Here is a 60,948-nt window from a genome sequence, read left to right as displayed (position 1 = left end):
AATATAAGCAGAAATGTCAAAAGGACTTTCAGGAAAGTCTCTGTAAAATGAGAGTTGAAATAAAAGAGGGAAGGGGAAGCCCCTCTCCCATTCTGCCAGACTGTTTCTTGGAAAGCAAATATGATGGCTAGAGTTTGCCAGAATGTAGATCTTGGAAATTAGAGGCATATCTTGGGAACAGACAGAAAAGAAGATCCTGGACCCTGACAACCTCCTGAAACCACCAGACTAGCCCTCAAGCTTCTGGCTCCAGACTTTTAAGGGAGAGAAAGAAGCTCTGTGTATTCACAGTTCTGCTTATTTGGGTTTTCTGTCACTGGCAGCTGAATGTAATCCTAATTGATATACCTCTAAGACAGGGGTCAAGTGGGAGAATTATATCTTCAGTTTAGTGATTGGGACCCAAAACCTGCAGACACAATGCTGATGTTCTGACTGCAGGCAGGGATTGGAGGTGACTGGAGTTGTCTGGGTGAGGGGTGACAGAGGCTCATACAAGGATGGTAACAGTAGAACTGGATAGAACACTCAGACCTGAAACACACTTAGGCGGTAAGACAGGAGTTGGTGGTGGTGAGGGAGAGATGAGGACAGGAAGAAGGCAGTCAAAGAAAATGGCACTGCAAGGAAGGAGCAGTGAGCAGAGCCATCAGTGATGCTACAGTTAAGGAAGATGCAGGCTGAGACAAGTCTGTAGGATTTGGTCACAAGGAAGTAGCCTCAGGGCAGTGGAGGTGGAGGCAGACTTGAGTGGGTTGAAGGAAGAGTGGGAGGTGAGGAAGTGGGCCCAGCACGTAGAGATAACTCCTCTGGAGCTGACCTAGGGGTGGAGTCATGAAGGATTCTTATGTTTAAAATGGGCGAGACTTGACCTCATTTAAAGGAAAGGACCCTTAGAGAGGTAAAGGTCAGTGATGGAATAAGAAGAGGAAGAAACTGCTTGAAGAGGATCCCTGAGAAGAAGGTGGGAGGAATGAGTTTTGGGGAGCAGGAGGACCCCTTCTCTGTTAAAGCAGGTGAAGGAGGGCAGACGGGAGACAGGCTGGCTCTCTCCTGGACTGTGGGCGGAGCCTTCTCAAGAGCTCCCAGCCCCTGGCCTCCCTCTGCCCCACCCCCACCACCCTGGACACCTACCTTAATCTTCCTAGAGTGACTGTAGCCGCATCCACCAACCCTTCGTCTACATCTCCCAATACCTCAAAACAAAAGTCTCATTTCTGCTGACTTTTGGAGTCTCAGCTTAAGTGGGGCTAGTTCTGGAAAAGCCCCCCAGATTAGGGAAAGTCCCAGTGATAATCTGCAGCCAAAATAGCTTATATGTCTTTGAGGCACTCACTGACCTTGTAATTAATGTGATCAGACCGCTCCATTAGACAATGGCTGGTGTGTATGTGTGTGGGTGTGTATGCATGTGAGTACTTATCACGTGTGTGTGTGTGTGTGTGTGTGTGTGTGTGTTTGCATGTGAGTGCTTATCACCTCTACCTCCAAAGCACGAGGACAGCCTGGCAAAAACAGGCACTACGTTGGGCTGAATGACCAACTGACAGCAAGACTCCAGCCTGTCATTGAGGCTCTTAAGATCTCAGGTTAAATCTCCAGCATCCCCCAAACCTGCCCATGCTCCAGATGCTGGGTACTCCTTCCTGGTTCCCAAGGCTGCCCCATGCTTTCCTTCCACACAGGTCTTTGCTCAGACTCTTCCCTGCCCAGCATGCCCACCCTCTACTCTATCCATACAGACCCCACTCCCCTCCCAGCCCAGGGACACTTCCACTGCAGAATCTTCTCTGAAACCCCCACCAGCCACAAGCTGAGCCACTTATCATATTCTACTGTGAATATGTCTTTCCTGTCCCTGTCCTCCCATCATATTGCAACCTCCTTGAGGGAAACCTCTTCATAGTAATTGCTATTTCAAATGAAAACACTTGACTGTGAGGCAAAGAGACACCTTATATAACATCTGTATAAATAGGCTTATACGACTTCATCCCCAGTGGTGTCTGCATGGTGTCATGGACTTGGTAGGAACACAAAAATAATTTTGAATGAATATTTTCTCCATCATACCTTTAAGAATATGATGGTGACAGTCTCCATCTACATTAATTTTTAAGTTAATTTAAATGTGGTTTTCCTGTGCTTACAACACAAAAAGAGGTGTCTGTTTTTATCCATGAACAAAATCTGTCTTTTCAGATTTTTTCCATCTTTCCTTGAGAAACAAATGCATGCCTCATGCTGTAGATCAAGGTGGTGACTGTACTTGCCAGCGTACCAGACACACCACTGCATAAGGGAAAAGGAATTTCTCCTGGAGCTGATAATTTCCAACGTGTTCAGCAACATTTGTCTCTTAGGCTTCTGAACAAGACGGGGTATGTGAAAGCATATAAAATATACAAAGCGCTAAAATAAGAAGGAAACTACATTACTATTCATAGCTATTATTTTCCATGCTAAGGTCTCACGATTGTTTTTTAGTTAAAAAAATAGAGTCATTGGGATTCTCAGAAGTTCTACCTCAATATAAATCCATAGAGACAGTAGGCAGATGGGTGGTTGCCAGGGACTGGAGGCAGCGGGGCTGGGAGTAACTGTGTAATGCGTCAGGGCTTCCTCTCACAGTGATGAAAATGTTTTAGACCTAGACAGAAATGGTCATTGCACAACACTGTGAAGGTACTAAATGTCACTGAATTGTTCACTTTTAAATGGTTAATTTTTAAAAGATTTTTTGATGTGGACCATTTTTTTCTTAAGTCTAAATACTGAATTTGTTAAAAATACTGTTTCTGTTTTATGTTTGTTTGTTTGTTCGTTTTGGCTAGGAGGCATGTGGGATCCTAGCACCCTGACCAGGGATCCAAACTGCACCCCCAGCATTGGAACTTTCAACCACTGGACTGCCAGAGACGTTCATAAAATGATTGGCTCTTATGGTTTTGTGGATTTTACCTCAATTAAAAAAATTTGCATACCTAAACACTGAATCATCTCTAAATGTCCTGAAGGGACAGCCCAGAGTCAAGGTCCCATAGCCCCTTGTACTGCACCTTTGGATCAAGACTGGAGTGCCCCCATGTATAAGCATGACCTCCAAGTGTCCTCAGAGACACTCAGCTGAGCACTACTACCAACCAGCTGAGTGAGTGTATTTTGGTTTTTCACTTCACTGGCTGAGTCCTTAACAAGGACTTCTGAAGGGGTTTAGTTTGGTTAAGGATTTGATAGTTCCAGAGGTGGAGCCTGGAGCAGGTTTTATTTTTTCCTTTAAACCAGGGGGAACTTCCCAGAGACAACAGCTCAGAGCCTGCGATGGTGCCCCAGATGCTCTCCTGGGCCATCTGTCTGTCCAGTGGGGCCCGTGGGGAGGAAGGAGGACAATCCCATCCCAGAGGGCAGAGTCGGGGGGGTCACAGTTTCTCTCCACTCCAGGCAGGGCCCGAAAAGGCGAAGACCAGTTGTGCAGAAGGGCGGGTGGACTTGTCCTAACAGCTCACAGCTTCTCAGGAAACAGTCCTTTTATTGTGTCAGGGGAGGAACAGACTCGAGAACAAGGGCAGGTGCGAGGCTGGTGGGGAGGGAAGGCCGTCAGCACTCCTCGACCTTCCGGCCTGGTGGGCCCTGGGCCAGCAGGGTTGGGCTGCCCACGAACAAGTACCCATCCATCCTTTAAACACACAGGACCCAAGGGGAAATCACACCTTTTCATTCCAAACACACCTCGGAGCCCAAAACCCAGGGGCTATGCTGTAATGAAGTTGCATCAGTCAACTATATAACCAAGTCTCCTTTTTTTTTTCCCCTTTTTTAGCATGTCATACCTTTCCTTGTGCCTTCACATATACCGTCTCATTCACTAGCCCAAGAAACAAACTTTGCTGACAGTCTTGGAAAATAGCAACTCCAGGGGAAATTCCTGTTTCCTTACCCAGCGGCGGTCCAGTGAACAAAGAAAGCCCAGTGACAAGCATCCAGTTGGGAAACTCTAGGTCCAGCATAGGGGATGGCCTGGGAGCTCCTCACCAAGATGTCTTTCCTGGGAGAGAACCCCACTCAGTCCGAAGAACTCCAACTTTGTTAGAAAAGTAATCGACAGCATTTACCATCAACTCAGATCACTGAACCAGTTTGGACCAAGACAGCCTAGACTCAGCTGGAATTGCAGAATTCCCCGACAGACCCTGTTAAAACCCAGTGGAGGTGGCCCCTTATTGTTTTTCTCAATTAAAAAAAAAAAAACTAAAAAGTTCTCTGCATGCTTTTGAGGCATTTACAACTGCCCAAAGAAGCAGGACTACTTATGACTCCACTTAATAAGCACCTGGCAATCACCAACCTCTCTAATTGCCATGTGGGCGAAGAGATGGGAATTCAAACAAACGAAGGAGATTTCGAAGTGTTACTGGAAGATGAAAAATGTGACAGAAGCGCCTAGGCATGAGAGGCAAGCAGAGACATATGCTTCTCTCAGGACAGCGTAACCCGCAAAGCCGACTGAAGCCAATGTGAACATTCCCAGCATCTGCCTCCTCGACACTTACACCGAAAAGAGCCATATCAACTGCTCAGAAACATGCAGGTACCACTGAGACGCCCCGGGTACCACGGCCTGTGTTGTCTGCTCAGGCAGAAGTTGTTGCTAGGAGGCCCAGTGCCAAGAGCTTTGAATGTCCGGTTCCCTCACACCCCAGGCCTTCTCAAAAGGGAAAGGAGATAAAACACGGGGGTTCCCACAGCACTATCATTACCCTCCCTCTTTACAGAGAGGAAACTCTGGCTCAGAGAGATTACGAGTAGAGGGGCAGGGCTAGGATTCAAAGTGCCCGTAACTCTCACAGTCCAGAGCCCTCGGGTCCTCCAAGGAACGAGGCCCTCACTCTGGGCTCCTCTTCCGCAGGTTAGGAGTGAGTGGTGTTAACGCAGCACCGAACGCTCAGCTGCTGCCGACCTTCCTGACTGCTGACCACAGACACATGTGCCTCCCTAGCCTTTACACCGCAGGGGAAGAGCACCCGGGACAGACACTCCCATTTACCCCCGGCTTCCTGGACAGCAGGGTTTGGCTGACACTTCTCAGTGTTCCACACCCACCAACCTGTGTCTATTCAAAAAGGACATCCAGAGATGTGATCGTCCCACTTATGTACATGCCTTGGTTGTTTCCAGAGGCCTGCGCATGACCTCATGCAACCACCTGGACCCTCTGAGCAATACCTTAAATTGGCTTTTTGAAGATTCTCAAGTCTCCAGAGTCAGTTTTATTGAAACAAAATCCAAAGTGCCCCCAGGAAGGGACAGCCCTGTGAACTGCTAGTGGCTAGCACTTAGCAGTACTTGGCAGCTAGCTGAGAATCAGGCCCTAAGAAGTGGGAAATAGGACTGGGAGGGATTGGAGAGGGTAAAGAGAAAGAAGCATGAGAAAGGAGGTGGGGAAGGTCTAAGCAGCCCCACCCCCAGCAGCTCACCTTCTAATTCTGCCAAAAGAGATTCCCAGGGAGTTGTTCCCTGCTTCCCCATTCCCAATAAAAAGACCAACTCTGCCCATGGAGCCAAAGGTAGAAAAGCCTAGAAGGAAAAAAGAGAAGTGACAGGAAAGATAGGAAGACAGAATAAACCAACCATCAGAGGCTCTTCAATCTTAATTCATTTTATTCTACAAAAAGCTACTCAATGGAAAGGGGAAAAGCTAACAAAAAAAAAAAAAGGAAAAAAAGTTGTAATATGTTCTTTCTTCCATAGCAGCAAGCTTTTTCTAACAAGCTTTCTTTAGTGCAAATACTGTAGGCTTGTATTACAGTAAAATAACAAAACAGAACAACAACAACAAAACACCACCAGAGATGCTTCAGAGCTGAGCTACTCCTCAAATTTCAAAACTATACAAAGATTTTTGAGCTCATAGTCCTGCCTGGAGAGGCCTATTTAGAAGCCTTTCCAATGGGACCATTTCACCAATACTTTAAAAAAAAAAAAAAAAGACAAGGTGCTCAGAAAGATAATTAAATTCCCCATCAAGCTGTAGGAATCTTGTACTTTTTTTTTACCTCCAGAATCTTAGAGCAGTCTTTATTCCACATCATCAACATACCTCAAATACAGATGCACAAAGCTTTTGATTTGCCACAATATACCAAAATACTATATATACATCTTTCACTTCAGAAAAGACACCCTGATACCTATTCTTTATACAAACGTGAAATTTTTTCTTCCTCGACATCAAGTAACCACAAACTAAAATAAATGGAATAAACTTTTAATCATACACAGAAAATAATTTTTGAGGAACAGAGCAGGATCTTTCCTTGTGTTCTCTTCTAACGTAGAGTTCTTGGTGACCACTGTCCCCAGAGGGAATGACACACCATCTTTAAAAACAGAATTTTTATACAGTTTATACAGCACAAGTCACAAGTCATTTTAGAAACAACAAAGCATCATTAGCCTAAATTAAAAAAAATTATAAAGAAGAAAGAGAGGGAGAGAGGAACTGAGCATTTTAATGCTATCTGTTTCTATTCAGGCTACAAAGATGTAAACATTTAAAATAAATAATAAAATAAATGTCAATTACTTCTCCCCCTTCCCTTCCCATGCCCTGCTCAAAATTTGACCCAGCTCCTCCTGAACATGTCAGCATTAGACAATTAAAACCCTTTGTTGATGTACGACCAATGTACTAGAAGCATGAGAAGATGTCAAATAGGTAGTGAGGTGACTGGGTTTCCTTTTTAAAAGGTGCAGGAGGACCATGGGCACACCTAGAAATGTATACACACACACACGCACGCACACACACATACACACAACCCGTCAATAAATAGTGAGATGCTGGCTTTTAAGATTGAATGCCAAGAAGACTCAACAAGCAGAAAGTAGCAAGACCACTTTACTTAAGTTTTTAAAAGAAAGTTACACACACCACATATCCTATTGGTCCACAAATTCTATAAGGACTCAGGTTAACCATCTGATGAGTGCAAAGGAGCACATCACAGGGAAAACAAATTCAGAGGTGGGAGGATATTGTAGGGGGTGGGTCTTTGAGAACAAACCTCAGACTGAAGGCAATCTTGCCTTGGATCTTTGGAGAAAGACCTTCTCACCTCCAAGTGTTTTTGTTGATCCATTAGTGGTGGGCCTTTAATAAGGGAAGTCCTCATCACGTAGTCTCACCCTAAAGAGAGTATATATATATATAAAAGTGCCTAACAGTGCCTGGCACATAGTAGGTGCTATTCTTTTCCTTCTTAAAGAGGCCACATGGATGTCTGATCAAGGGAGGAAATCAACCTAAAAGTTACAAGGTGAGATTGCAAGTACTGTTGGTCCATCAAGGAAAGGGGAGAAAAGTCCCAATGCCTGTAAGTTGAGCTCAACCTTTAAATGGAGCCTAGTGGGAACAGAGAGGAGATCCCTTCCCCAAAGCCTGAGAAAGGGAACCAGTAGCCTCTGATGGTTCCTGGCTTTGAGATGCTTGTGTGATGGGCCACAGTGAAGACACCTGGCCAGTCTCACAGGCAGAACAGTTGTTTCTTCCTGAAAACTTCCCCGGTGAATTCTCTGCTTTGAGTTGGCTCTGGTAATTGCCTAAGCTTCACCTGGGATCGCCTCTGTGTCAGCAGCTGTCCCCATCGACTCGACAGGAAGAGGGCTGTTCCCAAGAGGCGGCCAGGTGGCCAAGGGGACTGTGTTTCACACCAGCCTGTCAAGGAGTGCCTGCCCTATGCTGTCCCAGAGCTGCCTGCAGCCCAACTGGAGTCCACACCAGTTGCCTCACGGCTGGGGACACAGGGGGGCATGGGGTTCCCTGCCCAAGTCCAAAGGCTCCCCCTGCCACTGCTCCCGATGAGGAGGAGAAAGAAAGGAGGAGGAAGCAGCAGGCCTGGTGTCTGGCAGCAGCTTTAGAGAACCAGCCAGAAGGCAGTGACTGAGGATATGCCTATGAGTTAAGAGTGAATATTCAGCCTTCTCCAAATAACTTCTGGCTTTGGGGAAGCCAAACCAGCTCCGAGAACAAAGTTAGAGGGTCCTGAGTAGAAACACAGCTCAGAGGCCTCGAAGTCCTGCAAGTCGACTGGGTTCTTGCTTTCTGCTGGTCCCAAAGCCAATGCAGTTTGAAATCTGAACTAAAGCCAGACTCCATCTCAGGAATGTCCAGCCTGGCCCCAAGTCACATGCCGGGGCCTGCCTTGGGATCAGGGCTGTGCAAAGCGGGGCACAAAGGGACTTTAGAAACAAAACACCAGAGAGCAGCTTCATTTAAGAAATATATAATACATATATTCAAAAAGAAGTAAATAGCTCCCAGTTGGCCACAAATACCACTTGAGATGATTAAGTCTTTCAGAGCTGAGTTCACCCCAGTTCTTTTTGCCTATCTCCTGCTACTCCTAGCTGACTTCTGTGTCCTTGATTAATCTGAAGCCAGAAACCCAAAGGCCCCATCTTATTAGGAGTGCCCCTCCCAGAACCTCTGGGGAACTGGGGGGCAGCGTCACAGCCAAGGAATGTGGGAAATAACATCTTTAAAGCATTTTGGGAAAAAATCCTGTTTCCTTTAGTCTCCTCTCTTTGCAAGTCCTACCCCTCCACACATCACTCCCGGGCATAGTGAGCTGTGTATTTTAGGCATTGGGCTGTTCCATTCTGTGTGTCTAGGGCATGGCAAATGAGTAATGAACATTAAATACCAGCCAGCGTGCCAGGCCTGGGTCTGTGAAGGGAACAGGTGAGCAACCATGTCATCGCTTTTTCTCTCTCTCCCGAGTCCAACTTTGAGATTTAACCCCCACTGGGTTGATTTAAATAATGTCTATATAGTTTTAAATTATCATACAATGATCTCTAGAGCTGAATCACAATAGCCGGGCCTCCCTCAGAGCACTAGCCCAGCAGAGGCCAAAGCTGGAAGACCAGCCTTGGGGAGGAAAAAGAGGCTCCAAGGGGTGGCAGGTGGGGACTCCGCGGAGCTCTGCGGAGCTGTGCTCCCGGGGGACTGGAGGACCCCCTTTCCCCATCCCCCACCCCACAGGAAGGGGCAGCTCTCTTGCAGTGGGATTCATCTCTGATTTCAGCAGCCCCTGGGGAATGGCACGTAAGCTGCAAGCCACAACAACAGCTCTGGGCCAGCTGTTCACAGCCGGCTGTTGGACCTGGGGAGCACACTAGGGTGAGGGGGCAGGGGAGTGTAAGAGAAAAAGCGCGAGATCCATCAGGTAGCAGATGACCACAGAGGGTAGCACGGCCCAGCACCTCGGTGAGAGGCGAGAAGCAGGCGCTGGGGCTGCTGTGAGGCAAACGCCACTCCGACTGCCTCCCTCCTTCCTCCCTCGGCCTCTCCATCCACAGCAGAGGTGATTTTGAGGCTTGGGGAGGGCCCACGCTCATTAAACCTCCACGGGTGGCGTCGCCCTGAGAGGCAGGCTGGGGTGGGTGGAGCCGGCAGGGACTTGGAGTGATGTGTGGCTCCGAGGAAGGAAGGAGAGAAGGGTCTGGGGCAGAATGATGAGGCGGTAATTACAAGAGACGTCCTACTCAAGACACGGGTGAAGAGGCTGGCTGGGACACAACGTGTAGTTCGTTGGCACTATTCCTGGCCATTCCCGGCCTGGTAATTAGGCATTTGGCAAACCCAATCCGTGCCCCAGCTGTCTCACTCACACCCTGTCTTCTGGCCAAGCTGCTCCTCCAAAAGCCGTCTCCGAGGATGGGGAGGAAGGGTCCTCCAAACCTCCTAGCGATGGTGGCCTCTCCTGGAGAGCTCAAGGAGCCCTGCTGGCAGTTCCGGAGATGGTGGTGGACCAGAAGTGTCAGAGGAGGGAAGGTTCTGTATTGCACATGGACTGTCCCCTTCTGGACAAGTCAGCCCCAGCCAAAGAGTCACCCTGCTGCCCCCTCTTCAGAAATGAAGAGCTTTACTATTCAGACCACCCAGATGAAATGTCATGGCAAATTCGATAAAAAAACTAAGAGGAAGTGAAATTGACACTGGGGGAAGGAAGGGGCAAACAGAGGAAAGGTGAAACCAAAAGGCACTGAGCATGCTTGGTGGGGCGGGAAGGACGCCATCACTCCAGAGACACGTCGGAACCAAGGGACAGGAAAGGTCCACACCAGCTTCAAGCTCTTCGGAAGCCAGGGAGATGCCCGAGTCCACCAAACCAAGTTCTCCAATGTTTTTCAAGAAACAGGATTTGTTTTGCGAGACGGACGAGGGAGGAGGAGGTCCTGTGACATCCAAGAGCTCATCCAAGTCCTCCGGCGACTCACCACCAAATCCCACCTGGGTCTCCCCAGAGCCAGGAAGCTCTCTGGCAGGGTCCCCCTCTTCCCCTCATGGCCCTGGAGTGCTGGAAGGTGCCGGTCCCTGGGCAGGAGGCAGTGACGAGGATCCCCACCCCCGCCCCTGGGAGCTGGGTTACAGAGCCAGCAGAGTAGGGGAGTTCAAGGAGTCTGATGACTGGTCCCCACTGCTACTGCTTCGGCGGTGAGCCTTGGAGCAGGACTCAGAAGGTGATGCTGGCGACTCCTGCTCCAGCACGCTGGGGTAGGTGAAGACGAGGTTCGAGGTGCCCGGAGTGATGGCAGGAGTGGAGGTCACCACGATGGGGGTGTGCAGGGGCTCCTCGCCATAGAAGCCCCCAGCAATGCTGATGGGCTTGATCACGGAGCGCTGGGCCTTGTCCAGCCCCGCCGATGAGGACGAGGGGCTGTCCTCTTCCAGGGGCTCCTGTTTCACCACCACGGCACCGACCCCTCCACTGGCCCCGCCACGCAGGGACTGCAGCCCGGAGGCTGGCGGGGACCGGCGTTCCTCGGGACTGATCTTGCACACCGGCCCATGGGCCACCAGCATGAACTCCAGCTTCTCTTTCTCCTTCTGCAGCTCGGCAATCTCCTTCTGCAGGCCTGACTTCTCCTCCTCCAGCTCCTCCGTCTCCTGCAGGGGAAGAGGGCTCTGTGAGGGATGGTAGGGGATGGGCCAGGGGGTGTCAAATCTGGGTAAGAGAGGGAAAACCAAAGACGGTCCTCAGAGGGCTGACCATGAAGCTAGCGAGCTCACACCCGACTGCTTCTGGGCCACCTGCATGTTCAGGATTCCTTCTGTTTCCAGAACTCCAGATTGAGAGGAGAGGTAAGTCAGCTTGGAGGAAGGGCGAATCAACCCTTGTAGTGGCCATGACTGAGTGCTGATATGAAACTGAGTTTCCAAGAGGTTTAATCATTTGCCCAATGGCACAGAGCAAGCAGATAGGGTAGCCTGGATCTGACTCCAATGTATCTGATTGCAGAGTCCACGTACTACTATGCTTTTCTGTCAGGACTGCCCCCGGTATCTCAAGGGGGTGAGTAATAGTGAGACCTGGCGGGGGAAGGGAGCAGAGCAGGCAGCTGCACCCCTCTCCCCCCGTGCCTCCTCAAGCCCCTCCAGCTCGCCATGGACATATCGACACTGAACTCTGAGCCACATGACTGGATATTTGCCTGCACCCATAAGCCTAGGAGTAGCTGGCTTGTAGGAAGCACTCAATCCATCCCACTGGATCTTCCCTGCCCCTCTTCCCTTTTTTTGCTTTAAGTAGAAAGCCTATGCTTCAGGACTCACAGAACCCCGGGAGAACATTCAGTTCAGCCCCCATGCTTCAACAGATGAGACCCCTGCCAGCCTGAGTGGGCAAATAAGGCCAGCAGGGACCCTCTGCAAGGACCTCAGCCTCTCCTTTCACACAAAGCCAGAGAAGCAACAGATGCACGTGGTGGCGGGGGGTGGGGAGGTCGTCACGGAATTTATGGAGAGGTACGTGTCACCAGCCTCCTCCCCACTTTTCCCGAACATAGATTCCTATTTGAGAACGAGATGACATGGGCCAGAGCTTCGCTAAGCAGAGTACAGCATATTCCGGAGTGAAAAAAACTTTCCATCTGTCTCAAGGGTCTGATGAACGTCATGAGCTTCTGAGAGGCTTCCTGTGCAGGATGTGGCTCAGGGGCCTGGGTGGCTGGGTCGTGGGGAGGCGGGGGCGTAGGGTGTGAGGCTTCAAGGGGAGAGAGGGGAGGAAAACCAAGGGGCCTCGGGGGGCAGGCTATTCTGGGGCTGGTGGCAGAAGCACCTGGGGGTAGACCCACGGGGATATGGATCCTCGAAAGGTTAGCAGTGGGGAGGGTTCTTTGGGGGTGTCTCCCGGGGAGTGCTGATCACTAATGGATCCGCCCCACCTGGCATCGGAGAGCTCCCACTTCTCCTGCCGCCTCTAACACCTCCACAGGACACTACTACGGGCATCACAGAATTCACCGAGTACACATTTAAGGCCCACGAACGAGGGCTCCGGGATGGACAAAGGGAAGTGGAAGCAGGGGAATGGTAGCCAGGAGGATTAAATAAAATAATAGGATGTGCAAGGCCATTGCAATTTCCAGAGCTCCAACCTGGCTGCTCAGTGCAAGGACTGCTGACACAGTCCACCTCATCTCCTTACTTGGAAAACATTCCACCCAGGAAGAGTCAGTCCTGGCTCTGGGTTTCCTCCACATGGCCCCTCCTGGAGGGAGTTACGTGATGTCGGTCAGGTCAAGGTTTGGGGAGGGAAGGGCGGGGCTGAGGGCCCCCAAGTGGGGGCAATTAGGCAGCGGGGGAGAATGACTCACAGGGCAGAATGAGGTACCAATGAGGTGACAGCTTCGGGCTCAGAGCAGAGGTGGGGAACCCTCCCGCCCACGGAGGATGTGAGAAAACCCCAAGATAGTACAACTCAGCTGGCTATGATCCATCCCCATGAGACCCAGGGAGTGCCAAGACCCTGCAGAGGTGGAGAAGCCCAGAGAACCAGATGGCTGAAGCCAGGCTGGGCCCATTCCTGCCGGCGGCAGGCAGGCAGGCATGGGGGCGGCTGGAGCCTGGGAAGAAGAACCCTGGAGTGGGCAGGCCTGGGCCTGCCTGGGTCCTGGCCAGCAACGGCGACACCCTCTGCCATCCCTTGCCCAGGAGCCCCAGCAGGTCTCAGCACAGGATCCTTCGGGTGCTGAGGTTGACAGGGCGCCAGGCCCAAGAAGCTCGTCCAGTTCTCTCTGGGTCCAGGCTGGGTGATAAAGGCCAGCTCCCTCTCCCCATCCCCCCTCCTTCAAATCAGGGCAGGGCTGACCCATGTGCTCAGAAGAAGGAATGCTTCTGCCCACACTAACCCTCCTGTCAGTCACTAGGGGTGAGGGAGGGCAGGGAGAGGTCCGGGAGCCCTGGGGTCCCAGCTCCAGCCCACCCAGGAGCGCGCCCACCCCACGCAGGGCTCCTCACCGCCTGCAGCTTCTCCGTCAGCTCCCGGCGGCGGTTCCGGCATTTGGCCGCAGCCAGCTTGTTCCTCTCCCTCCGAATTCGACGCTTCTCCTCCTCTTCAGGGGACAGCTAGAGGCCAGAGCCAAGGATCACGGTTAGGCTCGGGTGCGTGGCTCACCAAGGTTTTCCGCTTTTAACCGCATTGTAAGTAGGGGAAGAAGCCCTCTGGGACCGGGCGGCAAAGGAGGAAGGCAAGAGGAACGTGGCCCAGGGGCCCCAGAACATGTAGCTCACCCCAGTTTGGGTGCCTGGGGGTCGGGGGAGCACTCAGAACTAAACCCCAGCCCCCAGAAGGTGATGTCACATGTTTGAAGGGAGAGCAGGGTAGCCATGGGTCAGACTCACCAGCCCAGGCATGATGGAAGCATGTGTCATGTCGGCCCTGACTCAGCGCCAAGAGCCGAGAAAATGAGCAGGACCGTTCCCCAGAGAGTCCCCTCGTGCCAGGCCTGGCCCCACCCACTTAAGCAGCTTCCTCCCAGCTCGGCCTAATTACTCCTCCCCAACACTCTGCCTGCTCTGCAAGCCTCATTATCCCCACTTGATTATGTAGCTGGGCCCAGAGTAAGAACCACCCGGGGAGGCGGTGGGGGGGGTGGTCATGTTCTCTTGCCAGAGGGCGGGAGGAAGAGCCACCCCACTCCCAAATCCCTCTGCCAGCCCTCAAGTGCTGGCTGCTCGCAGTTCAACCCAGAGGACTCACCAGTGTGCCTGGCACAGTGCTGGATTGGGCAGGATGGGGAAAAAGGAGGCGGAGTCCTGGGGCAGGTTAAAACCCTGCTGCCCACCACACCTACTCATTCAACCAACCAGCCCTTCAACATGCCACGCATGGTTTGAGGGGTTAGAGATGTGTCAGCGAACCGAATGAACAAAAATCCGCCTGCATAGCTTGTGACCTAGCTCCTCACCGGGAAGCTGGTTAGGGGCCTGCAGCTCAGGCCAGAGGGCAAGAACTCCGCTCCACCAACAGGGCTGATACTCTGTTTACATAGAGCCCTTCCAGAGGTGATGTGCGGAGATGGCTGTGGGCCAAGGCAGGAAGGAATTCAAAAGGAAAGACCCCCTCCTTCAGTGATCAGACCCTGACGGCACACCACCTAGGTGCCAAGTGAGGTACTGGTGGTTTAGAAGATTCTGGGGGCAGTAAGGCCCAAGTCCTCCCCTCAAGGGACATGTAGGGAAAAGGCCAAAGCCATTTTTGGAGGGGTTGAGAGAGAAGCCAACCCCATTGAGGGATGCTGTCTGGACCTCCAGCCAGCTTGCAAGTGAGGGAGCCACTCCGTGGGCTGGGCCCAGGCCAGAGTCCCCAGGAAGCTGTCTGCAGAGCAGGGCATAGCATCACTGTGTCCCTCCCTAGCATCATCTGTCCTTGCAGCAGCCTCCACGTGGGGCGCACTGACCTGAGCCCATCCAGCTGGTAACATTACATTCCTGTTAGTCTTCAACCCTCTTACAAAGGCCTGGTCTTTGAGCCCACACTGGATCCTGGCTCCACTTCCCTCCTCAAGCCCCTGCTCTGCCTTCCCGGGAAAGCTAATGGCTCCATGGTCTCTCTCCTGAGATGTGTCAGGTGGCTCAGAGCCAAATGCAGATGTGGCACTTCTGGGAGGACCCAGACAGATTACTGACCCTCCGAGCCTCAGATCCTCATTTTGAAAGTGGGGTTAATAGGATCTGCCCTGCCTCCCACAAAGTTTCTGCAGGGATCAGATGAGACGCAGTGGAGAGTCCTCTCTAAACCAGAAAGTGCTGGAAAGACAACGACGCAGTCCAGAGGTCTCCTCTCTGATACCCTTGCTGCACTCACTGAGCAGCAAATCAACCAGATACCCAGAGAACACAGACTGGGGCATCCTATTCTCTGTGGGATCCCAGAGGATCACAGGCTGAGGTCACAAAAGGCCATTTGGCCAAGGCCCTGAATACCTGCTGCTCCAAAATCCATCTCAGCCTGAGCCCAAGAGGGACCAAGAGAGCCTGATGGCCCTGTTGCAGCCCCAGGTTCAGGGCTCAGCATCAAAAGGCTACCAGGGCTCCTGGTAGCACCCCACTAGCACCCCACTCCCTCACTGACGAGGGGCAGACAAGACAGAGAGCTGGTCCTGATCCACTTCTGCCTCCATCCCCCCTGGACAGGTTCTGGCCTCCCCAGTGCCTTAGAAGTTTCTCTCCTGTCTGGTGAGGTACAGGGCAACTTGTGGGAGCTCCTAGCATAGGAAGTGTTCAGGGTTACAGCATGGTTACAGCATGAGTGTGTCACACCACCACGTAGCCACCCACAAGCCACACACACCCTCCCTTCCCTGCCACTGCTGGCCTCAGAGGGAGCCTCTGGGGCAGGCCCCGGAGGAGGGCAGTGAGGCACCAGGCCAGCGCCATAACAGCCTCTGCCTCCTGGGGGAGGCTGGAAAGGCAGAAGTGAGCCTCAGAGAAAAGACCCTAGAGCTAGGAACCCAAAGCCAAGTTCTAGGATGCTGCTGCCTAGGCTTCCTCCAAGCTGCCGAATGATGGTCTGAACTCCTAATTGACATGGGATAAAATGTTCCTGGCTCTCTCCTTCTCTCTCAAAAACGGAAGGAAAGTCTCCAAGGGCACGCCTGGGTGGTGTGATGGGAAAAATCACAAAGCTGAAGGTCAAAGGGAGTGGATGCCAGTCCTGGAAAGGGAGTGGATTCCAGTCCTGGCTCTGCTGCCACTCACTGCTTGAGCCTGGGCAAGGCCCTTCTTTCTAGGCCTCAGTTTCCTCATCTGTAAAATGGGTGCAGAGGGAAATTTAGAAAAGCCAGTCTCCAAAGTCTCTTCCTCTCTAATCTTGCAAATTTGGTGTGACCTGGGTCCAGAAAAAGGACTTCCCTGGTAGCTCAGATGGTAAAGAATCTGCCTGCAAAGCAGGAGACCCAGGTTGGATCCCTGGGTTGGGAAGATCCCTTGGAGAATGGAATGGCTTACCCACACCAGTGTTCTTGCCTAGAGAATTCCATGAACACAGGAGCCTGGCAGGCCACAGTCCATGGGGTCGCAAAGAGTTGGACAAAAGAATAAAGAGTATTTAGCACATCTTGCTTGGCTGTCCCGCTAACCTGGGAGTCCCTCACAAGCCTAGCTTGTAAAGGATAAGGGGTCCTTTACATACCAGGAGAATCCAGATCACCAGTGAGTATAAAGCTTGGTACCCTGAGCTCCCTGGAGGAAGCACACTTATAGAGGACACTGGGATTGCTGCTACTGCATATTTATAACTACAAATATGGAAGCAGCAGTGTGGGGGGATATTGGCCACTTGCCCCAGGAGCAGAAGCCCAACAGGACCTGGGAACTGTCTGTTAGTGTCTATTACACACATCTCCCCATGTTGCCCCTGCACAGAGTCCTGCCATTAAGAGAACAAGCCAACAAGTAGTGGATACAAGGCCCAGCTTTGTCCTCAGAGGAACGGGACTCGTGTGAAAGCGTCTGGTTCCTCAAAGCAGTGATCCTTGTAATTCTAAGTGTCCTGGGGACTAGTGGTGGGCTTCCCAGGTGGCACTAGAGGTAAAGAACTTGCCGGCCAATGCAGGAAACATAAGAGACCTGGGTTCGATCCCTGGGTGCGGAAGATCTCCTGGAGAAGTGCATGGCAACCCACTCCAATATTCCTGCCTAGAGAATTCCATGGACAGAGGAGCCTAGCGGGCTACAGTCCATAGGGTCACAGAGAATCAGACACAACTGAAGTGACTTAGCACACATGCAAGGGGAGTAGTGGCACTGGATCCACAGTTATCCACTGGGCACCACGTCTGAAAGCTCTTTGTATTGGAACACTGTGGGCCTGGGGATCCCAGAGTGGAGGTGGACAGTGGCTGAAATGGGAAGGGGTTCCAAAGCTGTAATCGAAGTAATTCTCCAATCTAACATTTCAGTTGAAAAAGGGATTCTGCTACTAAAGAATTTCCCTTCCTTGGGCTCACAGTGGCATGGTATTGTAGAAAGAGCACTGGAGAGGGGTGGAACCCCAGAGGCCTGGTTCTAGACCACACTTCCCCACTCACTGGCCAAGTAGCCTCAGATAGCTGTTTGGCTGTGTCATCTGTGAAGGGGGACAGGTAGGGCTCTTACAAGGCTCATTCCCTCCTTTCTAGAATTATGTACGACTCTGATTTCTCTTTTGGGAAGCCAGGGGCCATCACTGCCCCGCTCTCTGTTAATACAGATGACGGGCCTTTGGAGTCTTGGGCAGAAGCTATCTAGAGAGCATAGGCCCCGCCCCTTTCTGGCATCCCTCCCAGCCAGGTTGGCTCCTGCTCAAAGCTAAGCCCCTTGAGGGGAAAAAAAGCTGCTGTTGTCTGACCCCCACTCCCCTGCATGTCCCTGGAGCTTAAGGAGCTGAGCAGACCCAAAAGACCCCAGGGTCCCAGATGCACTTCCGGAATATGTATCCCAGGCACTTGAAATGGGCTCCAGCCTCGAGTTGGAGGCCTGGGACACGGAGGGGCGATGGACACACCATAGGCAGTACTGGCCTGGAGGGGGGCCCCTCTAGGATAGCTGGGTTCTTGCCCATGTTAGATACTAGGAGACACTTAAGGGAGAAGCCCACAAAAGCTCCCAGCCAGGGTTCATCGGCTGCTTGTCCCACGGTCCCTCTGCCAAGGATCAGAGGATACTGCTGTAGGCAGGTCCTAACAGTCCTACCTATGTGCCGACACCTCATCATTCACCATGTGCTTTCCCACCATGATCTCATTCCAGTGGCAGCAAGTCCTGGCTGGCAAGACACCATCCCCATTTTGCAGCTGAGGAAACTAAGACTCAGAGATTCTAAGGGACATGGACAAGATGCCTGACTCTCAGGTCGCACGCTCTGCCTCCAAGGATGAGGGTCCTGAGTTCCTTCATCTCCCCAGTGCTCCCAGAACACACACCCTGCTCCTCACCAGTCTGCAGGAAAACACTCTGCATTATAAAACCACTGATGTGGCTCCCGAACGGAACTGTACCTGCTCATCTCTCCTCCTGCGGCCCACCGTGGTGCCAATGGTCTTGATCACGCCGGGTCTCGGGAGGGCCATGTGCCCGGGGACAGAGGCCAGGCCTGGCAGCGGGCTGTAGGGGTGCGAGCGGGGGTATGGGCTGGACATGGAGGTGATCACTGTGGGCTGCACCATCCACTGCAGATCCTGACTGGTCGTGATGGCGTTGATGGTAGGGATGAAGGCGCTGCCTGAGCCAGGCATATCTACCCGGAATTTCTGAAATGAAGAGGAAGATAGGACTGAGCCAACAAATACTGCAAAACAGGCCAAGCCGAGATAGGAGGCCAAAACCAGCAGAAAGTAGGGTCAGTGCCTGGAGTGCCGAGGTCAGGATAACTGGGCGGGCTTCCTGCACATCCAAGAATCAAGGGGATCTTAACTCTTCCACGTCAGATCCACTCCCTGACTGAGGTCCTGGAAACTCCATCCCCCCACCGGCTCAGGAAAGATGTGGTCATATTCCCAATGGCTGCCAGGACAGATGTGGTCCTCAGCAGCTCACATCCCAGCACACCCTCTCTGAAACCCTCCAGGCCAGCTACGCCCCCGTCTGCAGGAGAGCAGGCCTCCCATCTTGGTCACCTTAGCCTCTGGGTCACTTGCTCTTATTCCCCAGGTACCAGCTTAGGATGAAGAGATTTGCAGACCAACTGCTCTACAGCAACAAAGATCACCAGGAAGTTTACCATGTCTGCTTCTATTACTTTCCAAACAGTTTCATCATGGGGCTGTGATCCCATCAGGGTCACATGAAACCAGGTCCATGAAAAGATGTCCCCTGACCCATAAGACTGAAAGTGGTAGCCTTTGCTGCCAGACTTCCCCTTGCTGTCCTTGCCCTCCTTGACCTTCACCCGCATCTTGAGAGACACTGCGTCTCTCTCTACCCATTCATGTATCTATCTATCTGAGCTCACAGGCATGCCTGTGGGAAACTTTGGTGCTGCTAGATCTGAGTTTTCTCCCTGTCACTTAATTTATGCCCAGACCACGTTGCAGAGCCCTGTGGAACATGCTGCAGGAAGCAGTCTATTTAAAATATAACATGATGACAGAGTACCAAAGCTAAAATGGGCCATGCTCCTCAGCAGCTGGGCCTGACCTTCCTTCAGGGCAGCTACTAGAAAGTGAGGAGGAGGGAGAAGGGGAAGACCCCACCCCACCTCAACTTCCAGATTTTCAAGGGAGAGCCCCCTTCCTGGAATCCTAAGCCTCAGATGATTCCTGTTCCCACAAAAAGGTTCTGCACATCCTTTCTTCCCTAACTTGGGGGATGAAATGATGACAACAATAATAACTAACACTTACTGAGCACTTACTAAATGACAGGCGCCACAGTAGTATTTAACCTAGATTATCCCATTAATTCTCCCTCTGAGGTAAGAACTACCATTATCTCCATTTTAGAGGCAGAAATTTAGGCTTAGAGAGATTAAGTAACTTATCCAAAGCCACGTTCTAATAAGCAGTGGGGTCAGGATTCAAACCCAGTTCGGTCTGACAGAGAGAGGCCAGGTCTCTCCCACACAATGCAACACATTGTAGAATTGTTTTTCCAGTCTTGAAATTCAGCCCCAAGTGGTGGTATCCACCCCCAATGCACCCGGGCAGAGCATCAGGGTCATTCCCACCCAGGGTCCCTACAGACCTTCCCTCACCCAGGAGGCCCCACAGGTCTGTTTGACCCCAGATGAAAGCCCACTGACATTTAGCACGGATGCTAGAGCATCCCTGCTCTTGCAGCCTAACCAAGATTAGAAGTATCAGCAGCAGTGGCAGCTGACTCTGCCATGGTCTTTGCCCCTGGTGATGACATCTGTGTTCCTCTGTGTAAATAAAGTGAAGCTTAGAGTACTTCATTGCAGCTCAGGGAGCTGGGGACCCTTCCTTGCTCACTCCCCTGCCTGACCCCAATCTAGGTGGTGGGATGGGGCTGCCTCACCTTCCAGACTAACCTGGATGAAATGGATACTGGGATTCTGTGAAGTTGCCAGCACAATGGATTCTGGGAGGCAATGAGAGCTGCCCAGTGCAATGAATGGATTCTGAGTCATCTCCCAAGGCAAAAACAACTGGGCTTTTTATCAGGAGCTGACTGAAAAGTAGCAGGTGTATCTGAGTATGTGTGGTGTGTGTGAAGGAGGGCTGGGTGCAGTGAACATGGAAGGATCCAAGTGGAAATGATCTTCAAGGAGGAAAAACAGACAACCAGGGCTGGCCATAAGGAAGAGGGCATTGGGAACAAATGAGCAGCTAAGCGTGTGCAGAAGCACTAAGGCCCAGGCAGCTATGTCTCTCTTTGGATGCTGAATTGGGAGGGAGGCTGGGAGGTCATCTGAGTCAGGAGGCCTGGATGTGAGACCTTGGTGAATCACTGGAGACTCAGTTTCCCTGTCTGGAAAGGGGAACAGTAACACCAAACTCTTTGCACTATCACAAGGGTTAAATAAGGAGCTACTTGTAATCACAGGCTATGAAAGCACACCAGTGGTGCTCAACCCTGGCTGCAATATTAGAATATTCTGAGGAGCTTTTCAAAAATACCAATGCAGGAGCCAGCCTTACCATTAGAGTTCTAAAACCACTGTTTTCGGGTGGGGTTCTGATAAGGTGTTTTAAAAAAACAAAACAAAACTAAGGAGGTTCTAATGTGCAGTCAGGGTTGAGAAATGATGCTCCAAATAAATGGAAGGTGCTATCATCATCATCACAACGACGACGACCATCAAGGCCACCATCACCACCACCACCACACACATTGTCATTGGAAGTGTCTGTGGGAAGGGGTTGCTCCTGGGGGAACTGCCAGCTTCTCATTCCTGGGAAGCACCCAACATTTTTCTTGTTTCTCTCCCCGAGTCAGGTTCTGAGTTTGAAAGACATCCAAGGCATCTAGTAGGACAGTTTAATGTCCTTCCTTGAAGGGGCAGCTGGCTGTCAGCTTTCCTCTCAGGAGAGCACCCAAGAAGTTGACTCCTCATTCCAACAAACAAAAGAGCTCCCATTTCAGGCGAGGGGAGGAAAGCCAAAAGTCTGAAGCAAAGCTGAAAAGACTAATTCTGCTTAGGACTAAGTGGCAGATTCTCAGCCCCTCTCAGGGGGTCCTCCGGTCCACTCTCTCTGTGATGGCAGGTCTACAGAAGGCTGTGCCCGGCCATCAGCCAGACTCCTTGCAGCAGTAGCTTGGTCTAGACAAAACAAGACGCAATAAAAACAAGGCAGTAGGTAATGACTGCCTCTAAATGCATGTACAACTCGTTTCAGAGGGAGGAAAAGGCATCTGGGTAACACACTGCTTCTGAACTGCAAGGAAAACAATGTCCCAGCCCCAGAGGGGACTGAGGCTCTGCTAAAGAAATCTTTTGTCTCCAGCAGAAGGCTCTCTGAGACACACACAAAAGTTTTTAAGTGAGATCTGGCAGATTTGTGTTTTGTGTCAACTCTGAAAGTATTTTCCAGAAAGTGACATGGGTTGGAGAGAAGAGGTGAGCCTCAGAGTCTGTGGTCCCAGGAGTTAGCCTGGCATTTTTCTCTCCCAAGGACCCAAGAATCAGTCACATGTCATGTTAGGGAGAAATCACAGTTCTCTACCAATGGGGTAACACCGAACAGAAACCAAGATGGGGCTTCTCAGCTGTAGGTATAGGGTGGTTTGATCCCTGTTGTAGCACCAACAGGAATGTTGGTGTGCTGGGGGTGGGGGGCTAGGGGAGGTAACCCAGGGCCCTCACTTGACCCCCCTGGGGCTCTCCACTCCCTTGGAAATGCCTCCTCTAAGGACAGCATGGAAGGTGCTGGATGGCTATGTGGTATTCTAGTCTGGCAGAGCCTCCAAATGCTTTACTTAACTGTGTCATCCTGTTGACTTCTGGGTGGGCAAGAATGCCTATAAAAGGACAAATTGCCCCCCTCCCCCCAATCTCCTTTGGCAGTTTGGCAAACTTTTGCTGTAAAAGGCCAGATAGTAAATATTTTAGACTCTGCAGGCCATAAGGTCTCTGTTGCAGCTACTCAACTCGGGCACTGTAGCGTGAGTACAGCCGCAGACGAGATGTAAACAAATAGGCGTGCCTGTGCTCTCTTAAGCCCTATTTACAAAAATACTTGGGCCATAGTTTGGCGACCTCTGTCCTAGAAGATTATTCTCATCTCATAAGCTCAGGTTGAGGGGAAAAGAATTAAGAGAGGAAATGAGAAAGCAAAAAAGCAGAACCATTCTTCTAACCCAGGGAGTCAAACAATGGACTCTCACTAGACAGCGTGAATCTCCAGAATCTGAAGCTGAATGTTGAGGTTACAAGCCTTGATGCCGGTCTTTGGGCAGCAGAACCTCCTTATCCTGAAGCAACCTGAATTTAAGGGAGCCTTGGGGCCACTCAGTAAGTATGTGTATCCTCCTGCTGCCTATGAGAAAGCTCAGAACACCAGGCCTTTGGTGTTACCCAGCTTCATCAGATCAGAGAGGTCCCTACAGTCCAGAAGTTGCTAACTTGGGGAAATGACCTTTCTGAACTTTATAGGGCCTCAGGTTCAGAAAGATCTAGGACGTAGGGTTTGCTTTCCTGCAGACATGGAAGTGGCAGGGCCTATCCCAGAAACTCCTGGGGTGAGGGGCCCAGAAGTGGCATTTAAGATGGAATCAGAGTTGGTGTTCAGGATCCATCCCCTCAGCCAGGCATTTCTCCACCAGGTTGACTCTTGACTGGGCCACCAAGCACTCAAGTCATCAAAACCTTGTATACCTGGGACCTGCCTCAACAGGTAGAAATGATTATACATGTCTGAGAAGAGACTGAGTTCTCTCTCTTAAGAACCCCTTTTTCTGTTTCCCAGCACAGGAAAAGGAAAATTCCAACATCCAGGAGACTCGCTTGGGAGAAGAGGAGAGGGCAGGGCGAATGCTGCCTCAAATGCCCCAGAATAAACTTGTTGAGGTTCAGTTTGACTCAAATGCTCTGTACTTTTACTAAACGTGGGGTGTTCTCCAAAGGCTTCTCTGTGGAATTTGACCAATTTTCATAGATTTTATATGCGACATCACCTTGACCTTTGACCTTTCATTCCTGAGGATCAGTACTAATGTCATCATGGAAATGGTCCTCAATAACTCATAATTCCCCCCCACCCATTTTCCAAGTGATCTGCCTCCTGCCAGTTTCACTTGAACGAATCACGTTATCCTCCTTCACCTAACTGCTAGGGTGAAGAACAGCAAAGAAAAGAAAAAAGCAAGGAAAAGAAGGTGACCAATACCGAGTTGTCTACCAGGTTCCCTGATGTCTTTCCTTCCAGGGCCGTTTTGGACAGAAATTCCACTCCAAAGCAAGAGGGAATTCCCTCCACCCTTCTGTAGACCCCACTCTGTACCCCCACCAATCCTAAGACAGCTCTGCACTCCTTGGGAAGGGCAGGCCATCTCATCCTCTCTACAACCACAGCAGGTGAGCACGGTCAAGTCATTGCCCCATGACGGGGGTGAGATGGCACTGGATAAGACGACTCTTACACTTTCCCTCTCTGGCCCAGTGAGTCCAAGAGAGACAGAGTTACCAACTGGGGATGGGAATAGATTTATTTGCCTCCATCAGGGCAGCTGCTGTCATTTTGAAATGCTGTGACCACAAAAGATGCCACACACAGCATGGAAGAGACGTAGTCACAAAACTAATTCTTTTTCTTTCTTTCAATGGATAGACGAGAAACCTAGCCTCCTGAATTCTCAAAATCAGTGCCTTTATTCCTTTGTAACAGGCCGGGGGTGGGGGGGTGGGAATCGAAAGGTCTATGTGGCAGAGGTGCCTGCTTTGGTGTGCCTTGTCTTGGTGACTGCTCTCCCAGGAAGACTCTTGAGATGGAGACCAGCAGGATTTGGGGTCACATCCTGCTTCGGACCCTGCCAGATCACCCAGACTTCACACATCACCCTTGGTTCCTTCTATGCCAGATCTTTTGATAACTTCCAAATATTAAATTCACCCTCAAAAGACAAAAATATGTTAGGAGGGAGGGTTTTCAAAAGAATTTGCTGAAGCCAAAGTAAAATCTTTCTGAGTCTGACTAATAGCCACAGCATCCAAATAAGAATTTAGTCTCCTAAAAGAACGATTATGAAGGGGACAACAGCTGATTTGGATGCATAAGTTCTGGTGTGTTTGTATTAAGACAGGAAAGAAAAAAACAGAGGCTCCTAACTCTACACTCACCTTCAATAATGAGGCAGGCAGAAATAAAGCAATGGAAATGCATTCAGGGGTTTGGATAGGAAAATTCAACTGCCACTCAGACAAGACGTGACTGCTGCTTCACCCCATTCACTTTGATGAACCAGTGACACTGACTTCCACCAGTAAGAATCAGCGGAACAGACAAATTCCTGGGATAACATTTTGTCTGATCCTAATCTACAACATCTGTGAGATCAAGGCAAAAAAATAAAAAGGGCACCAGACCCCTAATATACAGCTCCCACCTTCCCACCAATTCTGAAGACCATCTCCTCAAACAATTTCCAGTGTCCTACTACAAACAATATCAAGAAAACAAGCCTTCTGAATTTGAAGACATTGTGCTGGCAATGAACAGATATAAAAATAGAAAGAAAAAGGCACTCCTTTTTCAACCACGCTTTATTTAGAACAAAATAAAATTAGAAAAGAAACTGCATTTTGGAGTCAAGCAACTCTTAGTTAACCACTGTTAAATATATGGCATTTATTTGTCCTGAATTAAAAAGAAAAAAAAAAAGTCCTAAGAATTCGGAAAACTCACCAAGTTAACACACTGTGGGGCTGGAAAAATACATTCCCCAGATAGTTCTTCTAAGAATGTCCCGTAGGGGGCACTAGAGAGGCATGATTGGGGCTGACTTGGGAATCACAGTCATTTCTGGTAAAAGTTCTTTGATGTGAGGAATGTCCCAGCCTGGTACAGTTGGCAAAAGTTCACTCTGGGGAATTTTGTGTGTGTGTGTGTGTGCATGTATGTGTGTCTGTCTGTCTCTTGGAAAAGAATGGTTGCCAAAGAAGAGAGTTAGTCTGGTATTCCTTGTTTCCAAAAAGGAACTGTCCTCTTTGATTTATTTTCACAAGTTATCTGAGAAACAGACAAATGGCAGCCTTGGAAAAGTTCTGGGTCTTGTTTTTGTTTTGTTTTTTCATTAAAAGGGGGCCAAGCTGATGAAAACAAGTTATGAAATGACCTATGTTTGTGTAACTGGCTGGATTGCGTAATGTTCAGGGCCTGAAACCGTGAGTCGAGCAGTCAGCCAGGGCATATATCTGGGAGGTGTTTTCCTAGGAAAGTTAGGAAAGAGAGAAAACAACAATAAAAAGAAAAAGCCAGGGGTGGGTGTGTGTGTGCAACTATTAGGGGCAAATCAAATCACCAGTGACCAACGTCTGAGATTAAAACTATAACTGGAACAGGAAATATTTTTCATGCTTCAAGTTCCTGCCACATACAAGAACAGAGGTTTTAACAAAGAGTTATCTGCCGCCCCCCTTAAGTCACTGAAACTCACAGCCATGTGTTAAGACCAAGCTCCATGAAGTGAGAAGAAAGTACTAGGCTGAGTAAACAGCAACAAATTTCTAAGGAATATTAGACCCCACAAAAACAAAGAGAGGAGAAAAAAATAATATTCACTTGCCCAAGGTAAAACCAGAGCTCTTACACTGAGCTGCCACAAAAGGAGGAAGGCCCATCACCAACTGCCAGGAAAGTCTCTCCATAAAGGAAGCTAAGAGAAATAAAGTGATTACAGGTTTTATCTGGTATGCAATAAAGTTACCTTGAGCCCGGGTGCGGTCACAGACATGTGAAGTAACAAAAGTTTCTCACGTCAGCTCTTAGGACCACAGAACAGCTCTGCTCCCAGTTCCAGGGATGATGGAAAAACCCTCTCCCGTCCTCTCACCACCTCCTCCCTCAGGAGTGGACAGGCTGAGAAACTTGCCCAAAGCGGCATTACCTTACCAATCCCTCTGGTTGAAAGGCGCCTTGCTTGAGCTGCTGGACCGAATGGACAGGCACATACGCAAGAACCCCGTGCACCAGTTATTACTAATTGCAAAATCCTCATGTGTTACAGCACGCTAGGAATTAGCCAACAGCTGCTTTTTGCTTCGGTAATGAGGCCCCATTACACTCTGCTGGACTGAGTTCTCTTCCTTCTTCCTAGCTCTGGTTTCCTGTCTGATTTTCTTCCAAAACAGGGAATTGCCTCCACTCACATCCTGGGCTCAAAGCCCTAGTGACACAGATTATTCAATCGGGGCACTGATGTCCGGTCTGACTTCCCATCCAGGCCCCAGGGTCTGAGCAAAGCCCGGCTGCAAGGCTGTAACATTTCAGTGACGACTGCCACAGAAACGGCAGCCAAAGGAGCGGATGAGAAATCAAAAGATTCCTTCCTGATTTGGAGAGGCAGAGAGGGACATTTTGGGGCTGTTGAACTGGAGAATGAGGGAATGGATTTCAAATGACTCCAATCCATTGCCTAATGATGGCTGGATTCAACAGAAACCACCAATGGGGCTGGAAAGCAAACAAAATCACTTTGGGACAAGATTTGAAACTCATCACCTTAGTGTTCATTATTAAGGGTGCATGCACTGACTGTACCCTCAATGCACTGACAAGGCTCTCTCCAGTGGGTGCTTATGGGGATACCAGGGCAGGTAGAGAGAAGACACGGAAAAGCCATTCTGAGGATCCACCAGGTGTGGGGAACCACTCTGGAATAAGAGATCCCTCCTTAGTTACTAAAGAGGGCCACGTTTCCATTTTATTCTCCATCAGGGTCCCTCCTCTCTGGAAGCCCACCCCAGCCCTTCCTGGTTGGCTGGCTTATAGACGCCAAGGCCACCGCCTAACCAGAGCAACTCTTGCTGCAGTCAACTGGGCTAGAGACTCAGATCCTGACCAAGACGGGTTTCAGGCTCTAGCAGCCTTGTTTGTTAAGTCAGTTCCCTCACAAGCTTCTGGGAGGGTGGGTGGGGTGGGGGGGTGGCTGTTGCAGAGGGCAGGCACCCCACCAGCACCACCAACCTAGCAGCACCTTTCTGGTAGTTATAGACAGAGATGGCAGGCACAACCCCTCCAGTGCAAACCAGTCCGCCTGCTTTAGAAACAAGTTATTTCTCGGCTTCCTGAACCATTCAGGAGCCTAGAGGAGGTCTCTCCAGCTTCCCTTCTCTCTGCAGCCGTCCTGGCCGCAGGTACTCCCCAGACCCCAAGGTGCCCCCTGGGTGGCAGTTTAGGCTCCTAGTCCGACCCTAACAGGAGGTGGATGGGCGCAGGGTACATAGGCGCACGCAGCCGGAGCCAATCAAGGCTGACCTCCTCCTTCCTGACCTTCGCACCTGATTCCCTGAGTGACAACTCACGCCCTCACTCTGGATCACTTGAAGGAGTCCAATCAGTTTCCGAGTCCCCAACCTCTTTCCGAAATTAACTAAGACCAACGGCGGGAGAAGGTGCGGGGTCGGGGTGAGGGAAGGAGAGGGCTTTTTCGCAGGAATAAGTTCCCTAGATGTCGGAAGGGGCCCGTGCGTGAAAAATGGGGGGGGGGGGCAGTCCACCACGGAGATAGAGGGGAATGGAGATGAATTTCTGGGAGAGGAGGGAGGTACAGGCTTCTAGGAACGGGACCTGCAATTCCAGGAGCTTGTCTGGATACGATGTAGTGTGAAGGACAGGGTTTGTAGGCTCTTTCAGCCCACTCGCCGCTCCAGTTAAAAAAAAAAAAGTGTTGGCGAGGATAGAGGGGGTGAAAGGAGGTGTGGGCAGGAGATGAGAATTCAGAACTTATAATGGTGGCCCGTAGGAATTTTCTCGCCAAACCGAGAAAGGTCAAAGAAAGCAAAAGAGGCAGTGGCGGCGAGAGGAAGGCGGGGGTCCACCCGCGCCGCCAGGTGCACCCGGGGCCCGCACCTACCTGCTGGCCGCCGCCGCCGCTGGAGTAGGACTCGGCGTGCGCAGGAGAGCCGCTGCTGCCCCGGGACGAGGTGTCAAAGTTCCCGGGATAATCCTGGTACATGATCCGCGGTGGGGGCCCGAGAGGAAACAGGGTGTTTTTCTTCCCCCGCCCTCGCCGCGGCCGCGCACCGGCTGCTGTGCGCTGGCTCTCTGCTGGCCGCGCCTCGGGCTTGTCCCCCTCGGCGGAGACACCCCGGGAACAGGGCCCCCTGAGCGCCGAGCGCTACACCACTTCTTTCCTGCTCTGCGAGCGCCGCGGGACCAGTTGTCCACCCAGTCCCTCCCTCTAAAAAGTCCGCGCGTCCTTCGGTCCCTCCCCTGCGCGCGCCCTCCCGCCCCCGCGCGCAATCGGAGCCCAGCCTGGACCGCCGGCTCAATCAAAAATCGGTAATTAAAAAAGAATGGGAGTCAACCCGGCGGGTCAAGCCTGCCAGGTCTGGGGACCCCCGATGTCAGGGCAGAAAAGAAAGGAAAAAAAAAAAAAAAAAAGGCAGAAAGAAAGGCAGCCCGCTTGGAGAAACTTCTATTTCCTCCTTTTAGAAAAGGAGCTGAGAATAAACTTCCTGTGGCCGACTCGCCGCCGGAGTTTGGAGCGGCTCGGACACTTGACTAGGAGAAGGCAGCCTGCGCCCGGCCCGCGAGGATCCAGCTGAGCCGGCGTGGAGAGGGACGCGGTGCCGCGGCTCTGGCGCCCGGACCTACACCCCTTCCCCGGCGCCCGCTCCCGGACGGGCCCGCCTCGCCCGTCCGCGCCTCTCTCTCTCCCTCTCTCGGTCCCCGCCGAGCACCGCTCGCTTGCTCGCTGGTTTGCTCGGAGCCCCAGCGCTCTGCCCGAGATGAGTCACTACAATGGCACGATTTCAACTCCACACTCTTTATTCTCCAGCCCCTGTACCTCACGTCAACCCGACTCCACCTTGCAGGGAGGAGCGCGCGGGGAGGCGGGGGGAGAAGGCCGAGGAGGAGGGGGAGGAGGAGGAAGACGCGCGGGAGGAGGCGGGCGCAGCGCTCCCCTATCTGCCCCGGCTCCTGGCCGCGCTGACGCCAGCCGCACACCCCGTGCGAGGAAGGAAGGCGGTGGCGGGGGTGGGAGCGGACCGCTGGCGCGGTTTGGGGGAGCCGAGGCAGCCTGGCCCATCCCCACCCCCCGGGCCACGCGCCCTTGGTCTATTCCACTGGCGCACGTTGCCAAAGATGGTCATTTGCGTTAGAGGACGCGAGTGCGGGTTTCCTCGCTTTCGGGTGACGTGGAGGGAGAGGGATTCCCTCGCCGGCTCCCGAGAACGCCACGGTCTCCCCACCTTCTCCACCGCCCGGGGAAGGGGCGCGGGGCGGGGCCCCTGAGAGCCGCCGCGCGGGCCTCGGCGCCGGGTTTCAGAAAATAATCACAGTCCTGAAGAGCTAGACGGACGGTTCAGTGCGGCGCCACCGCGAGGCCGGGAGCCGGGCGCGCAGAGCCGCTCGCAGGGAGGGCGCGGCCGTGCACGGTCGTCGGCGCCCTTCGCGGCGCCACCCGGAGCAGCGGGCGCCCTGGGCGCCCTGGGTATCCGCGCCTCCCTGCGGCCGGGCCTTGGCGGGGCGCAACGCCGCCGGGCGGGGCCGGCCTGCCTATTTTCCCTCCCGCGGCTGGCTGCCCACTGCTTCCCTCCCCCCTCCCCTTTTCGGCCCTGCAATTAATTTGTTAGGAGTAGCCTTGAAGACGAAATTAACCAGTCAAGACATTCCGGCCGCTCTCTATGCTGGGCAATTAGGACGCATCTAATAGGAGTAATCGGGCATTATAAGCAACCTCGACTGTTATGAATTTGAAAGGAAAAAAAACAAAACAAAACAGGGAAGAGGGAGGCCCGAGAGAGGGCGTGCCCCAACGTCGTCTTCAGCTGTTTTGGAGCGAAGTTCAGGCAGTAGGTAGTCCGGATTCCTAGCTTCTCCCGCCTCGGTGGGCGGGGCGGGGCGAGGTGCGGGGTAAAGAGCACAGGCCCTGGAGTGTGAACGCCAGGCTGTGCTGCTTATGAACTGTGAGACTTTGGGCGAGTCCCTTAACCTCTCTGTGCTTCAGTTTCTTTCTGTAAAACGAAGCGATGGAGACATGACCTTCTAAGGCCCTTGTCAGTTCTGGAACTTCAGTCCTTCTGCAGAGATGATGATCCGGAGGAGCACTGTACTAGGAGTCAAGGAAATCGAATTCTGCTCCACGCTTTCCCTTAATCTCGTACCCAGCTCTTAATGTACCAGCAGGAAGATGCGTGAAGGCTGTGAAGCGTTGTGCACTGTAACACATCACAATTTCGGCCCTCAGTCTCCGTATCTGTAAAGTGGGGGTGTTGCTAGGAAAGAAAAATAGAACCCAGCCGGGAACTCAAAGCTTTCCCGTGGCTCTATATAAAGCGCTGGCGTTTCCGGGACGGCTGGCGGCATCTGGCCGCCCCAATGGCCCCAAGATACGGTAATCCTAAACAATACTCGGGGTCATTGTTTACAACTATAAAACACATTCTGTCCTCGGCTCTATCCCCAAGGACGCGCGTGGAGAGGCGAGGCTGGCTGAGCTCCTCGCACCTCCCTCGCTGCCTGCAGCGCAGCGTCCGCAACTCCGCGGGTCGGGGCGAGAAGTGCGAGGCAGATGGATGCGCGCACCCAGCGCGGGGCTTGGCGTTTTTGCCATCTCTCCTCTCTTTTTTTAATCCTGCGTCCTGCCTGCCTGGGGTGTGTTTACGCTCCTCTCCCAGCAGGACTGAGTAAATGCAGTCCTTTGACGCAAAACCGTTCAGCCCTTTCCCCAGCGGCAGCGGCAAAACCCAGAAAACTGGGGGTGGGGACGGTGTGGGGGGAGCGCAGGAGAAGAAATCGTGACACTTTCTGACTCGCCCCTTCGTCGCCTCCCGCACCGCACGGTCCTCGGCCGCCCTGGCGAGCTGCTAGGTGGGGCTACAAAGTCAGGCGGGGTCCGGGCGTCCAGCGCCCTCCTGGGAGCAGCCGCGTGTCCAAGCGGCGCTCACAGACGCACTTTTAGTTTTTCTTTGAGCGGCAGCGGCTACCCGGCCCTCCCCCACCCTGCGCTTGAAAATCCGAGTGCTTCTGGGTCTCTCCCACACAGCCCTTCCAGTAATTCGGGGGGAAAGAAGGAGGGGGAAAGGGAGCCTATGCTTCCTCCGTGGCCTCCGCCGTCCCAGGCGCGTCCAGGCCGGGGCAGGCGCCGCCGGGAGCGCGCGGGCGGGCGAGCGCACCCTCGCGCCCTCGCCCGCCCCCGCCCTGCCTGCTCCCCAGCCTTTTCCTTTCTTGTGGGTTCCCGTAAAGCCCAGCAGCCCCGAGACGTCTGCAGAGCATCACGGAATCTGTGCTGATGTAAGTCGCTAGCCTCCCTTTGGTGCGCCCCGGCCTGCCTCGAAGCGCTTTGATCCCGGCCTTCCCGGCTCCAGAATTTGTGCTGGCTCCCTCTGCCCGCCGGGAGGCCCGCGATCTGCAGCCGGCCTTCACCTCTCAGTCCCTGAGCGCCAGGCACAGAGCAGCGCCCTGATGCTGCGGGACCGACCCGCTGGTGCAGCTGGTGCCTCCGACTAACTGAATGCCAAACCGAGAATTTAGCCTTCAAGCCCAGTTCATGGCCCCCTCCGTGGGGAATCATTCCAGGATCATCCAGTAACAAAGGATTCTCTGACTCTGGAATAAGATACTAAGAATAGGGGCCAATCTTTATTGAACACTTACCAGGCGGAATACTTTAAGGGATTGTCTTATGCAATCCTCCAACAAAAGTTTGAGGTGGGTATTATTCCCTGGTTGCAGATCAAGAAAATGAGATGAAGTAACTTGCCCAGGAGAATTAGTTAGAGGGTTAGTGACCCAGCTGGAAGTGCGGCTGATCCTCTATGACACCAGGCTCCTCCTCTTACACAGGACATGCATGACCTGCCTCCTACCGGAATGTCTTTGTTTCTCTCTTACTGGTCCCCAGAAAGCATGGACTTCATCTTGTGTGTGACTCTGTCCTACACTTAGAGGTGCTCCTTAATTCTCCACCCACCACTATCACTCAGGTTAAGGAAAGGTCATGTCAAGTGCCAGGAGAAGAGATCATAAAATGAGATGGGGAGAAAAAGGTAACTTGGGCTGCCTTCTCATTGCCTCTCCAGGTCTTGGGACCTCCTTGCACTAAAGTGAGGTGTTTCTTCCTCTGTCCCTCCCGGTCTGATGTCTGACTCCTGACCAAAATGACTGCCTGGCTGGACTGTACTGGCCCTCCTGTCTTGAGTGCTGGACAGTTCATGAAGCCCTTTCACATACATGGTCTCGTTTCTCCTCATACAACATCCCTTCCAGGGATGTGACAACAATCAGGGTCACTCTGCATTAGCAAAGAGGAGGTTGAGGAACAGAGTGGCAAGGCAACCTCCTCAAGATTTCCCAACCAGAGTCTGAACGCAAACCCTTCTCACCCACCTTTACATTCAGTGCTCGCCTGTTACCTGTGCTCCCAGCCTTGTCAGGTCAGAAGCAAAGTCCATGACTTAATGATAAATGGTCCTCTATCCACCATGCCTGAGTGAATCTGCCATCTTTTCTCTATTGTAAACCATACATTTTGAACATTTCTGAAAGTCAGGTGCAAGTTATAATCAGTGACTAACCTGGAAGCATTTCTGTTTGTCCCAAGATCTCTGGATCAGTCAGGAGTCCATCAGGAAATAGACTTCAGCCCAGATGGTTCAAAGGAAGAGGCTTTAATAGAACATTTCCATAAAGAGGTGTGAGCAGGGCGAAGAGAGTGAGTGACAAGGGACCTTGTTGCGCCCCAGGCCTAGTAATAGGTGGTGGAAACTATTGACCACCCCCAGGGTTGAAAAGGGAATAAAACAGAGTTATTAAGAGTCTTGTGCACACTGGGACCATGGAAGAAGGCCATCCAGCAGGATAAAGAGAAGCAACCCCTGCCAGAGAGAGCCCTGAAGAGGATGGCGACAAGATCCCAAGCCCATCTCTCCCACCCCTGTCAGCCTCCCAGGGTACAGAGAAGGGCAAGGAAGGGTGAACAGTAGATCTGGTGGGGGTGGGGAAGACACGTTCAGCAAGTAAGGACAAACCAGCACAGATGCTGTTAAAGCCAGATGTATCTTCTCACGGGTGGCATTTCAGGATGGGGGGAAATACGGTCCATCAGTGACTCTCATGTCTCACCCCGAGTCGGGGTAAACATCAGAATAACCCACACAGCTTTTCAAGCTGCACCTCCCCTCCCTTTAAACCTCAGGGATACACTCAGCCACTAATCCCAAGGGAATGTGTTGTATCCCTCAGGTGTGGGGGCAGAAAGAAAGGCTGGGAACCATGGATCAAAAGAGATCAGCATCTGGAAGAAAGAGCAGGGTGAATAAGCAAAGTTTGACTCCTCCCTGTGGCCTTACACAACTCCTTTACATTCCAAGAGGGGCCCACCCAGCTGAAGTATTCTGAGACGTGACACGTGCCCTTACCCACCATGAGTTCCATTTCACGTATGGGATGCACACCAAGGAGGAGATGTGAAAGCAAGGGAGTCCAAAAACTATTGCTCTAGAGGCCATCCTAACATTAATATTAAAACAGAATATTCTGCATCTGGGTGGTGGTTACATCTGCATACATGTGACAGACTCATCAAGCTCTGCCCTCAGCTTAGGGCCCTCTACTGTAGGTTATCTCCAATTTAAAGGACACAAACAACAGCAAATCCTTTTGATTGACTTAGACCACATTTAGCATTATACTGAAGTTTGTGCAAGACTTCTCAGAAAGCATATGCAAATGAGGCCTTTCTGGTCCCAGTTCAGCTCGTGGCCCCAGAGAGACTCTGAGTAGTGACTGCCTTAGAAGACTCAGGCAGGAAGAAGGTACTTCCCCAGTTTTTGTGTGTGTGTGTGTGTGTGTGTGTGTGTGTGTGTGTAAGCAGGATACATTCCAGAGATAAGGTGACCAGTGCGATTATTCAGAAATATCTTTATGAGTCAGAACAGAAGTGACCCCTGGTAGGAATGTTTGTTGGGTCTGGAGAGGAAGAACAAGACAGTTTCCTTCGCTTCCTCTTCTGGGTCCAAGATCTGCACAAGGAGAGGAGCTCAGATTGGGCTTTGAGTTGAGAAACACCGGTCCAAGGCTGGCCCTGCTATGGCTGGCTGTGTGACCTGGACCAAGTCCCTTGACATCTCCAGGCCTCTGCTTCCTCATCTGCCACCATGAGGCTGGACTGAACGCAAGCCCTGTCATAGGGCAAGGGATACAGAGAAGCCCTAAAGGGGGAGACACTTTCCCCACCACTCCTCCATCCAAGGCAAGTCTCCTGCCAGGCATCTTCAAGTCTAACACAGAAACACCTATCCTCTCTCTCCTGAGGACTACAGAAACCCAGTGGGTTCTTCAAACCCCAGCATGAGCTTTCCCCCTCCTGCTCCACCCCAGGCCAGAGGCTCCAGGCAGGTTCCCTCCACTTCTAATGTGGTCAGAGTCCAAGACCTGCCGGGCTGTCATAGCTGTCCATCAGCCTGCCCCCAGGATTTTCTGAGCACTTCCTGAGGAAGGAGGACTAGGAGAAGTCTGGAACCTAGATGGACCCTGCCTCCAGGCAGCTCACAATCTAGCTGAGAAAAATAGAGAGTAACACACACAATAATTTGGGCAGGAAGCAACAACAATAGTGACACCTATGAAAACCTTTTATAGGGCTTCCCGGTACCAGACAGTGTTTTAATTGTCATATATATTAACTGAGTTAATAGTCACAACAACTCTATGAGTTAGTTACAATTATCCCCATTCAACAGATGAGGAAAACTGAAGTCAAGAGAGGTAAACTCTCTCAAGATTCCAGAGCAAAAGAGAAACAGAGTTGGGATTTGAACACGAGCATTCAGGCCTGTCTAGTCACAGCTATGGTTTTTTCAGTAGTCATGTATGAATGTGAGAGTTGGACTATAAAGAAAGCTGAGCACCACGGAATTGATGCTTTTGAACTGTGGCATTGGAGAAGACTCTTGAGAGTCCCTTGGATGGCCAAGGAGATCCAACCAGTCCATCCTAAAGAAAATCAGTCCTGAATATTCATTGGAAGGACTGATGTTGAAGCTGAAACTCCAAAACTTTGGCTACCTGATGCAAAGAACTGACTCATTGGAAAAGACCCTGATTCTGGGAAATATTGAAGGTGGGAGGAGAAGGGGATGACAGAGGATGACATGGTTGGATGGCATCACCAACTCTATGGACATAAGTTTGAGTAAGCTGTGGGAGTTGGTGATGGACGGGGAAGCCTGGTGTGCTACAGTCCATGGGGTTGCAAAGAGCTGGACATGACTGAGTGACTTAACTGAACTGACTTAGGTCCCAGACTCTTGTTATGGGAGGGGTTGATGAATCTTCCCCTAGCTCGAAATGGAATCATGACAAATCATCTCTGCCTACCTGGGTATGCAGTAGCTAGGACCTGTGTTATTGGCCTATTTTCCAAACAGAGAAACAGGTTCAGGAAAGGTAAGCCATGGGCTCAAGGCCACACCTACCATACAGGCAGAGCACAGTGTACCCAGGTCTTCAGACTCCCATGTGCCTGGCCTTTGCTTTTCTCCTCCACACACAGGGCCACAGGGGATACAAAAGGAGGTCATAGAACAACCAAGAGCAGGAGACCTCATTGCTTGTCGCAGGTCTCCTTCCAGTGCTCATGAATCTCTGTTGGGTGGCAGCCTAGCACCCACTTCCCTTTCTAGTAGGAGCACCCTGATTTTTCTTTGGGAGAACCTCCACTTCTCCATTGATCCTGATTCTTGGGCTCCAGGGATGGACACAAGGACACATGATGCAGTCCTAATCAAACAGAACACCCATTTCCCTGGCCTCAGTTACCGACCAGTTCAGGGTTGTGTGCATGACGCAAGACTTGCTTCTAAGAGGCAGACCTGAATTTAGAAGTCATTGCAGGTCAGGCAAACTGTAGGGGCGTATGGGCTGAGTCCTGTTTCTTGGCTACGTTAGGCTTACAAGTGTGTTGTGTGTTCACTTTGTAAAAACTCAGTGAATTTGCACATAATTTGTGTACTTGGCTGGATGTTTTTGTTTTCTGAGTATCATTCTATTGGTGATGACAATTGAACATTATTCATAAAACATAACTCTTGAGTAACTAATAATTATCAAAGATTATAATTGTACAATATGAGGCAGTATAAAACAAAATAGTTATTGGAGGGCAACTGCTCTACAATATTGTGTTGGCCTCTGTTACACATCAACACGAATCAGCCACGGTATACACATGTCCCCTCCCTCTGGATGTATGTTTCATACATCCATGAATTTACCCTAAAATGCTAACCCTACATACATGTGCACGCACACACAGGCATATAAGTGGTACAGAGACCAGAACTGTGATATACACGTGAGACAGAGAGCGGTCTGACGCACACACCACTCCTCCACTGATAATTTCTTAGAAGACACGGTGTGAACTGTGGCCTTAAGCCTGAGTTTTCCAAACAAGTTTGAATGCTCCCCTCAGGGAGAAGTGTTGTTTGTGTTTGCATTAGTCAGAGACACACATCATGGCTGCAGCCAGAAGACAAAAATCTAGCGTTAAGCCAGTCACCATGGTAGAGGGTGGCAGGGAGTAAGAAGAGCCCAGACTGGAGACCCAGAGGAAAGAAGTTGGGGAACCACAGTGGGCAAGGGCCTGGGAGAGCCGTGTCTGTGTTCAATGCTCAAGTCCCCAACACTCCAGTCGTCCAGGGTATGCTCACCTGGAGAGGGCAGCCATGTACATTTCGAGGGTACCCCAAGAATGACACACAGAGAGGGTGCAGGCGCTACCCCTACTGAGAGCCCCCTGGGTGTCAGTACACCCCACCCAGCACCCCTGTGGATCAGCTGATGTGGGCCACGGAGCACATGGGCTGCCATGGGGACCCATAACCCTGAAGCCACGCAGAGCCCAGGGGGTGGTGGCCCTGTTATCTGCACAGTGAGCACATCACGTGATTCCCTGCCTCAGACAAGGAAGCACTTGAGAGATAAGAGATGTTCCGGGAAGGAAGGGAGGCAGAAAGGGAGGGAGGAAGGGACACCACTGGATTTTCTTTGGAGGCAACTGAGATATTTCCAGAAACAGCCCTCAGTTTGTAGGCAAAAGACAAGGCATGCATCCTGGTTCTGCTACTCAGAGCTGCAAACCCTTGACAAGATCACATCATCTTTAGACGCCAAATTCACTCGTTTGCAAAGTGGGGTGGAGAAGGCTGATTTGTGCCCAGGTAGGTGCTCAGAAAGGGCTGTGGGCTTAGATCAGAGAGGTCTGGGTTCCAATCCTCGCTCTGCTGCCTGAGAGCCAAGGGACTCAGGGCAGTTACTGAACCCCTCCAAGCCTTACTTTCCTCCCTTGTAATATGGTGACCATCATAACACCAAGACCTCAGGGAGTGATGAGAGTCACGCACATATGCATTCATCTAAATATCCACCCACTGTCTATTTACTTATATTCTGCTTTTTCCCAAAAGGATTTCTGTAGCTATGGGGAAGATTCCTTGAGGCATCAAGGGAGGGGCCTGACACCTGGTTGGGCTGAAAGCACCGCATCCCTTTCCCTGCCTAACTCATGAGGTTGGGATGATGCTCAAATGGGATAATGTTTCTGAAAAATGCCTTGCAAACTGGGGGGTTCCAGACCCATGACAGCTAGAGAAAGTGGGAAAGAAAAGGATTGAGGGAAGCTGAGGCAGGAATGGACATCCGGCCTCCTAACAGGGGAAGAGTTTGGGTTCTTGGAGCCCCAGGGGGCACCAGCTAGGGGCCCATATGCTTAATTCATAAAGCAGCTCTGGGAGAAACCATGGCTACAGGGTCCTGTAATGTCAGAGCTAGAAGGAGCATGAGAGATCATGTATTACTACTCTACCCCTACCCAATTTTACAGATGAGGAAACTGAGGCTCAGAGAAGGAACTAGGCTGGTCTCAGGTCACCCAAGGCAGCAGAGGCAGTGCTGGGACCAGACTCATTTCCTGATGTGAAGGGTAAGGCACTGTTTCCACTGTGAACCTGGCATGTTTCCCCTCACTCTGGCCTGGGGTGCCTGGAAGTAGGTCTGTAGGAACCTCATGTTGTGGGATGAATTCTGGTAACTGAAGGCAGGAAGGTTTGCTCCCTCCCCTGGGAAGTACGCCTGGAGCCCCACCTGGGATGATGTGCCCAGGGGCTCCTGAGCAGTGACTGTGGCCAATGAACATAACCCACAGCCGAGAGCAAACACAGAGCCTCATTGTTAGGGACATCGATTGCTGCACTGGGTTGGGCATTTATTTATTATCACATCTATTTCTTTTCATTAACAGAAGGCAAACATTCCCCACCCCAGTAACTGGAAGGCTACCACCTGTACCAAGGGATGGGTGATGTCTCTTGAGGCTGGGTTGGGAGCAGAACCGACCTACTGACATGGTCCTTCCATCTGATCCAATTCAGACGAGAGTAGGAGAGACTTGGGCCAGACCTATGGGAGAACTGCCCACACCATCGGGATCCAGGGGTACATCACTCAGTATACCATCAAAAGCTGTGGGGTGGATTGGGAGCCAGAGCTGGTCTTATTCCTTGCTTTTCTTCTCGACTTTCGGCAAGATACTAAAACCTCTGTCTTGGTCTGCTCATCTGTAAAATATTAGGGGTTGCAAGGATGAAATAGTATACACGTAAAAGCAGCTAGCATAGTCCCTGATATATTGGTGCTCAGTAAGTAGCCCTGGAGCTGTGTCTGAGAGCATGGTGAACCTGTATCTACAGATGAAACCGTCAGGCCACAGGGACTCCATACAATACGAGGTGGATTTGAGCTGGGTTGCCCCTGCTGGGGGAGGGTAATAGCCTTGCTGTAATCTCACTTGGGGCAGAGAAATAAACCTGGTAGCCTTCTCAGTCAATCGTCATCTTCGGTTTAGCTGTCATTTCGATGTTTCCATCCTTCTCTTGGGCCCAGGGTAGGAGCCCCACACCCCCTCCATCCCATCCTCAGGTTCTCTCCCCTTTCTCCTTGGGACACACCTGCAGGCCCTTCTCTTCCCCCACCAGCCCTCCCTTTCCCTTGGGAGGTCTAGGTTTCTTCTTGCTCTCATTTCAGAAGGTCCAGCTTCTCTGGGATATTCCTGCCAACCCCCTCCCCCCAGCAAATATAAGAGGGATTTCACTGGGACCCTCAGCAGAAAGCTTGGGAAGAGCCAGGTTCAGAGGTGCGTGCTAAGTCGCTTCAGTGTCTGACTCTTTGCAACGCTGTGGACTGTAGCCCGCCATGCTCCTCAGTTCATGGGATTCTCCAGGCAAGAATACTGGAGTGGGTTGCCATGCCCTCCTCTAGGGGATCTTTCTGACCCAGAGATTGAACCCACATCTCTCAGGTCTCCTGCATTGGCAGGCAAGTTCTTTACCACTAGCGCCACCTGGAAAGCCTCCAGGCTCAGAGGTAGCTTTACCTAATGAAGGAGGATTGAGTAGGTGGAGTCTGAGGCAGAAGAGAAGTCTGGACCCCGGGGGATGTGAAGAGGAGGTCCCGTGAGGGCAGAACAGCGGAAATGCTCCTTCCTTCCTGGCTTCCTCCCGCAGGGCACCCCCAGCAGGCCCACGGCCCCTGGAAGGAGGCCCCCACCCACATCCTCACCCAGGCTGTCTGTGGCTTGGGGGAGGGGCTTCTCATTTTCCAGATCCTTGACTCTCAGCTTGTAATGCACCGTGTGTCACCTCCAGCAAAATGCCTGTCAACAACTCTAGAGATGGGAACCAAAGACAGTGAGCTTGAACTCAACTATTTGGTTTGACCTTAGTAGACTGTGAAAGCTGAAAACGACACCCAGGCATCACAGAGACCGATTCTCCTTGCAAAGCAGCAAAGAAGTTCTGCAGGGTGATAAAAAAAAAAAAGATGGTAGTCAATAAAATGACTCCATTTCCAAATAAGTTTGGAAAAGACTGAATTCAGTGGACTTCTCTAGTCAGGGCTTCTCAGAGGCTTTTGTAGGCCAGTACAAATTATGAATATCCAGGATGCGTTTTCCAAAAGCATCCCCTGGGAAGAGTGATTCAACCAGCCTCTTGGCATTATGGTGAGGAAACTGAGGCACAAGATTCTAGGGAGAGAACTTTTGGTGAGTTAACGTCTCTTGACCCCAGGGTCTGTGCTCTGTCTCTGACTCCAGGATTAAGCTGGGTCATCTTTTTTAAATTTTGTTTTTGCATTGTAATCGAGGGCATGGGGCAGTGGGAATAGAGTTTATTTATTTAGGTATATTATATATGCTCTGAAGGATAGAACCAGGGCCAGTGGGTAGAGGTTCTTGTTATTTCAGCTCCACCCAAGGAAGAACTTTAAAATAATTAGACCTGTCTAGGCATGAACTGAGCCAACCCATAAGGTAGCAAGCTTCCCATCATTGGAGGGGTCCAACTCACGCTAACTGACTACCGGGTGGGGTAACAGATGGCTCCCAGAAGGTAAGTCCATGTTCTAATCCCCAGAACCTAGGAATGTGTTATTTGGAAAAAAGGGTTTATGCAGGTGTCATGAAATTAAGGATTTCAGCAGGGGAGGTCATCCTAGATTATCTGGATGGACCTTAAATCCAGTGACAAATGTCTTTATAAGAATGAAGCTGAGGGAGGTCACACACCTTGTAGAGCTGCCCATGTGAAGACCGTGGAGACAGATGTGCTAAGGCTACAAAACGCCACAGCTGCCAGGGGCTGAAAGAGGTTCTGTCCACACCTTGAGTTTAGGCGTCCAGCCTCCAGAACTGTGGGAGAGTAAATTTCTGTCATTTTAGGCCAGCTTGTTTGTGGTAATTTGTCACAGCAGCCACAGGATAAGGGGCAGAGATGTTGTCAAGGGGAGATAAGCACAGATGGGTGAGAGAGGCTTCCTTGGATGAACCTCGGGGCCTCTCCTGACCCTCTGCCCAGCGGTCATCATACCTCCAGGACACCTGTGACTCAGTGACAGAAAGCCTGTGCCAGGATTTCCCCATCTGCCCTGGGACGGGGAAGCCACCAGGGCATCAGGCCCGAGTTAGGGGCCGCTTAGTGGCTGAAGCCTGGCTGGTGCTTCTGTGAGAGCAGCTTTTGTGTCAATCAAGTGGGGTCTGCCCTTGGGTTCCCTGTCACACACACAGGGAAGGCGGACCAGGGCGCCCCCCGAGGACAGCCTGTTCCCTCACCGCTCCACGCAGGCACGTCCACACGCACGCAGGGGCTCTGTCGCAACCGCCTCTCTGCCCCGGAGACAAGCGATAACACGCCCGGCGGCCCGTCTCTTTTTGCTTCAGTCCCTGACAGAGTAAGACCCAACCCAGGTTGCAGGGCACAGCAGGATTAATTGCCAGGTAGAGGAGGAGGCTGTGGTTTGACTGTCTGAGCAACAGCCTGGGGAGAGCTGGGGACAGGAGAGAGAGGAGGCTGAAGCCTCTGCTCCCCTCAAAGCTCCTGACTGCCCCCAAGGCCTGCAGCCATGGCAAACCCAGTGTCAGCGGCTTTGTCCTCCAGCTGGGAGCCAGCCGTCCGGGCACCTGGCTGGCTGCTCCCTGCCTTCTTAGGGAGCAGAATGAGCTTTGCACACCTGGGTGAGCCAAGCGGGGTGCTGGGCAGGAGCCCCAGCCCTGGCACACCTGTGCGTGCGGTTGGCTGGGCTCACCCAGAGCCCAGCTGGCCTTGGGTGTGGGGAGGGCTCCCACTGGCCCACCTGCAGTCTCACAGGACCCCCCAGTGTCCCCCCACCCCTGCCCCCGGCACCCTCGCGTGTCCCTAGAGCCTTAGGATCTGCTCTCAGAGGTTGGTGTCTCTTCACTTCCCTGCTCCTTCTCCCACTTTCCAAATCCTCCACAGACTTACCCCAAACACAAGAGGAAACATGGCATTCTCCCCTCTCCAGGTCAGAGAGGCTTTGTAACCGCGCCCACAGGCTCTGTAAATGTTTGCTTGCAGGCTTGTTTGGCTCAGCTGGGCCAGAATTGGGTTGAAGCCCCCCCCACCCGTCCTCGATTGCCTTCTCCCCCTCCCATCACCACCCTAATTTCAGGCTCAACTGTGCGCGTTTAGAGCTTAATTAAACTCTTGTCTTGCTTTCAGAAGAGACATTTTCTGCCCCAGGGAGTTGCTACCGAGCTTTGTGAGGAAGGCAGGTCTGAGCAAGCTCCCAGGGGAGGACCTGCTGGTGGGAGAGACAGCATCGTCTCCTAGAAGCGGCCAAGCTGTAGTGAGGGGGAACCAGCAGGCGGGAGGCACAGAGGCCCCAGTCTTGATGGTGAGGCCACCCCCAAGCACAGGGGGGCCTCCCTGCCTCCATTGCAGCCACTGCGTGCAGCTCTCAATTATCACAGGTCACACCGTCCAGGTCACACTGTTCCCGTGCCCGCCCTGCCCCACCCGGCCCAGCTAGCAGCAGCTTCCAGTGCCTCCCGCCCACTGCTGGCCGCACCCTGGACTCACCATCTGAGATTCCTCCCTCAGGGCCAGCACCCCCCCCCCAACCACCACCCCCAAGGAGCCTCAGGAGGAGGAAAAGGGCCCCATGAAGGGACTCTGCCATCAAGGCCCTCAACCCAGGTCAAGGCTGCCTTGCACTGGTTCCAGAAGGGATCCTGTGGCATGGAACTTGCTAGAGAAGCATGTCTCAGGGACAGACCAGGGCTAGAAGCCTGGGTCTGCTCCTTACTACCTAGGTGTCCTTGAGATGACTTCATCTTTCTGAGCCTCAGTTTCCTCATCTGTAGATTGGGAGTGCTCATAGACCTCTCCCACAGATGGGGAGGGCAATCGAAAGAGACAACATGGGAGAAAGCATTTTGTTAAGTTGGATGAAAGGCTGCATAAATAAATATTAGGTAGATTTCTATCAAGATTAAGCAGGCAGTGGGCAACAACACCACTGCTGGAGCTTCATTCCACCCCCTTCCAGCTGCCAAATATCACTCCAAGGCTCTCTTCCCACCCCGCCCCCACCTCCAACCCGTTTTACTCAGTAAGAGTTGTGTCCCCTGCGTGCCCTGCCCCCAACGCCCCCACCCCAGAGACTCATCTCGCCATCTCTATTTCTTTCCTCTAGTTTCAAAGGCCCCTCAGGCATCCCCCACTGCTGTTTTTACCAACAGGGAAGCTGAGGCAAGGATCAGGAAAAGCCTTGTCCAGACCACACAGCTTGTTTGTGGGGGGCCAGAGCCAGGTCTCCAGACACCCTCAGTTCAGTCGCTCAGTCGTGTCCAACTCTTTGTGACTCCATGGACTGCAGCACGCCAGGCTTCTGTGTCCATCACCAACCCCCGAAGCTTGCTCAAACTCATGTCCATCGAGTCGGTGATGCCATCCAACTGTCTCAGCCTCTGTTATCCCTTTCTCCTCCTACCCTCAATCTTTCCCCAGACACCCTGCTCGGACGTAAAGCTTCCACCGCTATCATATTGGAGGAATCTGCTCGCTAATGAATTCTCTGGGTTCCTGTGGGGTAATCATTAACAAACAGGATTCTGGGGAGCATGGATCCAAGTTAGGGTGTCAGGGATCATCAGAGCCGGAAGCAACCTCAGAGGTCCTCTAGGTTAACTCCCTGGGAGACCAGGGCCCCAAAGAGGGGCAGGAACTGCCCGGTCACATGCCCTGGGCTCAGACTCTCCCTAGCCTGTTCCAGACGGGAGGGACACCCTCAGCCCTCTGTCCCAGGAAGCCCGGTCCTCCCCAGAGGATCCCCCAGGCACAACATGGGGGTGCACTCTAGAGGTCTGGAGGGAAGCCCACGGGCCACTGTCCCCAGGTGATCCCTGGTCAGCCTCGTGACTGTGCCATTTCCATCTTCTGAGAGCTTTCCTGTGGGATGAGAAAGAACCCAGGGGAGGAGGCTTTTCATCTGCCCCTGGGAGGACCTGGGTGCTGCCTCAGAGCACTTCAAAGCCTTTCCTGCCATGATCTCACATAGCCTGGCCGGCCAGCTGGGGTTAAGAGGGAGTCAGGGCTGGGGGACTCTGAGGACTTGGGAGGGAGGGAGAGGTTGTGGAAGAACAGGACTTGTCCAAGGTCACACCCTTGAACGAGTCACTTTTCTTCTGGGTACCTCAGTTTCCCCATCTCTAAAATGATGCCTAATTATACTTCATGCTACCCAGATGACTTGTGGCCCATATGAGTGACAATGAAAGCACCACAAACACGATGTTTGGTTCAACATGGGTGAGCATAAATGGTGGCCTCTTCAACAAGCCAGTTTTCTCACCTGTGATACAGGAACGATATGGGAACACTATGCCTATCACAGGTGGGATGTAACCAGATGACACAAGGGCCTTAAACAGGGGCACATGTTTAAGGGGCACATGGGGCACCCTATCAATGTTACTTCTCTCCCCAAATCTCTAGACCAGCTAACAAAACCCATGCCTATGAGCCTCCTCCTATTTGCCCAAGTCCTCTGAGAGTTCAGTGGTGCAAACTCCCCTTGGCAGCCACTCCAGGGCTCTGGCAGGCAGGAGGCTCTGTTGCTGCTCCATCAGCCTTACTGCCAGGTTGGGCTGGAGCCTACATCATGTGATCTCTCGCGGGGGTCAGGGGCTGTGAGTTCTAGCCCTCACAGGGCTGCAGACTTATTGTGTGGCCTTAAGCCAACCTCTGGGCTTCTCTCAGTTTCCCCACCAGTAAAAATCGGGCTAATGACCATCAGCCTCCTGCACTGGGATGTAGTGAGAATTAATTAAGGTTTGTAAAAGGCTTTGAGATCCATGGATGAAAGGCCCCAGAGAAGAGCAGAGTATTATTATCCATTATTAGTACTGTTATAGTCCATCCAAGGATCTCAAAGTCTCTTACAAATGGTAATTAGTACCTTGCAGGGATATTTTGAGAGTGATTAGTCCCATTTCACATTTGGGAAAACCAAGGCACAGAGAGAAGTGAAGTCAGAGCAGGGTAGGAAAGAGAAGAGCTGGCCCAAGGTTCCTAGAATCTGTTCCCACCCTCGCTCTTACATCCTCAGCCCCCAGGGTACACTTGAGCATCTTCCTTTGGACCAGCCAGCCAGGGCCCACAGGGTAGGTGAGGTACTTCCTCACCTGTTCCTCTAATTCTTCCCTCAGGGAAGCCCATCTCCAGTCTGGCTGGGTGGCAGAAGCTGGCACTGAGAGGACTGGAAGGAGGACCATGAAAGCAGAGAGCACAACGGGACCGGGAAGTGGAGACAAGACCCAGGGCAGCTCACTGCTTTGGGTGCTGGGCTCAGAAGCTCCCCAAATTCCTCTTGTCACCTGGAGGGTGGGATCATATCAAGTTCCAGTAAACCAACTCGAGTCCAACCTTCCAAGCTGTCTCTCCAAGGGCATTCAGGAAGAGAAAGAAGCATGACACTCTATGACTGATGAGGTGGGTGGTTCTGGGCTGTCAGTCTATCAAGGACTCATTGGACTAGAGAGCCCCACACCCATCTGCCTTTTCTGGGGGAAGCCCATTTGCTTCCTGGAAACAATCAGGAGCCCCTGGTGCTTGTGACTGGCTCCCTGGTGCCCTGCTATATGGATATGGTAATTTTTTTTTTAAAGTATCCCAGAGCTGGTAGTTTGAAGATAGGTTGCACTAGTTTGCAGAAAGAGCCATGATTCCAAGTACATGGAATAAAATCAGTGCTTTAAGGTGGCATGCTAAAGAGGTATTCCACAGCAAACCCAGCCTCAGAGCATGAAGCCCCATCGGGGCTGCACAACTCCTGGTCCTTGTCTTGCTCCTCAGCTCCACTCCCTAGGAAGCAGAGCACTGAGTGAGCGATACTGATATTCAGAGACGTGTTCTAAATGCTTAATAACAACCTTTCAAAAAACAAAGCCAAAAAAAAGAAGCAAAAGATTGACATGTAGCGTTTGCCAATTTCAGTGGTGTAAATACCATCGCTGACTTCAAGCTACTGCTGTAACATCAATCAGCTCCCTCATCTCTCAAAACCCTGACAGTTGGTTCTCTTAAGCTGGTTCAAGCCAGTTCCTTCACACCACCATCCCCTGAGACCATTTCCCCAAGGAGAGAGGGAGCTTAACTGGTACCATAGAGAGGGAACCAGGAGGCCCATCTCACCCAAAGTTGTTCCTTCACTGATTCTTCTGTCACCAGAAATTCCTATGCAACCAGTAGAGCTCTGATATAGATGGAGAGGAGGCGGGCTGAGGTACCTACTCCCAGGGTTGTAAGACTCTTTCCCTGGGTGTCTTCTTGAGACAGAAGGCTGTCTCAAGTATCATAAGGCTGCTAAGGAAATGGGCATAAGATGGGTGAGTTTTGTGAAGGGAAGGTATTAGAAGGGGTCCAGGTGACTGTCAAAGTGAAAGGCCTCAGGATAGAGGCTCTGGCTGGGAGCCTCAAGCACAGCATTCCTAGCCTCTTCTGCCTCCAACTAACCAATCAGGGAGCAGAACAAACCTTTTAAAATAACCTATAGTATTCAAAGAAATGGGAGAAGCATCCATGAAATAAGAGCAAGGTGACAGTTTAAAAGGTGACACTGGAAAATTAATGAGGAGCTTTGAAATTAGTGTGATAGAAAACCTTTTTTAAAAATCTAACAGAAAAAGTCAGAAGATAAAGTCAAGAAACTTTCCCAGAAAATTGAGTAAAAGGGCAAAATATTAGAAAAGGGGACAAGTATAAGATGGAAAATTAGAGAATGGATCCTAGAGTTTCAACATCTGCTTGTAAATAATCTCAGAAAAAGATAATGGAGAAATTTGAGGGGAGAAACAATCAACAAAATGACATAGGTGACCAATATGAAAGGAGCTACCAAACGCCTAACACAATAGCTGAAAAAAGACATACACCAAGGACCATCACTGTCAAGTTTCAGAACGGAGAGAAATAAAAGAATCTAAAAACTTCCAGGATGGAAAGAAAGCAGGTCACATGAAGAGGATCAGGAATCAGAATGAAATCAGACTTCTTAAGAGTAATTTTGAAAGAAAAAAAGACAAGGAAGCTGTATTTTTAAAATTATGAAGAAAAACAGTCTTTAATGAATACTTGGTTAAACTAAGTGTGAGGGTAGAAAAATATATACAAAAACTAGCTATGCACAATCTTCAGACATGGAAAATCTCAAAAAAAGTTTACCTCCTGTGAATTCTTTCACTGGAAGCTGTTATTTGAGTTGCTTCCCTAACAAAGTGGAAAGGGGAAGAGCTGGGAACCCAGGAATGGAATGAGTGGTGAAGAGACATCTCAGGTGACAGCTGTGTGGCAGGCATGGAGGGCGGCCCATCCAGTTCAGAGCCTGAGGGTGGAGGCCTCCGGGAGGGGTTTCTGTGGTTAATGAATCACAGATCTGTGGGGGCTTTTACACTCTGTCTCAAGGTTATAATAAAATAAAATTTAAAAGTCGCTCAGTCATGTTCGACTCTTTGTGACCCCATGAACTGTAGTCCATGGAATTCTCCAGGCCAGAATACTGAGGTGGGCAGCCATTCCCTTCTCCAGGGGATCTTCCCTTCTCCAGGGGATCTTCCCAACCCAGGGATCAAACCCAGGTCTCCCGCATTGCAGGGAGATTCTTTACCAACTGAGCCACAAAGGAAGCCCAAGAACACTGGAGTGGGTAGCCTATCCCTTCTCTGCGGATCTTCCCCACCCAGGAATCAAAGCGGGAACTTTTACATTGCAGGCGGATTCTTTACCAACTGAACTATCAGGGAAGCCCGTCTCAAAGTTAGATGAACTATGTTGCAGTGTGTTGAGAATAAATGGGAAGGATAGATACCAAGATAAGGTTAGGGAAATTAGTAGACACTCTTCATGATGTCCTATAGTTTCTCTGAAAAATAAGTTATCTGACAAAGTGGGAGGGAGAAAGGGGCAGATATGGGCTTGAGTCACTGGTGAAAGTTTGGAGATTCTGTGTCAGGAATGAAAGGGCAGTTAGCTGGACACAAAAGTGCCCGAGTATCAAGTGCCACACACTTGCAGCAGCACCAGTCAGCAGAGCCATGTGAGAGCTGTCTGCCCCGTGACCGGTGTTGAGGTTTATTCACTGATCATTTATTTCTACTTTGAAATAACTTCAAACCTATAGAAACTTTTCAAGAACAATGCAAAGAACTTCTATATCCCCTTCCCCCAGATCCTCTGATAAACATTGACCACAATTGTGCAATTTCTATTTGTGTTTCTGTCTCTCTTCTGACATACACATAGATCTGCCTTTTTTCCCTCCTGAACCATTTGATAAAAACTTGTAGACAGGATGCCACATGACCCCAAATACTCCAGTTTGTACTTCCCCCAAACAATACCCTCTCCTTGTTACTATCCCTTGTGTCTGCTCAGTTGCTTAGTTGTGTCTGCCTCTGCAACACAGAGCTATAGCCTGGGCTATAGCCTGCCAGGCTCCTCTGTCCATGGAGTTTTCCAGGCAAGAATACTGGAATGGGTTGCCATTTCCTACTCCATGTTACTATCATTCACCCCTCCAAATTAGGAAATCAAAATTAGTTTAATGCCATTCCTTAATCCATGGACTTGGATGGATCTCTCCAACCAATCCAGCAATGCCTCATTTGCCTTTCTGGCCCAGGGTCCACGTCTGACTGGCATTTAGTTATCATGCCTCATTAGTTTCCTTCAATCTGAAGCAAGCTGATCTTTCTGTCTATCATGACCCTGATAGTCTTAAAGAGTACTGGCCATTCAGTCTATAGTATGTCCCCCAGGACAGATCTGTCCTGTATTTCCTCATGTCCACCCTCAGGACATGCATTCTTGGCAAGAATCCCACACAAATGATAATGTGCTCATCTCAGGGCATCACATCTGGGCATACGTTACTGACCTGGCCCACCAACAGTGATGCTAACCTTGATCATAGGTCAGGCTGGTGCCTGCCGGATTTCTCCATAGTAAACTCATCATCTTTGTCTTTGATATGTATATGGTGGGGAGGTACTCCAAGACCACCCTAATATCTCATTTCTCTTCAAATCTCCACCGACCTTTGATGACTCCAGCCTTGTTCAACCACAAGGCTGATGGTTGCCAAGTGGAGAAGGTCTATTTCCATCACTCATTCTACACATATTAGTTGGCATTCTACTGTAAGGAAAAGTTTTTTTTTCTCCACCATTTATTCATTTATATCATTAGAGATGCACAGATTCTTATTTTAATCCAAAGGTTGTAATCTGTTACTATCACTATTTATTTTGATGCTCAGATTGTTTAAAATTTAGCCTTCAGGGAGATTCCGATGTCATCTTGACATGTCCCCATTATTTTTGGACTGTTTCCTTAGTTTCTGGCACAAAAAGGTATTTTAAACTCATTTTGTATTTTTCCTGTTCTAGCCCTGGGATCGGCTATTAGCTCTGATTCCTTCTAGTGGAGAATGATATTTTAAAACTAAGAAGTGGGCTCTTGATGGCTTCTTGCTACCAGGGTTTCACTGCCTCTAGGCAATTGCCTCTAACCAATAGCACTGATTGTCTATTCCAAAATAATGTCAAAGAACGGGGGAAATCTGGCACCCTCTTCTTATGTCTGCTTTAATAAGTGATATCCCTGATGCTTTAGCATCACACATGGCTCTGTCTATTGGTTTGACATAGATATTTTAAAACCACATTAAAGAAGTATCCTTCTATTTCAATTTTATTAGGAGTTTATTATTTTTTTAAAGCAGGTATGGGTATTGAGTTTTATTAAGTAGATTTTTTTGGCATTCATCTAAATGGTCAAGTTGTTTTTCCTCTTTTGATATATTAATATGAGCTATAGTATCAAATTTAGCAGTATTAAAACCACATCTCTTTCTCTGTGGTTAGAATAAAGTCTATTTGGTTGGGATGTGCTTTTTAGAATATAATGCTTGATTCAGTGTGTTAATATTTAGGAATTATGTATCCAATATCCATAAGTGAGAAGAGCCTGGTGTTCCCTTTCTTTTTTTTTTTTTCCAGATGAGAAAATAGTATTTTAATAGTAACGGGAACACACAGCACCTCCTGGGCTGGAGGGTCCAGACAAGAACACGCACTAAGCACAAGCCTCCCAGGTACCAAAGCTGCTTCCCTCAGCTCTGTTGTGACAAAGGTCAGACACACCTCAGGTCCCCCTCGAGGAGGTCCCCCCAGGCCCTGGCTCCTTACACAACGAAGGTCACATGGACACTGCAGGTTTATCATAAGTTGCCAACAGCACTTTATTTTTTCTCTTCAACATCCTGTTCTGCGGCTTCCTTGGCCCTTTTCGCCTGGATGCCAAAGAGCCGGTGTTGGCGCGGGCCATGCGGAGACTGGCAAATGCCTTAAAGTTCTTCTCCTCCTCTGTGATGACTCTGGCTTTCTCCTTCTTATAGACATTCCGTATGGGCATAACAGGTCTGGTCAGCTGAGTGGCCAGTTTGAGCTCTTAAGCAGAGCTGTCTCCCTTCTTGGGGGCCGAGGGCTTCCTGGGGAACAGGATAAGCTTGGAGCGGTACTCCTTGAGTCGCTGCACATTGGCCTGCAGGGACTTCCGTGCACTTGTTCCGGCACCTCGGGTCCACCGAGATCCCAATGATCCAGGCCACCTTCTTGTGGATGCCTGCCACCCTAAGCTCCTCCAGGCTGAAGCTCTCTGCCGGTGCGAACCTTCGCGTGGTACCTGATCGTCGGGCATCTCACCACTGGCGGAGAGGACCCGACACGGGGCGCCGGGCGATGCGGCGCACCTTGGCCTGCCGGGTCTTGAGTCTACGGATCTTGCGAGCCGGCTGGTTGAACCACGTGGCCACGCGCCGCTGCCAGTTCGTGTGGAAATGGGGCTTCAGGATCATGCCATTCCAGCTGGGCGCCTGGCTGCGGCCGAAAGGCCTCCTCCGAGGGCTCACGGCCGGGAAAACCCATTTTTTTCTTGTCTTGGTTAGATGTCCTGGTGGAGTGGAAACAGGATGCAGGTAGGGAGGAAAGGACAGCGGGCAAGTGAGAGAAAAGCGGGTGGAGGGGGTGCTCCCTGGAAGGCACAGGAGAGAGATGCACAGAAAGCTGCAGAGAGTTCTAAAGCGGAATTTAAAGAATGGAGCCCTTCCCGGTGGAGTCAAGTCTCACATTTTGCCCAGGGGGTGACTTGCTGAAGAAAAGCTGTAAGTCATGGGGTTTGGAAAGGTCAAGAAACTGTGAGGCAAGGATCTGGATAGACTGCCCACTTGGCTGTCGAAATCTCCCCAAGTGGAGGCCAAGAAACTGGCAGAGTCAGAGCTCAGGCCAGTAGGATCATGACCTGGAAGCTAGTGAGATTGCAACAGCAGGGAGGGGCAGGGGGCCTGGCTTGCTGAGAAGACCCCCAAGGGGAAGGTGACTTCTTTTTCTTTCTAAAAAGGGTGAAATGGCTCAACACACACCATGCTGGAGGAGTACTGTCCTGTCCTCTCCTGGGCTCAGGTGGGGAGGTGAGAGAGGGGAGCTGACAGCCTGCTCTGTGAGACCAGGCATCAGAGCAGGCAGAGGTCAGAACTGTTGCCGAGGGAGGGGTGACATTTCTAATCTCAACGTGAGGATCGGTTCAGTTCAATGAGTTAATAGACTTGCCTGGCACAAAGAAAGCCCAACAGAACCACTGTTCTTATTGTTGTTTGTACTAAGTAATTAAACATCTTCAAGTAGATGCTAAAAGGCTTCTGCAGATAGTGCCCACAAAACGTGATTGACATGTTCTACTTATGGGCAGAACTGAGTATTTTTCCCCACCGCTACTCCATCCTCCATTTCCCTTTCTCGTTTCCAGATCCTTCTGGCAGCCTTTAACATCAGCCGGTCCCTAGACTCAAATCCCAGCAGCTCGATGGCAAGTTCCATGGACCTGGGCAATCTTGGGTCTCGTCTGGAAAATGGGCAATGATGCCTCCTAAAGTTGGGACAGGGCACCAGTGCTACAACCACAGGCCACTGAATCTTGCCCTGCTCTGAGCCCAGGAGCACCTAGCACTGCAGGTTTGGTGGTTGCTCAGAGGCTGAGCAGATCCCCAGGCAGAAAGGGGAAGAGAGAGGGCCCGGATTCCTGCAGTGCAGATGGAGGCAAGGGGGGGGCGGCGGGTGTCGAGAGCAGGTTTTCTAGTCCAGACAGGTGCTAATCCATCAGGCCTAGGATCCAGGAGTGGGGTCCAGACGCAGGGAACTCTGTAACAGGGAAGCACAGAAAGGCAGGGAAGGTAGAGGCCCTTGGCTTGTGGTTCAGTGGGTGGTCTCTGCAGTTCTCCATTTAAGCTGGGAACCAAGAGACCGGCCGCCACCACACGCCCCCACCCCGCCCATTTCCGACCATGCTCCTCGTCCCAAAGGCCCCTCCTGGACTCTGCGTGGTCACAGGCCTTTCCCAGGGTCATGGCTAGGGGCACCTCTCCCCTGGGTAGGACCCTCACTCCTCAAGGGATAGGACATGCCGGAAACACCAGGATGAACTTGGAGGCTTGTCTTTCTTGCAGAGCTGGGAGGGAGAAGAAAGGCGGTAGTGAGGATGGGACCCCCCCCTCAGCAGGATGAGCTTTTCCCCAGGGGAGGCCTTCCATCCCGGGCTCTGGCTGCTGAGTAATAGTGATGGTAATATTAATACTCATTCAGTATCTACCGCGTGCCTGAATCAGAGCCACACTTGACAGATGAGGAAACCGAAACTCATAGAGAGTCTGATTTACCTAAAGCACCAGAGCTGGTCAGGTCACAGCAGGATTTGGATCCCATCTATGGATCCCGGGGCCTGAGCTTCAGTCCCCTCCACGTGCAGAGCGTGAGTGTTTGGAGATGTGGGGCGAGCTCAGCCATCGACCAGGAGTGTGGTCAGGTGGGGGTTACTGAACCTTTCTGGGCCCCAGGTGTCTCTGCTGGAAAATGGGTAGAAAGTTACCACCCACAGAGAGGCGTGAAGAAGAACAAATCAAAAAATGCAGTTGTAACAGAGTCAGCTGGGGTCTCCAAGCCCCGGAGGTCTCCAAGAATCAGCGAGAGACCCCACAGCAGGCTCTAAGGAATCCAGGGCCCTCCCCAGGATGTCTGCAGATCACCCAGTGAGGTGAGACTGGGAGCACCTAGGTTCAGGGCTCCTCAGCCTCTGAGTTTCTGTGTGTGGCACCCTGTGACAGCCCAGGCAATCTGTCCCTTCCTCTCCATCAAAAGCCAGCTCTCCCACACCCAGAGCCAGAGGTCTTCACTGTACAGTGGACTGGGAGGACGGAGAAGCAAAGAACTCTTAAATGCACACTGTACCCTCCAGCTCTTCAAATGCTCTTCAGTCACAAGACTTCCCGTCTGCCTCTCCCTGCAGGGCCCCAGAGTCCCAGGGTCAGCTTCTCCCGGGCTCTGCCCCTCTGTTCCGTCCCCCCACCTTCCCCTCCCTATGTGCCCTCTCAGGTTTTCTTCCTCTGTCAGGCAGCCCAACTTCCCCATCCCCTCCTGCCTGACTCCTTCTAGACCATTCTCTGCACATCCAAGTCAGCCAGGTGCTCACAGAGCAAAATACCCTTCATCTAGTGTAGCTACTTTTCTTAGGCAGTAGCCTAGGTCGCCTAAGTCAGGGAGGGCCCACAGGTGAAGGGGTTTGCCTTTCCCATCACCAACATCCTTCCCTGCTGGTGACCCACCCTTCAGGGGTGTTTGTTCCCGTTGGTGTATTATTGAATTGTTCTCTGTTAAGACCACTTGGAAATAAGATGAGCTGGCGCTAGTGGTAAAGAACTTGCCTGCCAACGCTGGAGACAGAAGAGACATGGGTTCAGTCCCTGGGTCGGGAAGATCCCCTGGAGGAGGGCATGGTGACCCACTCCAGTATTCTTGCCTGGAGAATCCCATGGACAGAGGAACATGGAGGGCTACAGTCCATAAAGTCGCAAAGAGTCGGACACAACTGAAGCAACTTGGCACACAGCACAGAGTTAAGGGCTCTATGTAAACGTGGGAAGGTGAGTAACTATCGAGAAAACAGAACGACCACTGAGTTCAACCCCTTACTGTGTCGCCTCAGGAAGAATCTTACCTCAAGACTTTCCATTCACCTGTGACAGGAGAAGGGGGCAGGGCAGGACAAGGTGGCCCGGGAGGGCGTTTTGGTTGCTCCCCACTTCCTGGAGAAGCCCTGGGAGGCCGGACACCCTCTTGATCCTCAGCCCAGGCCCCGGGCTAACCTCCGTGGCACGTGCAGCTGGCAGCCCCTGCCCCCAATCGCCAGGCCAAGGAGGCAGCCCTCTGCAAGGAGGAGCTGCAGGCAGAGGAGCTGGACGCTCCTTAGATGGAGGGCTGTGGCTAGAGCTGCGGTTTGTGCTGCGCACGAGGAAGGCCAAGCAGGGAGAAGTGGGTCCTGCTTCCTGACTCAACCACCGACTGTTACTTTGAACAACAAACTTCCTCTCTCTGACTCTTAATTTCTCATCTGATAAGGAGCGCCTGGCTTCTCAGGAGGGCCCGACCCCGCCAGCACGGATCCCAAGGCCCTGGGCCCCATGGAGCCCTTGCAGGAGGCCACCCTTTCGGGCTGAGATTGGGGAACACCCCAGCTATAAGAAGAGCTGCCTGTGGAGGCAGGAGAGACACAAGAAAGAAAACGCTAAAGACTTAGCCGGCCTCCAGACTCCACCCTAACATACAGAAATCAACACAGAAAAGGAAGCGGCATGTTACAGCCCCAGGAGCCTAAAGCTCTAAGCAAGGGAAACGTTGCCTCAGCACCCTGATCCCTCAGTACTCACTTGACCTACTTTGTGCCAGGCAAGGCCCTACCACCAATCCCGGTCACATCACCCTGACCACATCCTCGCCAGCTTCCTCATGGTGCTTCCACCAGACCCAACCACCACCAGGACCCCTCTGCCAAGGCTCCATGTCAGACCACCAGGACACATGATTTTGCCCTGTCAACCTTGGGTTTGAGTGAATGAAGGAATGTTTTCCACAACGATTAGCTACTGGGTGCCAGGCTCCGAGTTATGCCCCAAGTGTGGTGGGCATCATGATGGCCCAGCTGGGTCCCCTTTGGTGAGGACTTGTTGCCCAGGTTCCCAAGGGGGCTGGCCAGCCATCTGGCCCTTCAGACATGGCCTCAGCTCCAGGGATCTGCCTCTCCCAAGAGCTGATTTCCCAGGGCTGCACAGATTCATGCCAGATGCATTCGAGAGTATAAAGGACTCTTCAGAATGACTCTAGAGACCAGCTCTGGTTCCAGGACCCCCACAAGGCTGGCTGAGGCTGCTCGGCTTCCCTCTGCCCAGTCTTGCTTGCTTGCCCCCTTGACCCCTTGGGGTTAATCCCAAGGCCCCTCCCTAAGAAACGTCCTGCTTGCTGACTGTGTCAGAGCCTGCTTCCGGGGAACCCGGCCAGTGACGCCGAGGAGAGACGTGACCCTTGCTCTAAAGAGAGCTCCATCTAGTCTGGAATAGAAACAACAACAGCAGTAACAGTAACCACACAGAGCTTCCTATGGGCCAGGCACTGTGCTGTGCATTTTACCTCCACCGTGTCTGTATTAGCCAGGCCTCTCTTGGTTGAACGACACACAAATTCAGCTGAAGCAGCTTTACGTAAAACAGGGAATGTATTGACTCGCATGACTGAAAAGTCCGGTAAACCTCTTGCTTCAGCCCCTGCTGGATGCGAACGTGGTGCTGGCGCCAAGAGTGTGCGTTTGTGGCCCCCTTTCTAGTGTTGGCTTCGGTCTCAGGCTCAGTCTCTTCTCTGGGCCTGTATTAGTTTCCTGTGGCTGCTGTAACAAATCACCACAAACTTGGGTGGCTTAACACACGGAAATGCATTCTCCCACAGCTGTGGAGGCCAGAAGTCTGAAGCCACAGTGTTGGCGAGGTCTGTCCCTCCTGGAGGTGCTGAGAGAAAAACTGGCCCAGGCCTCTCTTCCAGCCACGGGTGGCTACTGGCATGGCTTGGTGCTCCTTGGCTTGTAGCCGCCATCACTCACATTGCTGTCTCTGTTGTCATGGGGTCTTCTCCCTGTGTATCTCCACTTCTAAATTTCCCTCTTCTTATAAAGATACCGGGTTCCCTGGGAGCTCAGTGGTAAAGAATCCACTTGCCAATGCAGGAGACAGGTTCGATCCCTGGAGATGGAAATGGCAACCCACTCCAGTATTCTTGCCTGGAGAATCCCATGGACAGAGGAAGCTGGCAGGCTACAGTCTATGGGGTTGCAAAGAGTCAGACACAACTTAGTGACTAAACAACAACAACAATAATTAAGATACCAGTCATTAGATTAGAGTCTAACCTCATCCAATATGGCTTTATCTTAACTTGCTTACACCTGCAAAGACCCTCTACCCAAACAGGATCACCTTTAGAGGCGGCTAGAACTTGAGCATATCTTTTTGAGGGACTCACTTCAACCCGTAACAATGGCTAAGGGCTCCAGTTTTCCTTCTCTAAGCCTAGAACTTTGGTGGAAATGAAATCTCAGTGATTCCAGCTAAATTTTCAAGTAGGATTCCCACTGGCCTGGGGTGAGTCGCATGTCCATCCCTGGGAACCCATCTCTGTGGCCAGGGCAATGGACTATCCTCATTCTCATGTGTTCACATGGGAACCAGGAAGTAAGGTAAGCCCTACCTGGACCACACATCCAAGTGCAAGCCCATGATATCACCAAAAGAAAGAGGAATGGACCCTGGGAAGGCCAAAACAACAGATGCTTCTCAGCCTCTGTACTCCCAGGGTGGGCTTGTTCCCACTTCCTGAGTGGGAGATGGAAACTTCCTACCAGTGAAAGAGAATGGAGCTTAGATGCTAACCCAGACCTTTCTGACTCCAAAACTGGGCTCTTTCCCAACAGGTGAATGCCAAGATTTCATAGGGTGTTTTCATCAGACAAAGCCTCCTGGAGGAGGTGGGGCTTAGGCTGCACCTTGAGGGGAGGGAGTGGAGGCCCAGCCAGGAGAAGGAGAGGCTAGAGCCGGAAGAGACCAGAGGCCTTTGGTTGGGACAGAGGGTTCTCCTGGGGAAGCGGGTGGGGGATGGTGGCTGCCATTCCCTTCTCCAGGGGATCTTTCCAACCCAGGGATTGAACCCAGGGCTCCTGCATTGCAGGTGGATTCTTTTTTTTTTTTTTTTCATTTATTTTTATTAGTTGGAGGCTAATTACTTTACAATATTGTAGTGGTTTTTGTCATACATTGACATGAATCAGCCATGGATTTACATGTATTCCCCATCCCAATCCCCCCTTGGATTCTTTACCGACTGAGCCACAAGGGAAGCTCTTGAACTCTGCCTCTTGATACCAGCTATAAACTATAGGAGGGGACCAAGGACCGGCTGGGACTTCCCTCACACTCATGTCTAGTGTTGGCCTTCAAAAACCCCTACAGACAAACTGTTTTTGTGACTGATGCACGGACAGACCTTGATGTGGGCAAATCATTACGTCCTGATGGTTACATCCTGGTACCAAAGGCATTTCCCCAACCACTCCAGGAGGGAGAGCTGCCAGGCCAGCTACTGGGCTGGCTTCCCTGCTCCCTACAGCTGGCTCAGGGGAACTGGGATGGGGGTCGGCTGCACTTGGGCCCCCAGGAGCTGGTACATTTTGTGCTGGGCTCCAACAGGCTCTCTGGGAGGAAAGCAAGCAGAGGGGATTCCTCTCACTGCACAGAGGCTCGCAGCTGAGTATGGAAGCCCATGAGATGCTAGGAAAACACCCCTGGGACCTGGCTTAGGAAGGGGGCACTCCTTCGCCAAGAGGTGGGTGAGAGCTGGGGGCCCCACAAGTCTTTTGCAAAGGACTTTTGCACGGGACTGGAGGGCAGTTCCCATTGTCCCCATAATGTATGTGTGTACATGTGGAGGGGCCAGACGGGGCGGGGGAGAGGGAGGCTTGGAAAGTTCCATCCCTTGGTGCTACCTAGCTCTGTGCAGGTGGTTTTGGGCCACACCCAGGACTGCACTCCTCATCAGGGGTCCTGGAGGAGATGCCATGAGACCCTTGCCCACTGGGTCCCCCAGTCTTTCCAGTGACTCAGTATGGAGCGCCCCGCTCACCTTCCCCTTGCCTCCTGGCATTTGAGAGAAGGGGAAGTGTGTGGGCAGCTCTGGGATTTCTCGGTGACCGTTCCCAGGCCCCCTTCCCCGGGGCACTGGCTCCTCCGGCTGCTGGGAAAGAGGCCCGTGGGAGGGGCCGCTCTGCCTCAGAGGGAAGGCCCTTCGGGTCTCACTGACTTGGCTTCTCTCGGAGCTGCTAGCTCTGCTCCTGAGACGGCCGAGGGCTTCGCTTTAGGGCGGCGGTCCTGGGCCCCGAGTTCCCCAGCTTCTGAAGGTGGGGAGTGGAATGGCATGAAGAGGAGCCCCGAGTTTCTCAGGGGTGGATTCAAAAAGTGGCGGGGGAAGGCCGGGGAGAATCTCTGCCCCAGACATTGCCATTTAAAACGTCGAACCAGAAAAATCTTCTTTTCTCCTGAAAAGCTGGTGTGCTTCCTTTTATCAGAAAAAGAGCCTGGCACCAAGATCATCACCTTTAGGACAAGCCAGCCTGGAAGCTATGTTCTGAGGCTACAGCCACTCAGCCGGCGGTTCTGGGACAACTCTCTCTTCTTCTACCTCAGTCCTGGATTCCTTTAAACCAGACTTTAAAGGCCTCTTCTGCCTGTATTTTCCATTGTGAGTCATCTCTAACCTATTTGGAAACAGTCAGGACAGACTGAGTGAATGAATGGATGGATGGTAGCAGTCCCTGCGTAAATGCCAGGCCCTGTTCTGAGCACCTTATGGTGCTTAGATTGACTTATTTAAGCGTCCCAACAACCCTCTGAGAAGACATTTCTAGCATTCCCATTTCACAGTCAAGGGACTAAAGCACAGTGAGAATGAAAGCTGACCCCAGGTCAAGGTTGTCTGGATCTGCATCTTCCTTCCTACGGGCACTAGCCTGCCTCTGAGAATGAGCGAGAAGAGCACATAAGCACAGAGGTGGAGGAAGGGGAGCGGAATGGGGGAGGGGTGATGGTGCTGGAGGGTCAGAGCCCATGCTGGCAATGCTGGTGGAGGTGGTGCTGAAGGGAGGACTGCTAAGGAATCTGGCTACTTCCAACTCTCCCATGAGAGGGTTCCTTCAGGTGCAAACAGAAGGCAGCTGGTGCTATGGGAAGCTGGTTCCTGGCTTGCTCGTGATCTTGGATAAGCTCCTTACCCACTCTTGGCCTCACTCTGCCCATCTAGGAGACAGCAGGATTCAGGAATCTGAGAGGCCTTTCAGCTGAGACACACCGAGGCTCTTCCCACAGAGGAGCCAGCGCAGGGGTGAGCTCCGAGAGTTGGTGGCCTGGCCCCAGGAGAACCCGGATGGCATGGGAGCAGGGCGAGAGGACGCCAAGTTCTGATAGCCTTGGGGCCCAGGCCTCAAGACCAAACTACCCTCTCCTCCCGGAGAACTGCTGGGTTCTCAGAGCTGGGAAGAAACCCAGAGACCATCTAATCCGCCCTCTCATTGTACAGACAAGCAAACTGATCCTGGGGAAGGGAAGAGAACTCTGTAGGCCCACTACTAAGCCCCAGCAGATGGAGGGCTGGATCCCAGTCGCCTGACTCTTGGCCCACCTTCCACTGCTGGTGGTTCTTTTTCCTTAAAGCCCCAGCTGCCAAGTGAGGTGGCTGCAGGCAGGCGAGAACCCAGAGCATCTGGCTGGCCCATCGGGATCTCTGGCCGTCCCTCTGGCCCTCGCGTCGCCTCGGGCCGTGAGTCACAGAAGCATCACTGTGACACCAACCCAGTGAACTACGACTTTTGAGGTGAAGCAGTTGCTTATGACTAATCCCCACACTTAAGGTGCTGACTTGGCCCTGGGAAAATGGCAAGGGAGGCTAAGTCTGTTTCTGGCAGCCTCCCCTGGGCCCTGGACCTCCCCCAGTTCCACATCATCATGCCAGGGCTCCTCAATCCCAAGCTTGCTCTCTGCACAAAGCTGGGGGTGCCTTGGAAAGAATCTGATGGGCATTTTATACTGGGATGGTAACACCTGTGCCAGGGAGGGAAAGTCCCTTGGCGAGTAGGGGGCAGGGGGGTGGAACTGTGTTCTGGCTCCTAGGCTCTTGATAGCTAAGCGTGTGCTTGTGGAGAAATCCTGTCCCCTCTCTGCTCTCAGTTTTCTCCTCTATAAAAAGACAGCTCCTGCTGGGTGTCGCTACATCCTTATGCACTCTGACCTTTAAGGTTGATGAAGTGCTCTCTCTCCCATTGTGTATTTGCATTATAAGAAAAGGATCTGACAAGGGTAAGCTTCAGCCCAAACAGCTGTAGTTCAGTGAAGACATCTTGGCTAACTCTTTGCACCGAGCCCTCCCATCTCCCGCCCCACACAGCGGCCCCTGCAGCTCTCAGAGTAGGTCAAAGCTGGAGCAACGGGCTCTCCCTGAGGTAGAGGGACTGGACCTGGGGCAGGTCAGTGCACGCCATAGGATCAAGGATCTCACCTACCCCTGAGGGCATCACACTGACCCCTACACTCACACCCACACCCACGCAGACCCCGCAAATTCCCTTTAGGCACTGCCTCCCCAACTCGTGCAGCCCTGGAGAGGCGGTGTGGGAGCCCCTTCTGGCCTACCCAGCTAGCTTTCTATCCCCACACAAGTTGTCCACGTTTCCC

General features: G+C 51.6%; 1 protein-coding gene and 1 pseudogene across 2 annotated transcripts; both read right to left on the bottom strand.

Moving 5' to 3' along the window:
- Positions 1 to 6,879: 6,879 nt before the first annotated feature.
- FOSL2 (FOS like 2, AP-1 transcription factor subunit) lies at positions 6,880 to 29,195 on the bottom strand. 2 transcript variants are annotated; one of them, XM_065928910.1, is made up of 4 exons: positions 28,298 to 29,195; positions 18,325 to 18,576; positions 13,304 to 13,411; positions 6,880 to 10,951 (listed from the first exon to the last, which is right to left on the bottom strand). In XM_065928910.1, exons 1-4 carry the CDS (start codon positions 28,397 to 28,399, stop codon positions 10,430 to 10,432), a joined length of 984 nt encoding a protein of 327 aa, XP_065784982.1. In that variant the 5' UTR covers positions 28,400 to 29,195; the 3' UTR covers positions 6,880 to 10,429. The 2 variants fall into 2 exon arrangements, with proteins under 2 accessions (XP_065784982.1, XP_065784983.1); XM_065928911.1 differs by lacking the exon at positions 28,298 to 29,195 and adding an exon at positions 26,150 to 26,353.
- A 21,277-nt stretch (positions 29,196 to 50,472) lies between these two features.
- On the bottom strand, positions 50,473 to 52,704 carry LOC136163959 (large ribosomal subunit protein eL13 pseudogene; annotated as a pseudogene).
- Between the last annotated feature and the right edge of the window lie 8,244 nt (positions 52,705 to 60,948).

Source organism: Muntiacus reevesi, chromosome 3 (assembly GCF_963930625.1).
Source record: "Muntiacus reevesi chromosome 3, mMunRee1.1, whole genome shotgun sequence".
NCBI lineage: Eukaryota > Metazoa > Chordata > Mammalia > Artiodactyla > Cervidae > Muntiacus > Muntiacus reevesi.
This window is presented reverse-complemented; position numbering and strand designations above follow the sequence as displayed.

What these genes read in the sequence shown, in the direction of transcription:
- FOSL2 (XM_065928910.1), bottom strand. Translation starts at nt 28,399, where the DNA reads ATGTACCAGGATTATCCCGGGAACTTTGACACCTCGTCCCGGGGCAGC. An exon ending in GCAGGAGGAGAGATGAGCAG is followed by an intron (nt 13,412 to 18,324) that starts GTACAGTTCCGT and finishes TCTGGCCTCTAG; the next exon opens with CTGTCCCCTGAAGAGGAGGA. An exon ending in TGACGGAGAAGCTGCAGGCG is followed by an intron (nt 10,952 to 13,303) that starts GTGAGGAGCCCT and finishes CTTCCCCTGCAG; the next exon opens with GAGACGGAGGAGCTGGAGGA.